This window comes from Vigna radiata, chromosome 5 (genome assembly GCF_000741045.1).
Source record: "Vigna radiata var. radiata cultivar VC1973A chromosome 5, Vradiata_ver6, whole genome shotgun sequence".
Classification (NCBI taxonomy): domain Eukaryota; kingdom Viridiplantae; phylum Streptophyta; class Magnoliopsida; order Fabales; family Fabaceae; genus Vigna; species Vigna radiata.
This window is the reverse complement of record NC_028355.1, coordinates 4,346,219-4,411,309: the sequence shown is the minus strand read 5'-3', so window position 1 is coordinate 4,411,309 and position 65,091 is coordinate 4,346,219. Positions and strand designations below refer to the sequence as shown.

Genomic DNA, 65,091 nt, shown 5'->3' with positions numbered 1-65,091 from the left:
AGAGAGAGAGTAAAATTACAAAAAATTATGTATATATAAATTATATTATTTCTAAAATTTAATTTGAAGTTTTGGACTAAGACTAAAATTTAATTAAAGTTTTGGAGTGGGGCTAAACCCACCTTAACCCTGACCCTAAACCACTTGAGAGGGGGTTTTGGGAGTTGGGACTTTTTTCTGACCCCTACTTAAGAGGCTTCTTAAAATAAAATTTTTTCAATAATGGATTGGGACTGACCTGAAACCATGAGTTAAATTGACACCTCTACCAAGAGAAGCACACACTCCAGCAAGAATGAGAAAGGTAAGCTTAAAGCAATTTGGACCGAGGCAGGAAACAAGAGAATCATGCTGCTTTGCTGCCTCACTATCGTATATCTTCCCTGCTAGCAGAACAGAAAAGAGCATTGCACCAATTGGACTCCCCAACCCCATGAGGCTGCCCAGTATACCGTAGTGCTTCAGACCAAAAACTTCAGAAACAGTGGGGATGATCACGCTGATATGTACGCCATAGCAGACACCTAGGAATGCAACTGCAGGATAAAGGGTTCCACTGATAGCATAGGCAAACAGAAGGTATACAATGAACATAATTATCTGCCTGCACCCCATCCACACAGTCCTTGGAAGTGATTTTGTCCTGAAAAACATCAAAAGGCATGGATTATAAAGAGGACAATTTTCCCTTTTGGTTTATCAAGATGCACTACTTCTTCTATGTTTTTATTATATACCTATATATCTCATGCTTACTTGTATTAGATTTTTGCTAAATAACGTAAGAATTATGTATAGAATTAATTTTAATTAGGTTCAATAAGATATTTTATTTATAATAGAAAAAATATAGATTAAGTCTAAAATAAAATAAAAAATAATAATAAATAAATTAAAAATAAAAGATAAATATTAAATAATAATAATATATTTAATATTTTTTTTTAAATTAATACATACAAATCGTATTTATAAGTTTGTTACTAATATAATTAATAAAAACTTAAAATGTTTGCTTCTGCATTTGAATGACACCAAATTATTAATTATTTGCGAAGACGACAATGGAGATGAATATCAATCCAGAAGACTTTCCTGAGCAACAAATCTAGGAAGTTGTTTCATATAAATACCTTTTTGCAAATCACCATTGAGAAATACATTGTTGACATCAAGTGCATAAAGAAGTCATTGTTAAAAAGCCACCATAATTGTAAATAAACTAATAAAAATCATCTTTGTCACTAGAGAAAAACATATATGGACGAGTCAAACACACTAGTGATAAAATAAAAGTCAAAAGAGATAGAAACCTCTAAAAATCATTGTTAAAAAGCCATGAACGAACTAGAGAGAGAAACCTCTAAAAATCCACACTCCTCATGTTTAGTTGAAGGTAGAACAACATGTTAAAGTTATTGATGACGAGGTCGAAAAAGGCCAGAAAGTTATTGAAAAAGAAGAAATTGTCAGTGGATGAGCAGACAAAGATGAGTAGGGCAACGGTAAATAGGCGTTTAATTTTTTTTAGTATACTTTGTGGCCATTGGTCAAACAATGTTTTGCTTTTTCCATCTCGTTTGGGTGATAACCTCCGCTTTTGTACACCCCATTACTATTAATGAAAGGTTTCTTCTTTTTCTTATGTTATGCTTGGCTTTAATTTTAATTTTTCCACTCGGTCATTAACACGTACCACATTAGGACATGTTGACCTTTAATGAAATTATGTGCAATACTTAGGACGTCGTATGACAATAACTTGACAAATTTAAAATTAGAATATGATTAAAATGAACTTGTCTTTCAATTTATAGTTTGTAGTTGTTAGGAGTTTTTGAGGTGCGTTCCTTAATAAATTTGTTTTATTCATTCGAAAAGAGTTCACGAAGAACATTCCTTGTCAATTGGTTGAGGATTGTTGGGAGTTCACAGAGAATGCTTCCTAAGAAACCTGTTTTGGATGCAACAAGAGTTCACTAAGAATGTTCTGTGCCGATCGGTTATGAGGACGTTCCCAAGCAACCAATTTTAGGATTCGACAAGAGTTCAAAAAGAACGTTCCTTTCCGATTGATTAAGGGTTGTTAGGAGTTTAGTGAGAACATTCCCCAAACAACCCGTTTTGGATGCGACAAGAGTTCATGAAGAATGTTCCTTGCCAATCGATTGAAAGTTATATTGGCAGTTCACTGAGAACGTTCTCCAAACAACCAGTTTTAGGATGCGACAAGAGTTCATGAAGAACGTTCTTTGTCGATCATTTGTGGGTTGTTGAGAGTTCACTGAGAACATTCTGTAAGCAACCCGACTTGCAGGTTGTTAGGAGTTAATTAAGAATGTTACCAAGCAGCTGCTTCACACAAACTTTGACTCGATCATTTTCACACAGGATGTAGATGAAACATTGGTTTTATTACTTCTTTTTGGAAAATAATTACAAGAGTTTCAACTAAAATAAAACTTCAAGTGTGAGGCGTTCCAAGTGTTGGGGACAGTTGAGCAAATCGTGTGTTGTAGTTAATAGGCTCCATTCTTAAGGTCTTTAATAATTATGAACAATCCTTCCTAGTTTGGTGCTAACTTGCAATTAGTAGCCTTCTTGCGAGCTTTGCATGTCTTCCTCCAAACTAAGTCGCCTTCGTTGAAGCGCCTCAACTCACTTTCATATTGTACCTCATGACGATCACCCACTTGTAAGCTTTAACTCACATGATTGCCATTTCTATTTTTTTTAAAGGTGTCCAACTCTTCTCTCAAGTGAGCTTCATTGAGGTTTGCATCTTCAAGCTGTCTTCTAAAAAAAAGGCTTGCTCACCTCCACAAGAAGCATGACATTAGTACCATACGTGAGGTTGAAGAGCGTCTCACCAATTGTGTCATGCGACGAACAATGATAACCCCAAAGGACCTATGGAAGTTCATCCAGCCACGCTCCTTTCATGTCCCCAAGCACTGCTTAAGCACTACCACTATAGTTTTGTTGACCACCTTTGCTTGATCGCTCGTTTGAGGGTGTTCAACAAAGTTGGTGATATGCTTAATGCCCAAATTCTTGTAGAACTCGACTAACTTTTTGTTGGTGAACTGTCGGCCATTATCAGTGATGATTGTGCAAGGGAAGCCGAAGCAGCAGATGAGTTTCCACATGAACTTCTGTATTTGTTACTTCGTGATGATTGTTAAGGGTTCTGTCTACACCACTTGGTGAAGTAATCGATAGCGACTAATAGGAACTTCTTTTATGATCGAACGACTAGGAAAGAACCCACAATGTCCATTCGTCATTGGGTGAACGACAATAGAGAGACGATGTTGTCTAGCTCGATTGACGACACCTTGACGTTGTTTCCATGCTCTTGACAACTTTTGCAGTTTTGGACGAAGTTTTTACAATCATCTTCCATTGTTGGCCAATAATATCTAGCTTGCAACACCTTGCTTTAAAAGTTTGTCGCTCGCTACAAAGGACGCGCACATTGTTGTGTTGTCTTTATGTCATCGTTTGTCTCAATTGTCCATTTGATCAAACTTAGAAGTTGTCTGTAAAAGGTACTAATGTCAAAATCAGAAAAGATTTGTCTACTCAATCAATTAATGTATATTAAATGTAATCACCTATCTCTTTACCTCTTGTATTTATAAGTTTTACGGTAAATTATAGATTAGAAACCACTTAATTACAACTCAATTATATTAACCATGCCTATCTTTAATTAATCAAAGTTATAATTAATTTTTCTGTAATCTCACCGTCGTTTGGCCCGTAGTTCATGGCCGGACACTCTTAAGAGTGATGTACGATCGTATCTGTGATGTGATTGACTAGATGGACTGTCCAATTTATACTTACTCGGACGGTGATACAAGAAGTATGAATGGTTACTAATCTATTGACGTTGTAACTTATGCAGCCCAAAATTATATCTACAATTTTGTCAGCAAAAGTAAGTATCACTCACCGGACAAAATGTTCTGATACAACTCCTCCACCAAGCCGCCCCAGAAAATTGCAAAAGCTGAAAATTGACAGCAAGGTGGTGGTGTCTTCCTCCCCTCGCGTTGTTATCTCAGAAAATTGCAACTAACGACATCAGACACAATCAATTTAGGATCACTCTAACTGGGTTAGTTATCTCAGTTATAGAAATTGAACCAGAATGAACAGTAAATATGCTGTCAGAGAAAGTGAGAGAGATATTACGGACCAGTAAGAAATGGAGTGATGGAAGGGTCTGGGAGATGGCGAGGAACATAATGCCGTAGCCGAGGAAGGCGGAGAGGGAACCGACGAGGAGGACGAGCCAAGGGGGGAACATGTCGCTGGCGATGCCGGCGGGGAGGCCGAAGTTTTCGCCGATGTCGACGGCCACACCGAGGAGCGTGACGTGACGCTGGTCGAAACCCAGCACTGATTTCAAGGAGTAGGAGTAAAGTGGGAAGCTGGCGGCGTTCCCCACCGTGATCTGAACCCAGATGGCGGCGGCCAGCCCCACCCACGGGGGCCGGCTCCCTCCCTTCTCCTTCAACATGGGGTAAGTAAAGCTATTGAAATCACGGTTTTAACACACCTTTTTTAGTTTTGGTGCATGATTCTGAAGGTGAGTGCAGCAGAGAAGAACACTTTGTGATAATTGTGTGACTGTGATGTCCTTCTTATGGATAGAGAGAGAAGCAAAGAAGAACACTGTCAGTGTTACTATCAAATATCAATACTGTCACCATCCAAAAAGGTAACCTTCTTTAATTGGAAACTTTTTCGTTACCATGACCACACAAATATAATCCGAATTTGGTAAATTTTTATTTTTTCTTGTGTGCTTGGGTAATGATATAAGAAAAATGCTTTTTTAAGTTTCACAACTTTTTTATAATTATTTTTGTGGTAATACGTTTATTGATTTGTTTTAAATATACAAACTATTTTATATAATTTATTAAAAAAATATTAAAAAATTATTAATATATAATAATTCATGTTGTAATATTTATGAATGTTCGAAAATGTGGATCAAAATAATTGTTGTTTTAGGTTGTTTTCACGTTATCAAAGACGGAAGATTCAAACATTCAAACCTTCAAACCAATGAGTTATAAGAAAATTGTTATGATATTAAAACAGTTATTATTATTTGATTCTGCACGTTAAATTAGTGGGGAAATGAGATTGACGTAGAATTTGAGAGTATGGATTTGGAATTATTGTTGTTGTTTGTTTCTGTATGTTCTGTATGAAGAAAGTTCGATGATATGTTGAAGTACCTTTTCATTTTGATGATATTAGCTAGCAACACGTACCTTTTTTTTTATATAATTGAATTAAAAGAATTATATTTTTTTTACATTGAAAATTTGGGATTAAATATATATTTAAATTTCAATTTTGTGTCATATTTTATTAAAAATATATTTAATATTTATAAAAATAAAATATATTTTTTTAAAATTTATTATAAATAGTTTTTATTTATTTTATACATAAATATTATACTTTAAATAATTATTTTAATTTAAGAAAGCCAGTAATCAAATAAAAAAATATATTAAAAATTAAGAAAAAAGTCACATTAAAGATAAAAATAATAAGATAATTATTTTAATTTAAAAAATTATTAGGGTAAAATGAAAAAGAAAATGTGAACAATCATTTATACAATGTATAGATGATAGAAAAATAGCAATCATAATAATAACGAAAGTTTTATTTCTTATAAACTTTAGCAAGTAAATCAAAATGTTAAAAAAAATGTTGTATTAACTTTTCTCATCTTAGATTTATTATATTTTAATAAAAATGATATATTCAATATAAAAAAATAATAATTGTAATTTAATTTCTTGATAGTAAAAAAAATTGAGATATTAGAAAGCATCGCTGAAGTTTTTTAAAGAAGAATTATAATGGAATTTACTTTTTAGTAAATAATTAATCCAATAAAATTTGCAAGAAATAACAATATTGTTAGAAAATTTATATTTGCATAACATCCCAAAATATAATAAAATATTATATAAAGAAATCATTATAAATATGATATAATAGAACCTAACATATCAAATATAACTATAAATACTGCTTAAAAAAAATACACTGCTCCATCAATGTATTTTTTATAAAGGTTTTTTTATCTTAATTACATGGTGGATTAAAAGTAACTTTGAAATATTAGTAATTATTATAATAAATTTATCATGCATAAAAATTTATAATTATATAATAATGTGAACAATATATATTGTCAATTACTCATTTATATTTCAGTTGTGAACTCTTATGTATATTAAGTATGGAGTTGCCGTATAATTTACAAATATTGCACGTTTGAACACATAATTTCAATAACACTACCTTTTTTTCATCATATCTATTATATGTGTAGAAAAAGTAAAATGAAAATAATATTAATATAGTTTATAACACAGAATTTTGAAATACAAAAATGTAAAAATAATTAGGTGCTTTTTTTTTATTATATTGTCTATAATAATTACATTAGTGCATAAAGGACTTTAAATGAATGTTATTTTGGATTTTTAACGTCACTTTCCAATCTGACGTCTTTATGGGTGACGTTAATAGACATCAAACTCTATAGGTCCAACGTCATTATAGACGTCGGTTAAATGTCATGTCCGACGTCTATAAAGACGTCGGACATGACACTAACCGACGTCTACGGGCACTATCAAGACGTCGGGCATGGCACGAACCGACGTCTAAGGACACTATAAATGTCAGACATGGCATTAACCGACGTCTACTAAGCTTTTGGTTGTGTTTTAATGTAGTTTTACTCGTGTCTTTGTGTAGCGTAGTAGCACCTCCCTCCTTTGCTAGTTTTTTCGTAAGAAAAAATTGCGTCTTTTGGATCTCTTATGATATTTTAATCCAAAACCGAACCTAGGTCGTTGTCTAATTTCATTCCAACCGCTAAAGAAAAAGAATACGGTGACATAAAAACTATGCAAAGACCCAGGTTCGGCTTTAGGTTGAAATGTAATAAGATATTCAAAAGACCCAAAGAAAACCTACACCAAAACACAACGAAAACTCATTTTAATCGGTTCAAACGAAAGATAATACAACAAAGACTACTTTAATCGGAGTAAAAGTAAGTTTAAATGGTTCAAAAGAGATAAAACTCACCTGGAAATGCAATGTCGCGGAGAGAAAAGGTGATGGAAGACGATGAAGTACGCATAACTGTTGGTTCACAATGTCTTATTTAACAGGAAATAAGACGTCGATTGCCTTAGAGACCGATGTTTATTTTCAAATATATGTCGAGGACCTCACTAATGTGACGTCCATTCGATTTAAAAATTAATATTCGTGGTATATATAAACGTCGGTTGTAAAGGGAACCGACAACTATAATCGCATATAGATGTCGAGGTGGCGGGATCAAACGTCTCTGTGACGGAAAAAAAATGACTTTTCACCTACCTATCAGACATATAATGTCAGTTGGAGGGGCCTTGACATTTATAATATTATAGACGTCGGTGCCCCTCCTAACAGACATCTATATGGCGGAAAGAAATGAATTTTCACCTACCTGTCAGACATATAGACGTCGGTCAAAGGGGCCCTGACATCCCCCTAATTGACGTCTAAGAGGTCACGTTAAAAGTCAATTTTGCACTAGTGTTATAGGTTTTGAAATTCTTTAAATTTATAATATTTCGAAACTGTACTCTTGTTAGTCTATACTTTGGTGCAATAATTTGCATATAAGCATAAGTTGATTAGCATATTTAGTATGTAAGCTTTTTAATAGCCACATTAATATGAGGCAAACTCTTAAGCAAGCTTTTTTTCTTTATCAGCCTTACAGAAGCTCCTGTATGAAGTTGTTGAAAGTGCAACATCTTCCTGCTGCACTTTACTTTATTGATGCACCTTAGTAAACTTAAAATTATAAATGTATCTCTTTTTCAATATAAAAATTGTATTTCATATAGAGAATTTTAAATTGGACACTATAAAATACAAAATAAACATTACATTATGAATTAATTATTTGTCAAAATAAAAGAATGTATTTCAAATAGTATAATTCAAAATGTATTTTTTATTTTGCATTTCGAAACGTGAAATTTGGGATGTTGTTTTAGAATTCTATGGTGGTGTAGAAAGAAATGTGTGGAGGTAAGTTAGCTGTTGAAAATTTTAGACTAAACCTAAGGATAAAGGCCCTATATAAAGTATAGATGAACTGGGTTTGGGCCTATATTAGGCTCGGTTAGTAAAGTTTAATCTATGACCCAATCTATTTCCATTTATTGCATCCTAATCTATATTCATTTTGGTAACTCAACTCTTTAAAAACAGCAAATGTAAGCATGAAAGGAGAACGTAGTAACTTTTTCATGGACATGATACATAATGTAATAAGATAATAGGATATAATTAGTTAAAAATAGAATAAATTATAATTATATGGAGCATTTACACATGATAACATATTATTTAATGAAAGGATATAGAATAAACTATATTTTAGTAATAATTTTTTAAGTCGTAACTACTATTTTTAAATATTATATAAGTATTATTTTATTTTAATATGCAATTAAAATTTATATATCACCGTAATTATATATATATATATATATATATATATATATATATATATATATATATATATATATATATATATATATATAGGTAATGCGTTAAATTAAAATTTATAACACATAATATTATATAAATTAGCATTAATTAATTATGTTTTATTTAAAGAGTTATTTTTTCTTAAAATTATAAATAAATTATATAAAACCTATAAAAATTAATATCTTGAGTTTTTTTTATTATAATTAGTTGACTAGTTATCTCTTCCTTAAATTAAGAGAAGAAAAAGTCAAATGACATAATAAAAAATGTAATAACATAACGTTATTATCATGACTTTGAAAATTAAACTTAGTAGACTTTAACTGGTAAAATTTAAATACATATTATTTTACATAATCAAGTAATGTAACAATGAATTTTTACTACTCATTAATAAGCACATTCTTTACAAGACTAATTTCCACACTTAGATGGCAAAAAAGAAATTTTTTCCATTTTATATTTTTTACTTTCCTTAAATCTTTTTTATAGTTTAGATAAAAGCACATCATAAATTTAAATATAGTTAATTTTTTCCTGACAAAAATAGCATACCTTCGCTTATAATTTTATTAGACAAAAATTATAAACCTTCAATACAATTATAGTAGATAAAATGACAAATATTGTATACGTATGTATAAATTAACATATAAATAATTCATTTTTATTTAATATATATCTTATATTTTTGTAAACTTAAAAAAAAATTGAGAATCCTAACATATTTTCTGAAGATTCCACATTCAAAATCCTATATATAAGCATTCTCAACAAATATTTTATCATACCTCTAAGACAATGTTCTTCATTTGTCGTGATTTGCATAGAGACATGTTTGATTGGTGGTTAGCATTCTAACTATAATTGATTTTCTTATCTCATCTCTTATTTAATGTAGAAAATATTGTTTATCAAATAAAAAAATTACATAAATAAATGGTGATAACATATGATATTTTATAATGATAACAACTTTTAAAATATTTTCCATCTATGCAAAAACACGAACACCTTTTTATTCAAGGATAATGATACTTTGACAACTCTTTTTTAACAACTTTTTGACAATAGGATATATGTCATCATTTTATTGGTATGTTTGAATTTATCTTTAAAAAAATATTTAAAACGGACCAATCATAGACTGCCACGTATGCGTTGTAAAAAAGTTGTCAAAAAAAAGTTGTTAAAAAGACTTTTTCCTTTGTTCAAATCAGAAACATCCCACAGAATTGACACATTGCAACACAAAACAACCTTTGAATTTGCAGAGAACGTGAAAGTGTCAACTCACCTATCCAACACTTCACACTTTTAGTAACATTGTTCAAGAACTTCACTATCGATATTGACACTTTTAGTAACATGTGATTCAGTTTATAGCTTCCTAATAAACTATAAATAAATAAATAAACAAATAAAATATATATATATATATATATATATATATATATATATATATATATATATATATATATATTATATCTCGAAGTTAGAGTGGATACAATGTTTGAACTTACCTTTAGATTCTTTAACCTGATTAAATAGTATTTTAGATGAAATTCTATCGTGTTTAAGGCTTAGTATATACATATGTATTTGTTTTAAGCACAAAATAAATATCTTAACTTACTTGAACTTAAAATAAATATCAACTTTTTTGTGTGATTATTTAGGCTAACAATCTCGTGATTTTTTTTTATTATTTAAATGGATGAAAGTGCAATACTAATGAAATAATCTTATACAAAAATAATAAATTTATGTTTGGTCATCAACTTAAAAAAGAGAGGTTCTTATGCTTACTTTCAAAAGATCTGGTTTTAAACGTTAAACATATAGAAGTGAAGCTAGATAATAATTAAATCATTAAGAAAATGAAGTAACGATTTAAAAAGTGTAAAATTATTTTTAACACATATTAAACTCCCAATTTGAAATTTTAAAATTAGAATTGAAAGGAGCAACATAAAAACAAAAACAAATATAAAAATTAATCTAAACATATAAAAATGTAATACTAGAGAGAGAGAAATTAAACTAAATTTCAAATCTGTCGTAAATTTGTATATTTTTAATTAAGTTTTTATTAAATTTTTATCTATTGAATTCAAAAGTTTCATATTTTTCAATCGTTGAGTTTCTATCCTTTAGTGTTTTCTCTAATTAAATGTCGTAAGTTTTATCTTATATTATCCCGTGTGTTAAGAAAGTTAAGGCTTTGTAATTTTATATAACACCGACATTTTTTTTTTCTACACATGAAGATAAGAGAATAGTTACATTATTTAATGATACTTAATTATACACTATAATTTTTTTGAATATCTAACAAATAACAAAAATTAATAAAAAATCAATTAAAAATATTAAAATTTATGAAGAACTCTAAATTTAATTTAAGACAAAAAAAACTTAAGAACTTGATATAATTTGGTGAACAGATCATCAAAATGAGTTTTTCATTAGAAATTTCAATGACGATACAAAATTATTAGTATTATATGAATATTTTTCCATCCTAAATTGTCATATTATATTTATTGATACGCTAAATTGTCAGTGTGATTGAAAAAATATTCTTTAATATACTTAGACTTTTTATACTCATTTAACATTATCTTTTTTCATTTTTTTTCTCTTCTTTTCTAAAATATATAAAAATTTGTATTTTTTTACTCTGTAAGAATCACTAGTGGTTTATGGGAAGACACTTGTCTTATAAGTACATTTTCAGTAACTTCCCACATTCTTTACAATAACTTGTACCTCAATTAACGCAACTTCCTCGTACATTTTCTTTAAATATGGTTTCTTCTTTGACTTTTATACCGTTAAGCTTAAAGCCCTTTTGTCCCTTTCTCAACTATAATACTTCTCAACTCATATTTGTGTTCTTTTAATTCAAAACTATGACTCCCACTTTGATCAAATAGATCTATGTGCCAAGAAATTCTTTTTATTCACATTTATCTAAATCATTTAAAAATATCTCAATTTTTTTTTTCATTATTTTATTAACTTTTACTTATGGTGTCAAAAGATGTTTCCAAAAGCTATGATGCATGAATATCATACGTATTGGATTTGATATGTATTTGTACATATTTGGTAAAAAAAATTCCGGTAAGAGTAGTATTCAATACATTATGTTTATTATGAAAATAATAAGATACGGAATATATGTAAATTAAAAATGTATAATAATTCTTACAAACATGATCCAAATTAAAATTAAATGTATTAAAGTTGTCAATATAAAAAAATTATAAATTATTGTCATCGTAAAAAATAATATCGTTTTATAGATTAAATAGTTGATAAATATCAATCAAGTATTTTAAAGTATAGGAGATGAATACATGATACAAATTGAAATATCAATACATGTACATCATGATTCTAAAGGAATGTCACTTTGAATATAAAGAAAAAGAATTAACATTATCTGATAGATTTTCTTTTTTAATCTTTTCTCATCCCTTGGTGATATCTACTTCCTTTTTTTCTTTCTAAGTTATCATTAAATTATTTTCATGATTATGCTCTTCGCAATATTTTTAAGAATTATATCATTAATATTAATGACTTGAATATATTTTATTTTTAGTTAAGATATACTCCTAATTATTATTTTTGTGACATTTACGATATAATCAAGTTAGAACTACATTTGACTCTTATTCTCTCTTGTACTCTTGTAATTTTTATTTCCATTGTGTTGTTTTCAATTTTTATCTTTGACACCTCCTCCTTTAATTATGGAGGTCGTTCTCCACCACCATTTGGTGAAACTGAATTGTTAGACTTCAACGGTAAGAAGTTTTCTCCAATCTTCTTCGCTTGGAATAAGAAACAAAAAAGCTATGAAAAATGCATATAATCATCCACGTTCTATGCTCTATTTTTGAAAAGCATCATATTTTTCTTGTCCATTGAAGACCAACCCTTCTTTAATATATGTTTGATACTTCTTGCCAACATTGTTTAATGTTGTAGTGTTAATTTACTTTGATATCTTGGACTCATCTAATATTTGCTTTTGTACTTTAATAGTGAGTCTAACACTTTCAAACTTAGCTTTTGTAATAACAAGCTGAATGGAATAGCAAAAGAGAAAGAGTAAAAAATCATTTATAATGGTCATCTATTCCTAGTCCTTGTTTGTGACGTCATTGTTGAATTTAGTGAAAACCACAACAACTTCCAATGTAGAGGTAGACTGAGGAGTAGTAGATATAATTCAGAAGTGTTTAACTACTGAGTAAAGATTATAAACAAAATTGTTTTGATGAAATTAGGATCAGAACTTGAAGCATAGCCATTAATGGCAACCACTGACTAATATTTCACTGGTGTTCTATTTTAAGGTTATTACTTTGGTATATTCTAATTCCAGATTATGTACACGCACAAAGAACGATCTCATGGGTATCGGATCTAGAAGTAACAAAAAGACTTAATCCGTTCCGAACCGTTTCACCAAGCCAGCAAATCTGAATCTGTTCTGGCGAATTGAAGAATTCGTTCACGAATGTTCTTCCGCTTTGGACATGAGAGACAGCCTGCTCGGTTGTCGCCGGAAGTCGCCGCGGCGGCGCTGCTGGTGCGACGATGGCCGGATCAGCGACGCCAAGGCTCTCTTCACGAGGTCGCCTTCCACACCGCGGTTTTTCACGAGCGAGTTCGTCATCGCCGACCGCCGCACGTTGAACCGATTCGGCGCATACTGTTGCGGCGCCGGGCGAGAGCCGAAGTTCTTGTGGAGGCTGCACCGGAACGAGCCAGGATGCGTCGATGGCGAGCACATGCAGGTCCGCTTCTGGTGGTGGCTCTGCCGTTTGGCCGCCTCGCCCGCGCTGGTTCCGGCGACCGAAATGGAACGGTTCGGGGAGTTTGAACTGAAACGGGAAGAAGCGGAAGAACCACAAAAATTGACACGTGTGGGAGACCTGGAGCGGTGGAAGAAGGTGGTGGAGCGTGTGGAGAGGGTTGAAGTTGAAGAGGCGAGGGCGGTGGAAGAATAAGACGCGGACGGTGGCCGGGAACTTCGAAATCTGCCGACTGGCGAGAGCGTTCGGAGGACAGGCCCGCTTGATTTTCTAGAAGCTGCCGCCATTTTAGGGTGAGAAAGTGAATGTGGAGAGAGAAGCAAAGTAATGGTTTGGTTTTGGGATTTCTGGAAAAGAGAAGGGATGGACCCTCTGGTTTTGCAAACCTTACTTTACTCAAACAATGTTTATATAGGAGTTTCATGGAAAGGGCAGAGTTGGAAGATGACGATGTTTGCATTTTTTCTGATTGGGGTTTTTCTTGTACGTAATTCGTTTCTGACCCCTGCTTATCCGTTATTACTGCAAATATTTGAGTTTTTTTCATCAGTAAAAGAAAAAACTGTTTTATATTTAAAATTTACTTAAGAAGTTTTTAAAGAAAAAATAGAAAAAAAGTTAACTTTAGTTCTTTTGTATTTTTTTTCTGATTTTTTTTATCTTTTAAATAAGTTAATTTAAATTTTTAGTAATTTTACTTTATGAAAAACCTATTTTATTTTATTTTATTTTTTTATTTTTAGAAGTTCTTATAAAAAAATTCCTCGAAACATGTCATTAGTTGATATTAAAGTACGGAATTCTATTCTTAAATATTATATTTTAATAATGTTAGAAATATTATTTTAGTTGATGTTTTAGTAATTTTAGGAACACGATTAAATTTTATTTGACTAAAAGAATTAAAATGTTAACAGAAATGTGAAATAATTATATGAAAATATGTATTATTGTAGAAATATTCTTTTAGAAGTGAAAGTATCCAAAAGAAAATGTAAGACCATTAGTAAGGTTGTACTTTTACGACTTTTCGCATAAAACATTTTAGGATAAAAAGAAATAAAATTAACTTAATAATTTTAACTTAATTATAAAGAAATAAGTCAAAAGAAAATTATATTTTTTCTTCTATAAATATTTGTGGAGAAACATATTTAAATATATACTTAATTATTGTCATATTTTCAGAACTAACCATTTTATATAAATTAATGTTCCTTTGTATCTAAAAAATCTTTTAAATATACAAATGTAATTTTTTTATTGATGAATAGCGTAAAAGAGGAAAAGTCCAAAGTGCAGGGACTTGAATGCAAAAGTTAAATTTGAAAGTGGCATTGGTGTGATTAGATAACGTGGGGCCAAGGTAAAACTGACACGAACTTTGGTTCTGACAGCCAACAGGTTTCTTCTGTGCATCAGTTGCAAAACTGTGGGCTCGCCCACGATAAAGTAAAACTTCACTTATTTTATTTCTTTTTTAATTAGAGACTGAATCAATAAGATTTAAAAAATAGTGCTAGAATTAATTTTAGGTCAATCTTTATAATAGTTAACAAAATTATTAATCAAGGATCATTTATGTTTTGATTATATTACAAAAATTGTTTATACTTGGAGTTTGGCTCACACAGAATAATATTCATTAATAGTTGTTAAAATTTTATGTTTAATTCATCAAGACTAATTGTATTTCTAAAAAATTAACCAGTTAAACAAATCATAGCACATTAAATGTGTTTAATCCTGTGATTAAATTGAGGAATGAGAAAGAGAAAGTGTAAAAAGAAAAGTTGAACTATTTATATTAAAAAAAGTGGACGATAAAGAAGAAAAGTGATTGAAGAGTACTTGACATATTTTTTTATTATTTATTCTTCAGTTTTTTTCTTTCTTAATTCAAAGAATTTAATTTTTTATTTTATTTTTTCCTATCAACTAATTGGATGACCTATTAGAAATAAATATTAGTATGACTTTTTATTAAATATGATGTAGTAGAAAATATGGTTTCAACCTAGAACTAAAATTTAATGTCTAATGTTTGTATTTAGAATAGAATATAATTCATTAATAATTTGAAGATTTTTAAATTTAATGTATGGTTGTTTGTTGAAAATTCAAGAAATTAAAATTTGATAAGTTGTCATAGTTTCAAAATCACTAGGGTTTTAGTATGTTTGTGAATTGATTTTGATATAAATATAAAATTGAGATGCATTTGTATGAATGAGAAAGAAACGACTAATCTTAGTCTTAACAAATTGTAAATACTCTTTAATTGTTTAATGAAATTGTAAATATTCTATCTTCAGCGTTTAATGTAGGATGAAGGATATAGCTAGATAATTGGTTAAACGTTGTAATGAGAATAGTAATTGGCCTATAAACTTCTTGGTTTTGTTATTGATTTATATACAACTATATTGATTTACTAAATGGTGAGTTGCTGAATGGGACCAGTAAAGAAAATGAGTCACATATATACAGCCAGGTTAGGCACCTGTTTTTCAGACACATATATAGGAACCACCTTTTTCATCCATCGAAAGATTCTGAATTGAAGAAAAATAACTAGAAAACAAGAACAGACACGTAGCTTCCATGCAACTCTGACTGTGTTCTCATTCTCAACCTTTATTACTATCCACACATTCTTTTTATTATCACAACATTTTATTACTTTCTATTATGGATAATGATATTTAGACAATATTTTTTTGACAATATTTAAATATTAATTACGTGTTAATATGTGATTGATCAAAAATTACTCCACAATAGTGTTTATGATTATTATTATTTATTGTGGATTAATTTTTGATCAATCACAGATCGACACATAATCAATGTTCAAATGTTGTCAAAAAAATGTTGTCAATATATAATTATCCTTCTATTATATACCCTGCATCTACACTCAAAAACTACTATTAGATATTTATTTCTATAAAATAAATAGAATTAATTAGTCACGGAGTTTCATTGATACGCATAATAACCACCTTCTACAATGTTTCAAAGGTTTTTCTCAAAAATAATTTATGTAAAAGAAAAACATAAAAAATAAATAAATAATTTCATGAGTTCAATTTAACTTATATATATTTAGATTAAAATTGAAAAAAGGAAAAATGAAAAAAATGTCAAATTTAGCATGTTGCTAAGTGAAATTGGTTCTTCATCTCCCACTTCACTCGTGCACTGAAAATTGATTTATCCTTTAGAATATAGTGGTGAAGTTTTTTCTCCTTTTTTCACAACCTGCCAAAGTTTCATCTGTGTGTGTATCAAATTTGTAACCTAATGTTCTCTGATCAGATTCTAATGTGAAGGAAATCAATGAACTTTTTTTATCTGAAAGTCTTTATTGTTTTTTGCAATCTTTACAGAACTCTATTGTTATTAAAAAATATATTTGAACAAGTATTAAGCTAAATTCCCAATAAACAAACGGGTAATAAATTATTATTTTTAATTTGTTTATAAAATTATATCATCAATGAAGTCTAATATTTTGAATATACCACACCGTAAATATAAGTTAAACTATGTAACATTTTATATATATATAACAAAAAGATCCAAAAAGCTTGTTGCGTAAGAGGGTGGTGATCACTAATGAATTATTATGATTAGGTTCTTTGCATCCACTTTCAATACCAAACTAGAATCACCAATTATTTATAGTGCCTTTCGACCAAATCCATCACCTTTTATATACCTTATAAACATGCACATCATTAATTCCTAAAACATTTGTTCTATGATGTTTGGCATATGCTTCCATTTTTACAAAGAACCTTGCTCCAAAGTTGTCGCACAATACCCTTTAAATTAAAGGTCCTTCACTTATTTTATACAACTCCCATATGCACCTGAATGAATGTCAGACAACACTAATGCACCACTAATAATACAAACTTTCATTATTAATTATTAAGCTATCTACATACAGAGTAACAGAATGTGCACTCACTTTAAATATTGCACAAATCAAACATGTAATATAAATGATTGTGATCTTAGATTCTCAAACAAAGTGATAGACAATAAAATATATTACAAGAACTTAAACTCAGTTTTTTTTTAAGCAACCTTAAAACTTTGGTTTTGAAGGCAGTTTAATAATGTTATTATACTACCAATTTCTTTATTACATTATTATGACTATCTATATTTAGAGGAAGGTTTTGTTTGCTCTATGCAACATCTTTTATAATGCAGATGTTTAAGAGTAGATTAAGAAATATCAAAATTATAAGGACACTAATCAATTCCTTACACTATAATTTAAAAAAAAAAAAAATTAATATTATATTTTAAAAAATCATGTTAAATATCATTATAAACTTTAACATCTTAGCTAAATTAACACTTTAAAACTCATCTATATACACTAAAAAAGATAAAAATGTAATCTGGCAACTTATTTTTTTTTATGTGAATTTAAGAAAAAACACAAGACAATTGTCTGAAATAAGTGTGATCTTTCTCCCTCAGAAGTTGAAGGTATCATAAAAATGAAACAAGTGTCGGTTTATGTTTGTTTGCCCACAACAATCCAATGTGCAAGTCATTGAATATTTCTGTGGGAAAACTTTATGAGAGATTCCTTCTAACTAATATTTAACTAAATCTCCAATTTAAAATAGCTGACCGGATCTCTTAATGATCTACTTTTCATTATTATGAAATAGAACATTATAGAGGATGCTAAAGACATTACTAGTATAATAATTTATTTTGCGATACCTTATGTTCTTGTTTAATATGTTTAATTTCCTTGAAAACTTTCTTTGCAAAAATAATAAATATTTCGTATAATGCATTATTTTTACTATATTAGCCTTAACTAATCGTTGGTATTATTCAAGCAGCTTTTAATTATTTGTCCTTATTAACTTCTTTCTCAAGGAATGGTAGACCATTATTAGGTTCAGGGGGCTGTTCTGGGAGCTCCCCGAAAGCTTTTTCATTTTATTTTTAACATATTTTAAAACTATACTTTTTATATTATTATCTTATCTATATTAAGTTAGTTAAAAGAAAGTCTTTTTAAAAGTTGAAAACTACGCCTTTTCTTCTGAATTTTTTTCTTTATATTTTAATTTTTAATACAAGTTCTCATCATTTTCAAAATCAAATAATACCACAAAATTAAAAAGTTAAAAAACATTTTGGACCAAACAATTTCTGAATTTAGTATTCCTGAATTTTTTATCCACCGCTTATTAGGTTGTAGATAGTAAATTACGATGGAGTTTATGGACTCTTGTTTTACACATTAATTTTCACATGTTTGAACACTCTTCTTGTTGCTTGCATTCTCACAAATATTAAATATCCTTCTTTTCTCTATTATCACTCTATTTTTAAGCTTTTCCTTTTGTTAACAGATGATACATCCTCTTATAGAAGACATTACTTTCTACCACTAGTTGGTGGTCAAAGTGTTTAACTTAATGACCAAGTTTTCCATGATTATCATATTGGAGGAAGGGACGAAAGAGCTATGAAAACTTAACTACCCATTTCCTATTATATTGCGAAAAAGAAACACTTCAATTATAATAAGTTATGTATCGTATGGACCGGGCGGCACGTTATGAGTCACTAAGGACGCCCGGTTGATACTACCAGCTTGTGCATAACATCCTCACGCAGGAGACATGTTAACCTTATATGTATCGTTCCTATATCTGAGGAGACGAGTCCGACTGTCTTACTGGGGACGTCCGACAACATTCCCAAATTAGGATAGGATCAAGGTATAAAACGTGATTAAGATTATTGGGCCAAGTATTGGGTTGTGATTAAGACTCTACTAGTCACAGGCCCATGGCAAAAACTATAAATAGAGGTCAAAGATATGAGGTAGGTGGTTCATATTTACTGCACATTTATTACAGTTCTCCGTTTATTGAGTGAACAGTGCACTGACTTGAACATCGGAGGACCTTTGACATGTATCCGACCGGACGGCATTAAGGAGAGAAGTCAAGAATCAGACCAAACGGTTACCTCTAAAGGAAGCCAGGAGGTAGAACCGGACGTCATAGAAGACAAATTGTGTTGGTCGGTGGTAGCTCAACTCCACAACTGAAACAAGTTGTAACATCATAATACCTTATATAAAAATTTTTTAACTCAATTGTGCATAATATATATATATATATATATATATATATATATATATATATATATATATATATATATATATATATATATTTATATATATATACACGTCCAAAAGAAATAAATAAGTAAATGGGAAATTAGCTTTTTGAAACTTTCATCTTGAAAACTTGAGTATAAAGTGTCACTAAATCTATTTTTTCGAAGTCATACAATAGTAAGCGAGATATACTCGATGAGTGATGAATGATAAGTAAAACAATTACAATGCAAAATTATTGTCTAAATTAGTGCCTAAATTAAAATTAGATATTACAAAAGGATGTACAATACATTTTTATTACAATTGTTTGTTTCACAAGGTAAAAGATATTACGAGTTTCCCACTCTCGCTCTTATGTATACTATAATATATGGTGGAAAAGTTTTCTTAGATAAGAGTAGTACTTGTAATTTATCTTTGCATAATGAATCTTAATCTTTTAGACACAAGTGTCCATATTTTGACGGTAGTAAATAAATCTGTTCGAGATATATCTTTATTGCAATTATGGTAATATTGTATTTCTTCAATCTCATGGTACAAAATTACTTGATTTAACTTGAGTCTATAATCTTATGTCCTATGAATGATCGAGTTTTCTTTTATTCTTGTCATGAATGTAAAATAAGAAACAAGGTACAATATAAAATGTCATAAATAATATGTATTTTCCTTTTTAATAGTGTGAGATAAATGCTCTCAATAATTGATATCAATTCTTTTCATAATGTATGAGAAAAGCCATTTACTTTACATATAATCATTCAAATATCATGATTTTATATATAGAAAGTTTCACATTAGACGTTGTTATTTTCTTCCACAATGAACAAAACCATTATATTAAATTTATGTGCAAGTTGGCATGTGAAGATAGTACAAAACAAATATTATAAGTGTAACAGTATCTTGGATCTTATCTAAATTTTGTATACATTATTGGCCTGCATCTAATTATCTTGCATGAATGTTATACATTTTCTATATATTCTATGTTCTTGAAAAGGAATAAACTACATTGATATTATATAGAGCTTGCGTCACTATATAAAATTGACCTCCACTTTGTTTTAAGGAAAATAAATTATTTTTTACTAATATTGTTAATTGACGTGTCCAATTAAATATTAATTAGTAGTTGAGATCCTAATATCCTTAACGACGTTACCAACATGAACCAATTTTAAATGCCATCTGTGATTGCTGTTGTGTCCCTTTGTTTTTACTCTTTTCTTCTATTAATAAAATATTCTTGTGTAGGCTAATTCAGCAGCTATCGTGTTAGGGTAAAAGTTTAATGTGAAACAGATTAAACCAGCGAAGCAAAAATACTAGAATAATTCAACAGAAAAATATTGGAAGAAAATGAAAGATTCTTCACACATGACTAGGTTTTAGGTTGTTTGAATATTTCAAGTTTAGGGTTTTAGATGATTTTGTTGTGTCAAGAAAAAGAGACAGGTGACGAAACAATCAAAGTGCTCATAGTTGCATTCTGATAAATGATTCCTTAGAAACTTTTTTTTTATCAAATATGCTCTTTCTTTCTAAATTACTTAATACTCCATCAACATCTTTCAAATAAATTTTGACATCTATGTAATTATGTTAACACTTATCAATCATCATGGATTGGATCTACTGGTAATAAAAGATTATATGATACTTAAATCAGTAAAAAAGTTTGTATATATTTATAAATATAATGAGCATAAATAATTATTAAGTAAGTATTTATTAAAAAATAATAAATTTTATTTATAAGATCAATTTGAACTGTGGACTTGTATTATTATTAAAATAATATTTAATTTAATTATATAATAACGTAATAATTAATAATAACAATGATATTTAATCATAAATAATAATTATAATATCAAATTATCTAAATTAATTATGATATGTATATATTATTTTAATAGATGTAGATTTGACTTTTTCGTAAAGAAGAAACTAATTAATAGATTTTATTGGATCATATTCTTTATATGTCTATCTAGATGAAAATAATATTATTTATTGAGGCTATAAAAGAAGAATAGTTTGCAATACTGACAATAATTAGTCATTAATATTATTAGATTTTAAAATTATGGATGTTAATTTATAATATTATATATTCATTATAAAATGTTTAAAGATTTGGATAAAAAAGAAACATCAATTATTTTAGGTAAAAATGATAGCGGTATAATCAAATTTATTTAATTTTAAAAATAAAGTGTCTTAATAACTCACGTCAATAATTAAAGGCATTGCGCAAGCGAAACCAACGTGTGGTAGAATAAGAAATAATTATTATTTAACAACTGGTACTTTTTTTTGTTTGAAAAACAGGTATGCATTAATTGCTCAGTACATGCGTATTCCCTTTCTATACTTTATTAATAAAATACAGTACATAGACTCCATTGCAATATATTCAAGTATACACTGTTACAAAGTCTGGTTAAGACTACGGAATAGGTAGTTTTACCATAACATGAAATTCTTTTAGATAGAAGCAATGGATAATATTTACTTTTAACAAAAATAATGCAAGAGAAAGCTGTGAAAAGGAAAGTCCAAAGGATTGCTTGCCAACATGCTCTTGGCACATTCTTCAACATTACTTGTTGGGACATCAGAATTAGTAAACAGAAATAAGGTTAGCATATACAATTCATCATTTCCACCATAAGAAAAGAGCCAAGGCCAATTTTGCCCATGACCTCTAGTAACATATTTACAAAGACAATATACCTTCAACCATTGCGAGTAACAATAGTTCAAAATTAAAGTCTCAATTCTTGGTGGTGCAGCGCGTCGAAAAAATTGAAGATCCCCACATTATGTTCTTGTTAACTGTCGTCCAGCACTAGCAACAACAATATTAGATGCCATGCAACAGCAACAACGAAAACAAGCTCAGTTAGTTCAGATGGTGCACCAATCAACAAACTTCCACATTATCATAATGGCGTGTATGTGCAAAATTCAATCATATTTGCACTCCATTTGACAGAACATTTCAATCAACCCATCGTGGCCTGACCTTTCGATAGCCAATCCTTTTCGAACCCCACTTGCCAGAATATTTAAATCAACCATTTTCATGATTACCATCATTGCTTGATCTTTCAACAGTCAGACCTATATTTAAATTTGCATTTGGTTTGCCAAAACGCTTCCTGGGTTTTCGTGGAGTGGTAGACACGTGGGGACCAACAGTTGGCTGTTGTACTGTGTCTATGGTATGTCTCTCCTCTGTGACAACTTTACCAATTGAGAAGTTTCTAGAAGCAGAAGCTTCTCCAATCACACTCGTACTGTGACCAAGTATGGACTTTGAAAGTACGGGATTACCTGCCGAGCACGAGTCCAAACTTAGCCATGAAGAACTACTTCGGTCATCTTGTTCCTCATTTGTCAAAGCTGTATTATTTGTAAGGAGGCCACCATCAACTTGAGCATCAGAATTGGCCCTTGGCTCACCTGATTTTTTCATGCAAGCCATATACTTTACAACATTTTCTTCAGAAGAAATTGAGACCTCCTAACGAAACAAAGTTAAAAGAGAGTTAGAAGGGAAGAAAAATAAACATAAGTGAGAATATGAATTAGCTTCAGAAGAATACTAGGATCTTGAATCTTTCGTAGCATGATAAAGGACTACTATGACCAACCACTAACTAACTGCCATGGAGGCTCTACTGTTCTAAAAATACTGGCTCACAATGCATCGGATACTCATAAAGCAAGAAGCAACAGAAAAAGAAAAGTGTAAAATTACGTGCAACCAATGAATCAGCTACCTATTTATTTAGAGCTTAGATATGGCTCAGCCAGCAGAGCTGACAGGCTGAAAAGGATAATGCGAATAGTACAAAATTAAAATAGAAGTAAACCCTCTCAATTTATGTATGACTCAAACAAAGTTAAGTACTTTACATGTTAAAGAGTCTAATTTAATACGAAAATAGTGAGTTTAGTAGTAAAGCTAAAGAACAAGGATAACATTGCTAGATCCACATATCTTACGAAACAAATATGTACCGCCAAATTCTTTGAAAAAATGTTTTCCATTGTTTTCACCTTTAATTACAATTATACTACCTTGTCTTCATCTAATTTCTATTTTCAAAAATTAGTACAAAAAATAAGAAATAGAATTTCTTGGTAATTAAATTTAAAAATCATTTTTTTTTACAATCAAAACAAATCTTTTAGTTTCTATTTTAATTTGGAAGACTGAAGTACAGGGGAAACTATACAAGAGAAGATATATGTTATTTCAAATCGTAATAATTTGTAAATTGTATTTCTCCTCCTTATTGATAAGATTTGTAATTTATAAATGCACACAGAGAGACAGGCCTGCACAAAACTAAAAGGAAAGTGAGAATTTAAACCAAATACCTTATTTTGAACGGCTTGTTCAGAGCCAGAACCATCCTCTCCTTCAGAATCAGTCATCTCCTCACACTCAAACTCTACATGTTCTTCAATATCTTCCTCAGAATCACTTAACTCTTCCTGCTCCATCACTATCTCAGGATGAGACTGATCACCAATATCATCTACATCATATCTGGCAATGTTATCATTAGGATCAACCAAAGGGTAACTTGAAGCCAGCCCGCGGCCGCTTGCTGAAACATTTTCCCCACCCTGCTGACAATGAAGACTGTCCTCTAGAGGTTCCCTCACTATTCCACTAATTGCTACAGTTTTTTTGGACCCTGCTGGATCATGTGCCTTTGCCTGTCTACTTTTCACAGATTTCTGCCTTCCAGATACAGAACTAAGGTGAATCTCCAAATCAAGTTCATTAGATTTGTCAGTAAGGCCAGAAGATCTATTCGTTATTGCCAACACACCACTAGTGCCCAGTGATTCAGGCTGATTGGAATCAAAATTAGGTGATTGTGCATCACCAGATTTCTGGAGAAGTGGATGAAAATCAATGCCTCCAGATCTTAGAATGGAACTTTTTGACGTTAAGGACTTGTTAGCACAATCAATGTGGCTTTGTTGCCGAGAGCTGTGGAAGAGACTGAGATTTAATTGCGGTTGGCTTCCTGAGAAGAAGCTGAAGGAACTAGAAGTGCCAGAACTAAATTTCAATGGACAATAAGGCACATTGCCATCTTCAGTGACCTGGAACAAGAGAGGATGCATCTCAAGATCGGTACAGGTACCTTTTTCTGCCTGAATAGATCTGCCTTGAACAGTTTCAAATCTTTCTGACTGAGAATCTGTGACAGTGTCTTTCCATGCAGGTTTTGCACCTATAACAGGATCAAATCTTTCTGACTGAGAATCTGTGACAGTGTCTTTCCATGCAGGTTTTACACCTCCTCCAGGAGGATAAACCTTAGACGTACCGCACTGGAACCCTTTAAAAGCAGTTTGAGAAACCACACGAACAGAAGGAGGAAGGTTTACAGGGGGCAACTCGGGAGCCAATTTCACCAAGTGGGCATTGTGTGCCCTCCGAGACCGATAGGGCCTACAATAGTACTTGGAGCTAGAAGTCACATTAAAAACTGGTTTCTTAGGATTAAGNGTGCTAGGAGCACCATTCATTCCATTTCTCAAATCAGATGTAGTGTGAAAAAATTGAGGTAGGTAAGATACAGTCGGAAATGCAGATTGACTACCATTCTGATATTGAACTTTTCCACTTAAACCATAATCTTGAGTACCCCTATAAAATCGAATATGCTGAGGAAATGCATTGTGAGCAACATTTCCTTCTNCAGATGTAGTTGGAATGCGTTCAGAATAAGCAAGCGCAGATGTGTCTGGCCTCCAATCTGCCAGAAATGCCTGGTGCACGTATGGTACATCTGAATAATCCATGGACTCTGAACCAGCAATTTCAGTATCACAATCCTGCAATAAATTCCAAAAAACCTGTGAATTCTACTCCTCTATAACCCATGGAAAAGCCAGATAGTGCAGTGTTATGATAGAAAAATCGGCAATGTACATGTGTAGAGGTGAGAAGTTTCCTACACAGCAAACATACATTTTAGAAATATATATATATATATATATATATATATATATATATATATATATATATATATATATATATATATAAGCATGCCCACAATTTACAATGATTTATAATTTCCTGTTAACATGTGAAACAAGATTACACAAGAGTAAATTGAAAACTGTACACTGTATTTATCTGTCACTCGTCCAAAGCCATTCAGGTAGTAAACAAAAGCGACATTTAAGAAGACTATGATGGCATCTCAAATACATGTAAGACCAGGGTGATAAAATTCAAAACAAACTTCTAAGCTCCACAGTAACAAACCTCTTTATCAGATATAGCTCGCCAACTTTCTAATGAGGCAGCCTTTAACTTTCTTCTTTGTGACTCGTACAATCTCCTCTTCTCCCTTTTTGATTCGTCTATCTTGTATGACTTTTGAGTGCCAAGAGCAATGCGCCACTGGCGTGGAAGCAANGATGGATCTCTATGTGGAACAATATACTGCCATACTGACATCCAATCAAATTTATAAATCTTGAGTCCCTGTCATACATCATCAAGTCAAAATCATGNNATCTAGCAGAAAANTTTCAAACGCAAAATGCACTTNAAGTGTTGAATATGTTACCTCTTGAATGCATGCTATCTCCTCTGCAGTCAATGGGGAGGTTTTCATTCTTCGAACAGCCTGTATAGAGAAATCATGCAACTAATATCAACCATTATTTTATTAATTAATGAATAATGGTTCCATATGTGCCACAAGCCTATAAATACAGAGCTATAAATAGGCATATGGGCTATAAAGTGAAAACAGCTACAAGGTGCTCAGAAAGCATGTTAACCCCTTGATAAGGATCAAAATCAAAATAATGAGTGATGTTGATGTGATTAAATATCCAAATTCTTACAAAGATGAAATAAAGCCTCGTGTTTTTATTGGTCCGCAATATATATGAGAAGAGAACAAATGACACACATAAAAGTTACATCAACTATGACACTCTGTTAGGCAATTAAAGGTTTACATGAGAAGGGGTAAAAAAGGGATGAAATAAGTAGCGGGAGAAGGTGGTTAAGTTGTTAGAAGAGAGAGAGGGAATATAAATAACAAACAAATTAGGGAGAGAGGGGATCAGATATTATTTTGGGTATTGAGACTGGACCTCTTGGCCAGTGGAGGAAGGGAGGCTTCCTTGAGAGAAAGATAGTGATACTTGTATTTCCTTTTCTATACATTACAGAGGAAATAGAATTACACATTCATACATATTCCTTTATCTTTGCTTACTGTTTGATTATTGTTGAGTGTGTGTGTGAGAACTGGAAGTTGCTGTTCGGTTCCTGGAACAAAGGAACCTAACACACTCTCAATAACTTTCTATATATAATGATCTAATGGTCAATATTTGTCACTCACTCAAAAACATTACTATTGTTTGATATGTCTCCAATATACATCTGGAAAAAGCATGGTGCCTTTTAATAACCATGGCTGTTTCTTGTCTAACGTTAACACCTGTTCTCTATCCTACCTTCCTTGTGAGTTATAGGCGTTCGTAGTGGGGTTGTGACTTCAACAAACTATGCAAACATACATGGGGTCATGGACATTCTTTTAAGACTCCCTCTCTCACTTTCATTTGTATATTTCATTTTCCTAACTTAATATTTGTTCACATTTGAAGAAGAACCCTCAGATGGGATGATCACATGACTTGAAACTACATAGACTTCTTTAGACTGATTTTGGGTATCTGGTAACTTATTTAGCATTAACTGTTGCTGTCTCACTTTGAATGATCAAATCATCCATAATAATAACTGTTAGTTACGATACACCTATGTTTCCAATAATGCACTATTATATGGAAACAAAACAGCAATTTGCAATGCACAATTAATTTCTAATTCATTATCTGGTAACCATGAACCAGATAACTAAGATTGCATGCATGATCATTGGATTTTAGTAAAATGGGGGTGTTAGGAAAAACCAGTTTAATCAATGCACACCATAAACCTAGCAAATTACATTTGCAAAGACAACATGACTAAAACCAGTTATTTAACACAACCGATTTTCCCCTTAGAATGCAATCTGGTTCCTAAATTTTAAATGCAGTTTATAAATTCAAAAAGCCTTTCAAATGTGAAAACTTCTGAACCACAAATTACATTTAAAAAGACCCAATGACTTAATTCAGCGACTAAACTGAAGTTACTGAACTGGTTTCCTCCAAGAATGCAACCAGGCTCTTAAAACTACAAAAACTGGTTTAGAAATTAAAAAACAATTTCTAAAAGTCAAATTTTGAACCATAAAAATCACATTCACAAATCTCATCCTAGTAGTTGCCTTTACCAACCTGTCTCATTAGGGGAAGAACCTTTTGGTAGAGCTTTTTGTAGAGTAAGTTCATGTGAATGAATTATTCAGAACATGACTTGTCTGAAGATTTAAAGTACACACATTGGAGTAGGGAGTGCACTGGAAGAGATGCATATAAACTGGATGTGAAACTAGTTCATTAGTACCAAACTAGTTTTGATTAAAAAACAGAATCGGTCATATTTTTAAAACTAAACTAATAATACAGTTTATAAATGGTTTTTTGGGTTTTATATAATAAATCCAAACCATGCAGACCCTTATCTAGTAAATGATATCATATGCTAAGACTGTGTTTGTCTTATCTGATGTTGTGTCTCAGATGCAAACCACATTGTATGTATTTATACTAATTTACATAATCAAATACATTAAATTTTCGCATGATAATCAGGGATCAATGATCCTAATTTCCTAGAATCTGTAATAGCTCATGATTAACAAATCAGTAATGGTTAATGACTAATTACAATCTAACACAATATATAAGATTATGTATATAATTTCACCTTTATTGGATTCTCTGATGCTTTTGAAGAGCAACGATTCTTCTGCCTCACAAAAATCTGTAACCAGAACATTCCATTTCATATTTAGACAGATACCAACGTTTATCACCATATTGGAATTGCTGACCTAAACTATTCAACAAAACATTTCAAATTAACTCAAAACCTAGTAAAAAGAAGGAATGCAAGTCATCATTATATAACAATTCAATACTGTGGAATAAGCACACGCCCAAATACAAATGATAAATGTAGGGTCTTCGACCTAATAGCACCATGTTAAAGGGATAAAAGAAAGTGTATCCAGGACTCTTCTCTGACAAATAAGAACATATTGCCCAACCAATAAGTAAAATAATATACTATGCCACCTATAACAATCATTAAAATTAAACCAACTTTCCATAGCTGTATCCAGGACTCTAATTTGACAACTAAGATTGTTTAGGTTTTACCTTTGAAACATGTTTGCTTGTTATAGTAAAACAAAACAGTTCCAAACAGACAGGAACAGACTTGTTTAATTGCTCTTTATTTCATTACTTTTTTCACTCCTTAACCTGTGTTTCAGAGAATCATACTGTTGAGTGTAGTGTTTTGCAGACACTTGGTTTTGGTATTTCTTCAGCCAAAAGAACATGAGGCATGGTGCCAAAAAATGGCAAGTAGTAACAACGTAAGCCTATAGTGCTTTTGGCTGGAGGATCTCCATCCAATTACTACTAAAGGGTCTCTTTATTAATCTAACCAATAAACCATATCCAAACCATTTAATAATACAGAATTGTATGATGACCAATAAAAAACAACCGATTCAAGTCTCAATATAAAACCATAAGAATTCTCCCATATGAGGGAAAATACCTATAGGACAGAAAGCATAGCAAAAAAAACTTAACATACATGTATCTGCCAAAAAAGACAGTCTATTCACTGTTAACAAGAAGAAGATAGCAACAAAAATAAAATGAAGATGATTCAACAATCAAACTTTTGCCTGCCCCCTCACCCCCAAAAATTCCTCAAAAGAAATCTGCAATAGTATATACCTGGTGCTTAGACTTGCAGGGAAGAAAACGTTGTTGAATTGCTTTCCAATCTGTATTGTATTCCATTATCCCTAAGGCTAGTAATCTGGAATAAAATTAAAACGAAGAGATGTTAACTCCATAAGCTTCTCATATGCAATTGAGATAATAAACGAGGTAATAAATATTTATAATAGCAGATAAATCAACTATGAAGGGAAAACAATTTGATAAGCAAACTACGGTTTAAATTAGTGACAAATAAAAAATGCTCTTAGCTCCAATAAATAAAACAAAGAAAAACAGACAAACAAGCAAACACCAACAGAACATAATGGTGTTATTTGTGTGCAACTTCTTAAACACTACTAGGAATGAGTTTTACTGCGTGATACATTAACATACAATTCCTAAGGTTATTCACTAATATTATTTCCAGCAAGCCACATCAATTAATTCAATCTGGATGTTATCATTCAGCATTAAAATTTAAACTCATAAAGAAATAAAACAATGTTTTATCTCCTAAACCCAAATTCGAAGATAGTATCAAAACCTATCATAGATTTATTGGAGATCCCGCATTGACTAAGTACTGTCAATTTATTGGATATTAGTGGGTGCATATCTAACCTTGTAAGTTTGTTTTGGTAGGTTGAGTAAGTTAAAAGTCCACTTCCACGATCTAGAATCTATCTTAGCAAATTTTGTTGGGTTTATTATATCACTCACTATTAGTTTACTATCAAATTACCCACAAATATCTAGCCCTATGTTCAAGATGTTCTATCCTCGACATGATAACATGTATTGGAGATCTAATATCAATTAAGGATATGGTCAAATTATAGTATATAATTAAGTGTAAACATCACCTTACTAGTTATTTTAGTGAAGTTTAGTTAGGCATAAAATTCACTTTCTAAGATGATCCATCAAAGATTATCATAACAAGATTTGTTGGGAATATCATGTCACCTACTATAAGACCACCCATAAATATCAATAATGCCCAAACTCGAGAGGTTTGATTCTCGACATGATGGGATGTATTAAAGATTTCACATTGGCTACAATGAACACATCGACATGATTATCGTACTATCCTTTGTCAAGCCAGTATTGGATCATGCTCAAATGTCTAGTTCTCAAAGTGAGAGTGTTGAAGATCTTACACTGACTAGAAAAGTGACCAAATTATAATATATTATTAGGTACAAATTTCACCACACAGCGAGTTTTGAGAAATTAAATTAGACTTAAAATCCGCTTTCTAGATAAATTTGGATTTGTTTATGCTTTGCATGAGGGAGAATTGTTGTTGGCCATCCACTTTAGTTCACATTGCAAATGTCCTGTTATTAGATATGAGGAGGAGTGTTGCAATATCTCATCAACTAACGATATAGTCAATGTAGTCCTTGTATGATTGAGCAGTTTTCTCCTCACAAGCCAATTTTGTAAGATAGTACACCCTAAGCCCGTATTATAAACTTTGACAAGCTAATTTCATGAGGTTAAGTTAGACTCAACTCAAATCATAAAATAGTGCCACAATATAGCCTAGATCGGGTAAGCTGCATTTGTTTACAGTCTACATCTCTATTCCTAGGCATGGGCGCATTGTTTACAGTCTACATCTTTATTCCTAGACATGGGCGACGAAGTTATCTTGCCACCTGAATCTGTCCACACTCCATAAGTCCAATCCTGGGCATGAAACCGAATTTGAAATATAGCCATTGTAGTCATTATAAGACTTGAATGATCTTCACATTACAAGGAATATTTGTGGGATTAATTCAGACCCAGAGCCAAAACTACAATATCTTCTAAGGACACATGCAGATTTAAGATCTTTGAACATACATAAAGTCGTACAAAAAAGTTAAAAGTTTACTTGCATACTTTAGACCTCCTACCTGTCTACATCACAGACATCATGGTAATGTTAAATAAAAATCAAGCATTTTCATAGTAAATCATTTAATATAGTTGGTTGGCATAATGAAGAGGCATGCAACTTACTCATCCTCAGAATCAGTGAAAAGTATCCTATTTACAACTGCTGCTGGGGGTGGATTATGTGGGAATAATGCTGGATTGAACAAGGCCAAAAATCTTTGAGCTAACTTTGCAACTTCCTTCGGCACCAAAGCAATTGACTGCTTTTTTGTACTTTCAACAAGCATAGCAGCCAATGTTTTCTTTGGTTGTTGTTGACCGGGTGAAGTTGAGACTGCGTTAACTGCTCTAGCGGTGGTTCCACTAGAAATTTCACTACTAGCTTCAGCAACTGATGAAGAAAAAGGAAAGAGAGGTTCCTTTTCAACAGGTGAATCGGAACGAGACTCAATGTATCTCTTTCGAAACTCTTGGGCAGCTGTAAAAGAAATTTTAAACCAATTCCTGAGTACGCAGAACTTATTTTTGTAAACCAGCACAAAATGAAATAACCAGAAGAAAACTTGAAGTCTTTAAAATGACCTACCAGAATTAATGTCATCANTGTAGCTTCTTACTAAATGAAGAGGAGAAACATCCAAAATAGATTTTACAGGGCCTCTTACAGATGGAATCCAGAAAGAACTCTCAGCAGGTTGGAAACAGCTTTGCAAGTTCAAACCTTCAGAGGATTTCTGAATTGATTGAGAACACAAGACATTATGTGCATCTTGAGGAGGACCATATTCTTCGCTATTGGACTGGACCTGGACAAACTTTGAGCCTCCTTCAGACACAGATGAGGAAGAAAAAGATGGAGAAAAGCAAACAGTGGGATATGGAACTCTTTTTGAAGCTAATAGTTCATCACGTTTGTGAAGCATCTCAAAAAGCAAACCTTGAACCTGAGAAGCAACCTGTTTTTGGGAAGGTTCAAGAACTGACAAAGAGAACACCTGAATAAGAAGTTGTATGTGCTCGTGTATCAAACAGTGCAACTGACCAATCTGCATGGGAGTGAACCCATTGACAAGACCATTTCCTGAAGCAGAAGACTGAAAGCTCAGAGAAGCCTCAGGAACCAAACCTTTTCCTGAAGCTAGAGTTCCATTCAGCCAATTAGGCAAAATGGGACGGAGTGGCCTCTTGACTTCTCCTAATGTTTTCTTCTCACATTGTGCAGACACCTTTTGTCGCTTATTTTGCCTAGTCTCGGGTCGTCGTCCAGCTCGATCGGACTCTTTTCGGGTTTTTACCATTGAGTTGTCTTCAGCATCACTTTCCAATAACTCCTCCAGTTCTATTTCGAAGTCTGCATCGTTATCCTCATCATCATCAAGATTTTCATTTTCATGAGTTGAAAAACCATCATCCCCACCCTGTAAAACAGCTGTTAAAAATTTTTTATACTCTTCTTCATCATCAGCATTTTGGAGATCATCATCATCATCAGTTTCTTGAAGAAAAGTCTCAAGCTCATCAAGTGTAAAACTTGCAAGTGAATAACGAGCTCTGGTGCGCATACAGATAGCATCCTCATTGTCTACATCTATTACAGGACTTCGAGAATTTGTTTTGTCACTTAGTTCTCCTGTTCTTGAACCATTGCCAATAGCCACACTGGTTAGGTCATTGTGCTTCACTTGATTAATCTCTGACAAAGATATCATACCAGAAGGTTGTAAAACAACTTCCTCCTCGCCATGTTCATTATCTATGGCAGTACAGGTTTGCTCTTTAGTTGTCACCTTTGATAACTCTGAACCTACAGATGGCTTACTAGTGATCACATTACCATCCAAACCATCAACTTCAGAGCTCAAACTTGAAGAAGCCTCTTGTGAAAGATTTTCCTTTAGAAAAGGGTTAAAATCTGCATCCTCATCTTCCTCCTCCTCCCCTTCTTCTTTATCCTCCTCGGATTTTAAGGCCCTTCCATGGTTGTCAGAGGAAGAAAGTGCATTCTGATTCATGGCAAGGCAAACTTCGGCTGATTGTGAATTTGAGCCTAAAGGCATTTTAAACAAATAATATGGCTACAGTTTACTCTTGGGCTGAGATCCTCAGAGACATCCAAAAGTATGTGTAAGAGGAAATAACCATAAGACGGATCATGGAATGATTTCAGACCCTGGAGAAAAGGAAAAACAGTAATGAACACAAATGAGGGCGTATAGGGTATATGCATACATCTTCCAACTCGAGTCACATCTAAAAGATGAATGCAGCAAAAATCTATTTCAAAGCAAAAGCTGAATTTATTGAAAACTAGAATGAAACCAAAACACAAACAAAAATTAACCAAAAGGTGAATTTTTACATTCCCAAAATTCTAAAGTTTCCACACAAAAAAAAAAAACAGTTAATCTCCAGTCATATTAACATTCATCAAGCATATAAAAAATTTAACTAAGGATAGAAAAAAGGAATAGAGGATACAATCGCAATAACTTACATGCCACACAAGATCTTTTATAATTTTATCATTGTCTGTGAGAAAATATGCGACTGCCAAAATAGACATTAGACCAAACCACTTATCCGAATATAGTCACTAATAAGATTACATTATTGTGTACTCAGTGGAAGCGCATTTTGTTGTTTTAATTAATAAAGTCAATGCACTGGTATTTTCCAGCTCCCTCTCCCCACCCCTTCACCGGAAAGCATACATGGTTATCCTTTCCCCAATAAACTCCGACAATTAAGGAAATAACCTTTGCCCTACCTCTAATCACAAACACTCCAAAGCATAACAATTCCCACAAACTAGAACTCTCAACATCCAACAGGACCACAAAACAGCCTGAACCCCAATTGCATTACTAAGGAAATTAGTTCAGAAAGCCAGGAACTATTATCAAATTCAGGCAACACCAGAATTGCGATTGATCGGTTATGATATCGGTGTGATGAATTATGATTAAGAATTGACAAGAGAAGGTGCATTGTGGAGAACCCTAACAACAAAGCAACTTGTACCAAACCAAAAACAAAAGGAAGAAGTAAAGAAATTAGAGGTGAGAAACGCACGTATGGAAGAGGAGAAATGTGTCGATGTTGCGATGGGCAAAGAATTTGTGGAGCGAAATAAGTGTGTCGCAGAGGAAGAGGAAAGAACAAAGCGAGCTCGTACGACACTGTTTTTTCGTCTTCTTTGTTTGGTTGGTTCTGTGTTTACGATTTCCTGGGTTTTACTCCTTCATGTTTCTCTTATTTTCTTCTTTTTTCCCCTTGTACGCTAATCTTTCTTCACGAATCAAAATGCACAACGCTGACAATATCCTTTCGTCCTCCTCCTGTTTTACTCCTTTTAAAATTTCCTTTTCAAGAGTAAGGTACTTTATTTTATTTTTATTTTTTTTACGGGGTGTAAGAATTATCTTTATTTTTACGTAGTTAAAAAACAATTTATTCTATCATTTTGGTAAATTAGGAACAAAATATAATCTTGATATTATGGATATTTAAATTTCCAATTCCATAATATATAGACTTATCAATCGGCTTATTATATAGGTTTAGATCACATGATTTCAAAGACTAAAAAAACTATATAAGAAAATGTTTAGAAAATCAAAATGTCAACAAAAGTATTCTGATTTAAATATCCATAATATCAAGATTATATTTTGTTCCTAATTTACCAAAATGATAGAATAAATTGTTTTTTAACTACGTAAAAATAAAGATAATTCTTACACCCCGTAAAAAAAATAAAAATAAAATAAAGTACCTTACTTTTGAAAAGGAAATTTATAAGGAGTAAAACAGGAGGAAGACGAAAGATATTGTCTATGCATTTTGATTCGTGAAGAAAGATCAGCTTACAAGGGAAGAAAATAAGAAGAACAAGAAGTAAAACCCAGGAAAATTTCCCGTGGAAGCAAACAAATTCGTAAACACAGAACCAACAAAACAAAGAAGACGAAAAAACAGTGTCGTACGAGCTCGCTCCGTGCTTTCCTCTTCCTCTACGGCACACTCATTTCGCTCCACAAATTCTTTGCCCATCGTAGCATCGACGCATTTCTCCTCTTCCATACGTGCATTTCTCACCTCTAATTTCTTTACTTCTTCTTTTTGTTTTTGGTTTGGTACAAGTTGCTTTAAGTTGTTAGGGTTCTCCACAATGCACCTTCTCTTGTCAATTCTTAATCATAATTCATCGCACTGAAACCATAACCAATCAATCGCAATTCTGGTGTTGCTTGAATTTGATAATAGCTCCTGGCTTTCTGAACTAATTTCCTTAGTAATGCAATTAGGGTTCAGGCTGCTTTGTGGTCGTGTTGGATGTTGAGAGTTCTAGCTTGTGAGAATTGTTATGCTTTGGAGTGTTTATGATTAAAGGAAGGGTGATCAAAGGTTATTTCCTTAATTGTCGGAGTTTATTGGGGAAAGGATAACCATGTATGCTTTCCGATGAAGGGGTGGGGAGAGGGAGTTGGAGAATACCAGTGCATTGACTTTACTAATTAAAACAACAAAATGCGCTTCCACTGTGTACACAATAATGTAATCTTATTAGTGGCTATACTCGGATAAGTCGTTTGGTCTAATGTCTATTTTGGCACTCACATATTTTCTCACAGACAATGATAAAATTATAAAAGATCTTGTGTGGCATGTAAGTTATTGCAATTGTATCCTCTATTCTTTTTTTTATCCTTAGTTTAGTTATTTTTTATATGCTTGATGAATGTTAATATGACTGGAGATTAACTGTTTTTTTTTTTTTTCTCAGAGCTTTGATAGTTTTGGGTTCCTCCTACCCTGGAACAACTTCCACTTTTTCTTTATCCATCTCCACCCCTTTTTCTGATATTAAGTGGCCTAAATACCTTATATGTTTTTTCCCAAACTCACATTTCTTACAATTCGCCACCCACTTATGTGGATTCAAATTTGGTGCCACCCACTTATGTGGATTCAAATTTGGTGATAACTGGCTTTAAGATCTATCTAAGAGAAATATTGCGGCCCACTGATGTTGCAGCAGTATATTCAACACACATCCCACACACGCTCCATGTGTTATTTCCAAGTCCTACTATAAATCAAAATGTCGTCAAAGAATACGAACACAAATCATCTTAAATGTTGTCTCAACAAGGAATTCATGGCACTCTGAAACGTGGTCAGGACATTGGTAAGCTCGAAGGGCATCACCAAGAATTCGTAGTGCCCTTGGTGTGTCCTAAAGGCAGTCTTGTGAATATCGTCCTTTCCCATCCAAATTTGGTGATAATCGTCTTTAAGATCTATCTTGGAGAAATATTGCGCCCCACTGCAATAGTACATTCAACACACATCCCACATGCTCCATATGTTCTTTCCAAGTCCTACTATAAATCAAAATGTCGTCAAAGAATACCAACACAAATCATCTTAAATGTTGTCTCAACAAGGAATTCATGGCACTCTGAAACGTGGTCGGGGCATTGGTAAGCCCGAAGGGCATCACCAAGAATTCGTAGTACTCTTGGTGTGTCCTAAAGGCAATCTTGTGAATATCCTCCTTTCCCATCCAAATTTGGTGATAACCGGCTTTAAGATCTATCTTGGAGAAATATTGTGCCCCATTGATGTTGCAGCAGTATGTTCAACACACATCCCACATGCTCCATATGTTCTTTCCAATTCCTACTATAAATCAAAATGTCGTCAAAGAATACCAACACAAATCGTCTTAAATGCTGTCTCAACAAGGAATTCATGGCACTCTGAAACGTGGTCAAGGCATGGCATCACCAAGAATTCGTAGTGCCCTTGGTGTGTCCTAAAGGCAGTCTTGTGGATATCCTCCTTGGAGGTAACCCTTGAGGCTCGTAAAACACCTACTAAAATTTTTTCAGCATTTGTTCCAGCTTACTTCTTTGTTCCTCCGTCAACTCTGGGTTCTGCCCTTCTCCTACAGGTACTTCCATTTGTCTTCACCCCATATTACTGCCACCGTCTCCACCTCCGTGATTTTGAGCAGTGCTTCTGCTGCTATTATCTCCCTAGCCAAAGTTGGATCCCTTCGGATCATCACTTGTTGTCCTCCTTGTTGGAACTTCATGGTTAAATTGCCTCAGTTATTCACTACTTCCCCCAACTTTGCCAACCATTCCACCCCAGGTTTACACCTCCTAAGTCAAACACATAATATTGCACTGTAACTTCGACATCCCCCATATGCATCACTACACCTCTACAACAGCCATGGGTTTGTTTCCTTTGTCTGTCCCCTAAACAGACCGAATGAGTCTGGCATTTGTCTACCTCCAGTTGAAGCTCCTCAACCAACGCTTGGGATATAAAATTGTGGCTAGCGCCACTGTTAACCATGATCAAAGCCACCCTATCCCCCAAAATTCCTTGAAGCTTCATGGTTCTCGATTGGGTCAATCCTCCTGCAAAGAAAAAAGATAATTTTGGCCTCTCGGGTTCCACTTTCACTTCGGCTTCCCCAGGTTCTTCCTCCTCATCCTCACCCAAAATCAACACCCTCAAACTGCATTTCGAACAATGGTGACCAGGGCCAAATTGCCCCCCACATCGAAAACAGCGTCCCTCTTCTCTTCTCTTGAGATATTCATGATAAGGGAGGTTTTGCACTCCTCTTCCCATGGTGTTATTCCCATCGCACCCGCACCCCTCCCCGTCGTTTGTCTCGAGTTTCCTTCTCTTCCCCCAGAGCCATGCTAGCTGTTTGTCCCTCCTGGTTGTGCATCGATTCCACTTCGATTATAGTCCCTGACGCTATTCCCCCTGGTACCGATGATCAAGTCGCGCCTCCTCCCAAAATCTTAGCTCCTCAGGTAGGACCTCCACATCTCTCGTGATTTGCATCGCCGTCATGAGCTCTTGTGGATCATGAGTCGCACTCGATTTCTCACATCCTCCTATAAACCCCCAAGAAAATAGCCCAGGAGTTGCTCGTTTGTCACCCCGCTCGTTTGTCCCGCCAGAATCTCGAAATCTCTGATGTACTCTTCGACCATCCCCATCTAACGGTTCATCATGATTCTTTCAAAAATCGAGCCCCGATTCCTTTTCCCAAATCTTCCGACCATCGCACATTTTAGCCCTTCTCATGTGTGGTTTGTCGCTTTTTCCCGCCAGAACCGATACCAATAGCCAACACTTCCTTCCATGCTAACATAAGTGATGATGACCTTCTCCTCCTCCGTCACTCTCTGTAACTCACCCTCTCACCTCGTCCTCGGCATTCCGTTCATCGATGCTTGACTCCCATCCGATCCACCCTCGTGTTCACGATTGCGATTTCCTAGTATTCGCATGATTTCCTGAAGATCCTGACGAATGGTCGCCGAGTCTTGTCTTATCGCTACTTTTTTTTGCTTTTAGTCGTCTATTGCAATCTCTATCGCCTCGAGCTGGTTCTCCACCATGTTTAAATGTCCTTTGTTTCTTCCCTCCATTCCTCCAATCTTTCTCCGCAAGGAATCCGGCAGGTTGGACCACTCTGTTAGGAACATGAGAGGAAGATCCTAACCATATATCTCACTCACTGATTCGCATTCTTACACAAAAGAGAGAATCAAATAATAGGTATATATTATTTACTGAAATGAAAGAAGGAACACGTGTAAACAAGGGCCTAACCCCTCTCTCCAGGTGTTAAAACCTGTCTATACAAAAGTATATGATTTCTCTGTCTAATCATAGTAAAACGTTTTATTCTTTATATACCCATACTACCCGTTGTTTTTCACCGCCTCACCGCTCAAACAGTTGAGCCTTGGGCCTTCTTTTTCTTCTTTCTTTCATAAACTATCCAACCCCTAACATAAGCTAATAAGCATATTATAGTGAGAGGAGTAGCATACTTTTCAAAGAAATGCAGTCAACTCTGCTACCACATGCTCCACAACACATGACAAATCCACCCGAAGTGGAGAAGCAGCAATAACAGCAAATGCCTGCATAAGAATGGTAACATTCAAGACAAAAGCATCTATCTACACAAATACTTCTATAGGAAACACAATTAAAATATTTCAATTTAAATAATTGCACATTCAATTCCTACTACTTTGGATTAGGGGAATTTCATCCTCGGATTAGCTAGGTTCGGTATGTAGAAAAATTTGCACCAAAGCTAATTTAATATCCCGATCCTTGAGGCATTGACAGAAAATAACTCTCTGACTGATCTCTACTGTTCCGCTTGGTCCCACAAAAAAAATATCTCACTAAGCTTCACTGGCGAGAAAAACCAGAAATTATTTAATTGCAATTTTTAAAGTTACATTTTCAGTACATTTTGTAGTTTTCCGTTCTGGTTTCTTCCAGCAGAGAAAATAGATTTGCTGACGCTGGAACAGAATGTTGCCAATATCATGATAAAATCCAACAGTGACATCCATTCACATCAGACAAGTTGCAATAAACAGTGGCAAAAAAATCCAACAGTTGCATCCAACATAAATTCCTTATTATTATACAATAAACAGTTTTTCAATATCACCAAGAGACAAGTTGCAAGCCAAGACAATCATCTTAATGCATAACATTCAACAGACCAACCTTAACAGCAGTAAGTCGAGTTATCTCATTTCCCATACGATAAACAAGCATAGGAAGACATGCAGGTAATTCTGCATTTAGATGGTCGCCAAATGTTGACACAATGAGTCCCATGCAGGAAATAGCACACTCCTTAACCTCCTGCACAGGAAAAAGGTTATATTGTATATGATAAAAAAATATATAAAGAATTTCGTTCTGATAACTGTAGAAATAATGTTTAGGTTTTAGAAACCAGACCCCTGCACAACAATTTCGTTCTGATAGTTACAAATAGGCCTAAACATTATTTCTAAAACCAAAAACATAGACATACCTCAATGTTTGGCCGCACAACCCAAACAAGTTCTCCACATACTCTCAAGGCTTCTGCAGTGACCTTGTAATAACGTTCACCAACAGCTGACAGATCAGGAGCAGAAAGAGCCTACGAGCAAAAACATAAATGTAATTGATCACAAAATGCAGCCATGTGTTTATCCATATACATGGCAATTAACATACCACATACATGTCACTGCCTTGCATCAAAGAGTTTGACAGGAAAAGTTTAAGTCAATATGTGTCAAGGAATTGCTTCAGGTAAAGGATTATGCAACCAAGGGAAGGATTTTATTTTGAAACATCCCGCATTATGAAGCCCCAATACTGGGTATAAAAGATGGTCTAGAAAAAGATTTTTGTAACTGTCTATTGTGTGTACTGGTCTGGTCTAGCACTAAACAAAACCCGTCATAAATACAGGAGTGGCAGATATTGAATTCTACATAACTCAGTTAACTAGGAATGACACTATGTCAAAGAAACCATGGAACAAAAACCTCATATAATACACTCCCTCTAGACTAAAATATAAGCAAAAAAGGGCTGTCAGGTGGACTTAAATATAAACATATTTCGATTCCATGTGAAACAAGAATATTAAACGAACTTAACCACTATTTTCTTAATCAATGTGAAAGTAGTTAATTTTGCTTAAAATTAAGTCCAAAGGTAGTATCTACTTTAAAAAGATCAACATACTCCATAATTGGAATACGAAGAAGAAAAGGAAGAGAAATAGTGTACTAAAAGAATAAGTTAATGACAAATGGAGATAAAATTAAAAATCCGGAAAAGATGAGGGAAACAATAGAGTGAGTAATAATAATTTCAAAGGAGCATATTTTGTGAGGTTTTCTCTGATAGAACACAATCATTAAGGCTATAGACATCACAGAGTGGAAAACCACAAAATAATCCACTTTTTTCAAGCATTAATTCTAGCGTTTTTCCAGTCTAAATTATGATAGGCAGTGTGACAAACTATTAGGTTCCTTTATCAAGAACCCACTTACACAAACAATTAGGCACACAAACACTAAGCCAGATGAAAGAGTGATCTATTCTTGTATTGATAGGAAAGAATACAAAGTATAGGAACCGTGAGAGCTTAACCTCCCCCTTAGGAATGAATCGATTCCTGTTCAACTCTTTACAAAACAACTAACTACCTTGCACAACTATTCAATTAGCTATTTATACAATGCCAATACCCTACTCCTCCTAACTGCCCAAACAGTTAGGCATCCCCTTTTTATTCTTTCTCCCCATAACCCTCCAACTCCTAACACACAGTCCAAGGAAACGCGACCTACTTTTCAAATTTTGGAGATAGGGGTTATTGGTATTCGGTCTAGCATGGAAGCTTACCCACTAGTGTTGCTAAAATTTTCTGTTTTTTGGATTCAAACTCTGCTCAAGGTGTTAAAAATGCCAATTTCACTACAATTATCATACCATACCTTTACTTTCCAGCTCAATTAAAGAATACCTTATTCTACTCACTTTTATCAAAACATAATTATCCCATTTAATGTCAGCAAACCCACACTCTCCAGACCAGAAATCCCAACCATTCTATATCAAATTATATACAACGAGAAAATCAAGGTTCATCAAATATTAAGCATACCCAGAATTCATTCACTGTTCTTAGATGTACAAAACAGAATTTAAACCATATTCCTATTTTCCTTTATCAGATTTTAACAAGTGTTAACAACGTACCCAAACTTATATTTGGTTTTTAGCTCCAAACACAAACCCCAAATATTCATAATGTCTCGGCCAAGAAAAAAAACATCATCAAACATCCAGATTTCTTTTAAACTCCTTTATACACCTAGTTCTATCACCAGTTCTCATTCCAAAACTAATTCACACGATAACATATTCAATAGGTTAGACTTCTCATCTAACAGTACACACACATTCATCCAAGCATTAATATAACTACATTTAAATTTCCAAAAATTAATATTAACCGCACGCATATCAAGTTTTATATCATTCGAGCTCAAATAATCATACCCTAATTTCCTAGCCCCAAACACACAATCTCATCACATACAAGCAACCAACAAAGCCCGAATAACTAATATGTATAGGACGCAAAAACAGCCTCTAACTCACCCCAACTGCTGGAACTTAATTTTCCCCAGCTTCCACCGCATCGTACTCACATCATTGCACCCATAATATTTACAGTCTCATCCAAATTTAATCATAAGTATTCATGAACATATCTTACAACAGAATAGTACAAAAACGAGAATCCAAAAGCCCCAACATAATCACAGAACAATACTATACAAAATCAAAATCAATTTAGCTCTCCGTACCTGGAAAATTAATCTTCCTCACTGCACAACTTCTTCTACCGAGCTTAAAACCCAGCAACCTCTTTCTCTCACTCAACTCGAACCCTAACACCCGCCTTAGATTCCCCTTTTTCCATTACTCACCTTGAAACCAAGCCTTAATCCCTAGTTATGTTTCTCTCCGGACGTTTAATGTCCTCTCTCTCACTTGCCGCTATTTCCCCTCTNGCCCTATGGTTTCGGATAAGAAAAATAAAAAGAAAACAAAAGAGGAAGAAGAGATGATGGAAGCCGCTCCGAGAAGAACACTAAGCGAAGCGATGTTAACTTCTTGAAGCTCCCTCCGGTGAATGAATCGTAGCGGAATGATGACGATAATTCGAAGGAGAGGATGAACTCACATAAACTCTAAAACCCTAGGTTAATCGGTTGAAAACCCTAGGTTGAGGAAGAACCCTGAACACGAAGGAACCCTAGAAAGATGAAGAAACTCAATGAACCGATTAATCGGTTCAAATGCAAGATTAAACGGTGGAAATGCTAGTTTGTTCGGTGGAAAGTAGTTTAATCGATGCAAAATGGAAATCAATCGATGGAAATGGAGAAAAACCTAAGGAATAGATGTTCTAGGAACTCGAAAAATGCAGAGGAGAACGAGATTTGGAGATGACGAGGGGTGAAAAATTAAGGAGTTCCAGATGAAGAGCTCTTCGAAGTTCCATTTTATTCTAAAATGTCAACTACCCCAATTATTCTATTAAAAAGTTTTAAATTGATTTTTAATTTCTAAGATCACTAATATATATATATATATATATATATATATATATATATATATATATATATCACTTCATAACCTCATATAGTTAAGGTATGTTTAATTTAAATAAAATAGTATATATTAACAAGTTTATAAGTTTAGATATATAATGTTCTAAATATATTTTAAATTATTTTATAATTCATTATATAAATAATATGATTATGATAGAAAAATAGTATGTTGCACCACAACATGTTGATCAATGGCTTACTATAGTAGAAATAGGTTGAAGTGAAAATTTTAAAAGTAACTCTTAGTGGGTGCGAGTTCTCCTTCTTTGTGAAAAGGAGTTTCTATATTGTGTAGAGAAAGAGTGGAGAGATAATTTAACATAAGGATATTTATATAGTAAAATGGTAGAGGTTAACAACAAATAATATTAATTAACTTACATAAAATATGAATATTAAAATTAAATAAATTTAATGATGCCATTAAAGTTGATAGGATAATTTGTATACTCTAGTTTCAATTTAGAAACGACTTAGTTTTAGTATAATCTATTTATTTGTGGCACTATACGTAATTTACCCTATTGTTTAGTAACTAATAATATCTTTGTAGTGCCATAATATAATATTTTACTTTAACATGTAAATAAAGTTTCATTAACAACAAACCTAAGAACGGATTAAGTGACTCTTTCATATTTTTTTTTTAAATAACGTAACTTTAGTTAATTATAATGTGTTGAATGATCAATTTTAATTTTCCAATAAAAACTAATAAAAAAATCAGTTAAAAGTTAAACAAAATTAACTAAAGTTAAGTGATTTTTATTGAAAAAAATAGCTGAACTAAATTGAATTGAAACTTATTTTAAATACTTGAATTGTATTTTTAAACTAAATAATTTTTTCGTTATAATTTGATTTTTACAAATTGAATTACTAATAAAGTCAACTTTTGAAACTGCACTAAACTATACTCAAGATTTTAAACAATTGTATAATGCACATAAATATTGTTTTAGCATATGTATGTTTTAGTAACCACACTTTGTCTATTCACTATTTATTAAATTTATCACATGGCGTTAACAAGTAGTCTTCTACATTTTTTTTTAAATAATATTGTTTTATTTGATCAATTTTAGTTAAACCTAATTAAAATTGAATCATTTCAAAATAAATGTGCTAAACACCTTTTTACTAAAGTTATTAGTTATGTAAAAAATTTAAAACTTTGCATTTTAAATAATCTACCAAGTATTATAATACTTAATTGCATAGGATATTTATGAAGCATGATACTTATTATGTATATAATAGTTTGATGTAATTAAAAAAAGAGTATAGCATATAGTTTTCAAAACAATTCAATTAAGAGAGTTCAAACTTGTTGTTTTCTACAGCACTTTTGTAGTTTTGTTGTTTCAACAAACTACATGAATAGTTTTTCCTAATGCGTGTTTGAATCTATATAGAACATTCTAAAGAATATTTTTTCGCAAAGTAGCAAGATAAGGAAGAAAAACGGGGTTATGTTTAATCTAAACATTTTCCCAAACACCACTTAGTTCAGTTTATGTAACCCTGAATATCTTAGGATGGCAAAACTTTTCTGGACTCTGAAATTTTATTCAGAAAAGAAGATATCCAATATCAACTAAAACCAAAATAAATATGGTGATGTATGTACAAATCATATTTTATTAAATTAATTTTATAAGATTGAAATGAACATAAATCTAATAATTAAAATGGTATTGAATGTAACTACAAATGTAATGGGAGAAAACACAGCATGTACCTAATTAATTATGAGTTTGTATTGAATGTTTTGTTGAATTTGGAAACCTGTTAATGCATGCATATCCATAATAGTGTTCTTAACCTCCGGAAAGGAAAGAAGAAGAGGTTAAGTTATTATATATAGAGGTAGAAACAGGAAAGAGCTGAATGGAGATCAAGAAAGTGGAACTGCATCATTGTTACCATTGATGAACGAAAAGCGAGTAGGCTTTGGATGGAAATTGTTCCTCCTGTGAAGAAGATGTTGGTTTGAGGGCTTAATAATAACTTGTTGGAGAAAGGGCTTCAAAGAATGAGGTTTTGAAGGCATAGATGATGAGTGGAAAAGATGAGAGTTTCTGGGCAGAGTTCTGTGGGGCTTTCTCTTGTGCAGGCTGCATCTGAAGGAGCCAGGGTGTGTGGTGGGAGAGCACAAGCATGCACGTTTGATGTGGGGTTGGGACTTTGGAATTGAAGGAGCAACTTTCGATGCCATAGAATAGTTCAAAGCCCAAGAGGGAATGGAATTCAAAGCTTATACTTCTCTTTTTGGAATGTTTTTTAGACTTCGCTAATGGGAGGTTCTCCTTCATCCTCAAGCTTTTCAAGGAGATTCAATACATTTAATACATTCATGCCCTTTGTTTTTTAGTAAGCTAAAGGGTTCTTTCAGTAATTTAGCGTTCAGGGCATTTACTAATTTGTCCTTTGGAGAACCCTTTCTTTATACTAAGACGTGGAAGTTAAGGTAGATAGATGGTCTCATCATAAAACAAGCTCCTCTCTTATACATGCTTCTATGTTCCAATAAACTACTCAGCTTTAAGTCAAAACATGTTGGGGGGTTCTCTCATAGGTAAAGTTCCCAACAAAATAACCACTTTTTCTTTATTTCTTCTGAGTCAGTCTTTTTTTTTTTTTTTTTCTGTGGGGCCATCTTTGCCCTTATATTTATAATTGCGGATAATTTTTTGCATATGTTTTTCTTCTTGAGCTCAAAATTTAAATAAATTGTATCTTCTAAATATGAGGAATAAAATATTTTCTTAAAAATTTGGAAATTAAGGTCGCATTCATTAAAAATATAATCAAATATAAAAAAAAAAAAAAAAACAGAGAAAATAATGTGAAAACTACTGACAGATAATGTAGTTGAGATAGAAATAAGAATGTTTAGAATGTTGTCTACTTGGGTTTCAAGATAAGATGGTGGAATGTATAAAGAACAAAGCTTTAAATCCTCTGGTATAGTACACCACAACAAAGTGACTTATGTCATATGAGAGATCCATCTGTTGACTGGATTTGAGAGTCAACAGCCGAAGAGGTGTTAATATGAAGTGATTGGTTCTTTCAGTCATAATGACATATATATTCCTGAACCTCCTTAAGGTACCTAAAAGTAATAACTAAAACTGTTAATTCTGGGTGCAGCAGGTCGAGGAGGAACTATCGAAGAAGCTACATCAGAATCGTCACTGCCACTGGAATTACCATAAATTGGAGTAATGTTGGTTTCAATGACCTCTCCATCACAAACAGGGCACAACCTTGCATTTACATAGGAACATAATGGCAAGTGATAAAAGCATGGCCAGCAAAACATGTGACCACAGCAAGTCAAGACAGGATCTTTTGCTGTGGAGAGGCATATGTTGCAATCAAAAAAACCTGCTCTGCCACTCGCTTTCTTACGGGCAGACCTTTCCACATCCTCCAATGCTTTAGCTATTAGTTTCACTCCTTTCATCATGCGCCTTTTCCCACCTTCATCTATTCTTTCCTCAACTCTCTGCTGCTGCATTCCTTCCACTTGTGGCTGACTCTGATGCTGCCCGGCTATCGAAGGTACTACTTCAACAATGCGCCTAATACGGTCCTGCACATGTTCATGGACAGATGTTAATTCTTCTAATCAAGCTCCTTTACACAAACACCTTGAGCTCTTTTTCAAGTTTTCCCCATCCATCTGCATAATATATGTATCCAGATTCTAACACAAATTTTGGAAGAATAAAATAATTAAAAAAATCAAAGTCAGATGCTCATATGCTCATGAATTCAAATAAATATATAAAGTTATCGTCAAACATCAAAGTCACTTCTTGCCTTTCTCATAAACTGGGAAAATATCTTGTTCTCGTATTATATAGAACGCACTTTGGCGATACAAAGGGTACACAGCCCAATAAAAACTAAAAACAACGCATGTCAAGCGACAGAATTGACATGAGAGGCAAGAAAATAAATGTGTCAGCAACATAAACCTCGTACAACTGTCCTCACACGATAGACCAAACTTGGCCAAGGCATCCCCTGCTTTATTGGCTCACAGAAAATATGAAGAAAACTTAGTGTTTCTATATTGTATCATGAAACAATGAATCTTATTGACTAAACCCTTTACCTATCATTTGGTTTCGCATATGGGAGTCTGATTCCATTGCAATCCTGGGAAATCCATACTTCCAAACTATTTTAAATTATCTATGAAAAAACTAATCAAATATAATAATTTGAAAATATATTATCATTTAATACAAAAAAAAAAAAAATATAACTAACTATCTATCTAAAATCAAAAAAATAAAAGTTTTAATAACTAGTTTTAATATGTATCTATCTATCCTTTTTCTATCATGGTCATTGAAAAAATGCTCTAACTAGTATTATTAATTGCAGCTTACTGAAAATAGCAGAAATCCAACAATCTGCTATATGATTTAGTCGAGACTGCAGCAGCCAAATAGCTGAAGACAGAGTTGCAATTGCGTATATACATAATGCAATAGCACTACATGAGTTATTCAACAGAATTTGGGCTAAATCATGTAGCAAGTATTCCAAAACACTTTTTTGTTCCACCTTCGAAGAAAAACTGGAAGAATAAAAAACCAATCATTTCAGTTTAAGGAAGTTCCCTTAAGACCATTCCAAACCTGAATGGCCGTATGAGTAGTCAATTAGGTCTTTCGACACACTCAAAATAGACCAAAAGAGCCCTAACGAAGAGGGAGGTGTCCCAAAACACAAGGAAGTCCCAAGGAATCAAATTCTCTAATGCATATTAACATCCACTATGTCTAACTGTTCCATTTGTCGTTAAATTTCAGTAACATTATGAATCGCGATTGCAACCTTTGTCTTTGACAAACGAAAGAACGGTTATAATGGTTTGCAACGAGCCAAAATCCTTCCAAGACAGCTTTGTCGTAGTTCTCCTCGAAGGAGAAGTGATCTCGGAAAGTGTCTATATTTCAAATGGAGCATGTTTTAGCCATTATCGATTGAGTTTAATCTACAGTACCTTATGGCTAACTTCTGACCCAAGAAACGGAACACTAACGATCTTCGTCTAGGCGAAACACAAAAGTTGGTGATCCAAAATAACAGTGACAATAATAGTAAAGCAACAAAATCAGAAAAGAAAACTGAAATTGAACAACATTTGTGATCGAAGAAAGAAAAATAGAATGAAATTGAATGGAACATTAGAGAGGACTAACCATTGATAAGATACGAGGATTTTGTCACGTTGAAGTTGGTGAATCGGTGAGAAAAGAGTTGGCTGAGATAACTTAACTTTATCATTTATAAGACCCATTTAGGGAAGACGTGCGTTACATTGCTTTCTGAGTTCACTGCCTTTTTTTTCTTCCTTAAAGTGTTGCTTTCTCTCGTGACTGATTTTTACAATTATTTTTCTTTTTTTGGAGGATTAAAAACTATAATAATTATAAAACTCACTCCTCAACATAAATTTATTACTTTTGAGGATTAAATTGGTTCGAGACAGACTGAATTAATGATAATTTATTGATTTTTAAGTTTAGAATAATTTTTTTTCCCTTTTTCTCCTTTTTAGATTAGATTTTGTAGAAGAGTTGTGCTTTATTTTATCTTGTTTCCTTTTTACTTGTTTAATTACTTTTGTTTTTTATTTTTTTTCTAATGAAATGTAAAAAATTAATATTTTAATGGAAATTAATTTAATGAAAATAATTTATTTTTCCCTTATCATAACTATTTAATCATTTTCTTATTTGTAATGTAATTGGTCTCGTTCCAAGAAAACACATTTTTAAAGTTGGTTAAAAACTATCATTAATAAATTATATTACTATCAAACAAATCTACAATAACTAAATAATCGCTAAAAATAAATTATTAATATTGATTAAGTCAACATTAATTTAAATAAATGTAATATTAAAATTAAATAAGAAGCTAACTTAAATAAATGTATTAACATTAGTCAAATAAATATTAACTTAAGTAAATATAAATATTAGAAATATATCATAACGGCTAAGCCCTTCTCTTGTAGATTATGTTTAAGCTCATAAATGCAATATACCTCTGTCAAGAGCTGAGTTATACAATTAATATGCTCACAAGGTGACACTCCTAATTTTATTGAAACTGAATAGTGACTTAAAACTGAAGAATTCAAGTTCTCATTTTTGCACGTATTAACTTCCACCAATTCCTTTTAATAATTTGTCCCTTTTGTTTATTATGTTTTAGATTTAAACCTTTTAGTTATCTCTATTTATATAGAGTTTTTCCATTTTGATTTTTTTTTTATTAGAATCTCCAATTGAGTTCTTATAAGTATTAATCTAAATCAAGGTTTAATACTTATTTTAGTCCCTCTTTTCGGAGGGTTTGTTCAAAGTGATCCTCCCTTTTTTAAAAAGTTCACTAAAGTCCTACTTTTTGCAAAAACTGTGCAAGTTGGTCCTTTTTGCTAACGGCGTTAATTCTACTAACGGCAAAACTGTTAGCTGGCAAATATTTGATGACTTGTACAAATAAAATTCGTTGTAATCCTTATATTGGTTTAAAAGTGTTTATTGTGGTCCTCGTGTTGGTTTAAAAATGTTTATTGTGGTCCCTCTTTAAAAATGTTTATTGGTGTTTTAACAGCATGCAACCATGCTGGAATGCTCGATCAAGCGCTCAACTACTTAGAGACAGGAAGCGGCTTCACAAATTTGTCAATGGAAAATGCTCTTGTAGAAATTTTTGTGGTTTTCTCTGAAAGCAGCAGCTAAATTTCATGTGTTGCAATCCAAAACTGATGAGTTCTTTTTTCACATCCACACTTACTAATATAACACGTGAAACTACACTGATAAACTTCAAATTATTGTGATTGTAGTTTCCCAAAAGGTTAGCACATGGATTACTAGATCACACGTGAAATCTTTAACATGTATTAAACAATGTACAAATGGCTTACCCTTCTAAGATGGCATGACGATCTTGGCTCCGTAGAACATGTGAGACATCATATTTCTTTAGTTTACTGACACATTTTTTTTTAGTAAAAGGGGACCACAATAAACATTTTTAAACCAACATGAGGACCACAATAAACATTTTTAAACCAATATGAGGACTACAACGAATTTTATTTATACAAGTCATCAAATATTTGTCAGTTGGCAGTTTTGCCATTAGCAGAATTAACGTTGTTAGCAAAAAGGACTAACTTGCACAATTTTTGCAAAAAGTAGGACTTTAGTGAACTTTTTAAAAAAGAAGGATCACTGTGAACGAACCCCCCGAAAAGAGGGACCAAAATAGGTATTAAACCTTAAATCAATTGAGTTCTTATCGTTAAATCTAGTTAACTAGGTTAAATTTGTATTGAAATTGACTATTAACGTGGCCAGTTTTTGAAACGTGGCATCCTCACATGAAATTTGATAAAAAAAAAACATTTTAAAAATATAAATCATGTGCCACGTTACGGTTCAGAAGAAAACGTGTATGTGTTCCTCTACTAATCATCCCAGTTCGTTGCGGTGCAGCCTTCATAAGAACAGTCAGCACCACGCACCGGCCCGTTCGTTCCCCTCAAACTAGCTCAACATGCGCCGGTCCGCGATGAAAAACTCGCTTGTGAGAATCGGAGGCGTCAAAGGCGAGTGGGTGAAATTCGCTCTCACTGTGTTGATTCGTCCTTCTTCGCATCAACAGAGGAGAAGATCATCCTTTGAACTGAGACCGAGTCGTCTCTCGATCATGTCCAAATCCGACGAAGATATGTAAATTTTTTATCTCTCTCATTACAGGTTTTGAATCGCCCCTGGGAGGATTCTCCAGTTGCGTTGCTAGAAGATTTTTGCGTAGATCTAAGAAGTTGGCCTCATGACCATGCCACCGTCTTTGTTGCCAAATTCTTTGCTCGCGCTGACCTTATGTCCTTCATTTTCAACGTTCCAGAAAATCAAAGACCTGTTAGATTGTTTTATTTTTTTACTTTCTCTACAGTATTCCTAGCCCTAACTTATACCCCTATGTGTCTTGCCTATGCAGCTTTGTTTCAGTCCTTGCTGTTTGAAGCATGCGGGAGAACAGTCAACCTTGTCAAAGGTGCGGTGGGTATTCTCTGGACCAAAAATTGGCACGTCTGCTAGGCGACCGTCGAGACCGTGCTTCGCGGGGGTACGCTCAGGCCCATGTCGAAGCTCATGAGACTCGCTTCTCCCGTTGTCGTCGCCAACGAGACATCGGAAGTTGCATGCTCCGACATTTGGAGAATTCGAGATCCAAACCCAACTTATGGATTTACGAACACCAGATCCCATACCAGAGTCTCCTCCGCCAACAAACGCAAGCGGTTGGAGGAGCTGGCGAAGCTTCAGGCGGCGCCAAATCTCGATCTCCGACTGACGCTGATTTTCCTACAGAAGAAGGTTGAAAACCGGCGGTCGGTGTCGCCGTCGATGACTCCGAAGAGTCAGGCATATTTTGTGGTTTACTAGAAAGAGAAACAATTGAAAAAGCTTGGAAACAAGGTCCTTGGACCTGTGAAAGAGAAGGTTGAAGCAAAACTAGGGGAGCTTAAAGACGCAATTTTGGGGGTTCAACACAAGCTATTAAGGATGCCATGACTGCCCTCAATCAAGAAGTTATGTAGCTTTGTGTCGCCCTCCATTGAAAAGCCTTACCGTGTTCCTCTGAAGCTGCCACTGTTGGCAGTAATGTGCTTCTTACCTTTGGATTTCTGATTTTTAATCTGCAAGCGCAATACCAATGTATCTTATGAAATGCCATGTATAAATATATGAGAATGCTACATTTAAAGAAATGTATCCTTCCACCTCAGTAAAATTTTAACCCTGTTAACTAAATTTAACGGCAATGACTCAATTGATTCAAATTAACACTTATAAAGATTCAATTAGAAATTTTAATAAGAAGAGAATCAAAATGGGAAAACTTTACATAAATAGAGACATGTAAAGAATTTAAACCTATGTTTTACTAACATGTTGTATGTGTTTATGAGAATTTGTACTATAGTCAAACATATCTTTCAAGGATTTTGAGTCTTTGAAGGATTTTGAGTGTTGTATTTTCGTTAATTGAAGATAAGTATCATTCTTACAAATTACAATAGAGTTTTGACCTGAAAAAAAGTAACACGTATTAAGAAAAAATGATTGGGCAACCCTCTAGATATTGAGAAAATCTCACAGTATGAATGGTGACACTCATTAATATATGTATTAGTATTGCTTTTTTCATTAATAAAAACTGGAAACTAAGATTGTATTGCTCTTTTTTATAAACACTTTTTTGTTTCTTAATTTATTTTCATTTGGGGTGTATTGCATTTATCGATCACGCAATGTTTCTTCACAATTTTTTGACTTCGGTGTTATTTCCTTTTTCGCACTCCATTTTTAGGATTGTTTTGTGCAATGAAAGATAAACTCAAAGTTTGATTATTTTATTCGAAGTACTCGTAATTAATTTTGAAGAATTGGATATGACCTTTTTATTGATCCTGGAGAATGTTACTGTGTTACTTTTCTATTGGCTATACATTTTAAATGTATACGAGGAAAACAGATTTTAAATGTTGTTCACCATGAGACGTGCTATGTCAAGGTTGTTTGTATATTTATTTGTTCACAAACTCAATGATTTTATTACACAACTAACGCTCAATTACACTCAATTATATATATATATATATATATATATATATATATATATATATATATATATATAAACTTATATTATAATAAAAAAACTACTAATAATGCTTAACATAAATTTATGAAATAATAATAATAATAATAATAAAATACTAATATAAATATATTTACATGATAATAATTAAACTTAACAATATTAATAGTAAAAATTAGTAATATTATTAATATAATTTAATAATAATAATAATAATAATAATAATAATATAAATATATCTATATTAATAATACATAAATTAATTAATAATGTTAACAATAATAGTAATAATTATATTTTCTACTCCAAGAATAATTTGGTCTTCTTACAATTTTATCTATTATTAACATAATTTTTCATCATCCTCAAAGTCAAAGAAAACATTAATAATAATGAATTAAATATCAATGATATATACATAATTATAAATAATAATAATAATAATAACTATTTAATTTAATTATCTATTTCCATGCCAAGTATATTATTGATCATACACTAATTTCATTATTATTATATATATATATATATATATATATATATATATCTTACTATTCACAAATAAAATTATATATTTAAAAATATTAAATGTTAAATAAAAAAATAATGTCCTACATACGTCTTATTAGATATTAAAATAAATTGTAAGCTGTCAGCTACTATGATTATATATAATCGGTCTTCTCCAATACAATATTCACAACTACAAATTTATCAAATAATACATTAATTTCTAAAATATATATTTTGTAAATATAATATAATGTAATTGAAAAAATTGTAGCATCTTAATATCAACAAGTTTAAATTCATGCATTTACATACTAAATTTAAACTTCAGATTTATTATAACAATTACATTTTTCATTATAATAATTATACTGGTTATTATACTCAACATATTAACTATTACATTTCAAAAGCATTTAATTTTTAATCACAATAAATATTGATTTCAATTATTCATTTTTAAACATTACCTAAAATAATTTTATAAACCCATAATCATGCACGGGAATGGATTTCCAAAAAAAGTTAAATAACTTTACTCAAATTTTAACGGATTTTCTTTATATTTTTTTTTTCTAAAAAATCAAAGTTATCATTCAAAACATGAGAATTAAAAAAAGTTTTGATTTTTTCTGAAAAAAAAAAAACTTAATCTGCTTCCAATCATGTACACTATTATTGAACATTTTAATATCCAAAAATCTCCATCTAAAATATTTTAATATATTATAATAATAATAATATAATTATTTAATTCTTTCATTAAAATATTAAATTTTTATTTTACTATTACATCTATTCAGTATATAAAACTATAATAATTAAATATATATCTAAAATTTATTTATAGTAAAATATAAAAAAGAAAAGGAGGTCTGTAGATTTGATTCAATCAAGGGTATCATCCTGTTATATAGGAGAAAACTGAAGCATTTACTGAATGTACATTTGATTCAATCAACACTGAAACAGCTATATAGAGATGTTTTACAACCAAAAGAAAAACTTACTAAATCCCTAATTGATTGGAATTGCCCCTATAAAGTAGTTAGCCACTATTAGCAGAAAATTGAAATAACACAAAATAAAACAGAACAATAATAAAATCTGATAGTCCCAGCTTCTAAATTGGTCGTGGTTGGCAAAACTGGAATTAGGCAATGCTGACTGAAAAATAGATAACAGGCCATAATTTACATTGATGACACACGTAAAAACCTCTAGAGCTTGTTCTTGGAGGACAATAGATTTATTAGAAAGCATTCAACCCTCCTCTGACTCTGCACATCAGAATAGATATCAGGCAAGGATTTGTTAGAAGAATATACATGCATACTTAACAAGGGGCAACAAGTTGGGTACTATGGAATTTCAAGGCAGTAACTATATACCAGAAAAAAAAAAGGGTTTAACACTTTACCACCAGTTTTTATACAATATGGAAAACAAAAGATACATGAAAATGATACAGGAAAACAGTTTCAACTTTCAATTCAACCATTTGTCTTACCATGTATGGCTTCCATATTATTTTCCTTGAAAACACCTAGAGGTGATTGATGAACAGAGAAAAGCATCTCGCCAGGTTTGGGCACTCTAACTGTTTTGGGTGTCATCCCAATAGAAAACCTCTGACTAGTCACCTGCAAAATGCTTACAGAGCCAAATTAAATTCAGAACTAATTTGGTGCAGTTGGCTTTTCTAAACATCACAAAATTACTATAACAGTTGGATGAAAATCAGACAATACAGACATCAAATAAATGTTCTAATTATTCCAATCTTCATCCAACACTTAAGAGTTGTTGACCGTGTCAATGTATAGAAAAACTAACTGAAACTAATCTAGATCCAGTTCATTCAGCTGTTAAAACTTAGGAGAACATGCATATGCTTATTTCTTAGCCAAACAAACCAGAGGTTATAATAAAACAAACAAATAAATACATAATAAAGTAGCAAGAAAGATGATACGAACCCCGGGAGTCTGAAGACCTTCCTGTACTGCTAGAGTGTGAGTGTCAGATGACTCCTCCAAAGCCTGTATAAATAATAGAAATTTAGATCTAAACAGGACCAAAAAATATCCATTTAAATTGAAGAATTCTTCGAATCACTTTATACATAAGATGGATGAACACGAGTAACGCTATTGCACCCATTTTGGAGTTCAATCCTCTTTATTCACACATACTCTACTACAAATGAAGAGTAATAAGGCCAATGCTAACAAGGAAAACATTGAGGAGATGTTCCTTTTATGTCAGGATTTATGTTTTTGAATTAATAACACAACATTCATCTTCTATGTAATATTTTCAGAATCGCACTGCACTCAGAGCACCCTACAAAAGGTGTATGACAATAGCTAATAAATAAAGTGAAAAGAGAACAAACATACATTGTCCTTGAATTGAAGGTTATCAGCACCAATAAAGCTCATTCTCCCTGCCACCACCAAATAAGTAACTATTGTCAATTGTCAATTATAAAAATATGTCAGGTTTTGCAACTATGTATAGGATGAAACACATTTTTATTCCAAAGAGCATGAAACGTTGTGTTTGAATAAGTTTCTTCATTAGTACTTGTAACAGTAAAGATTGAGAAAAAAAAATTAAATGAATTTCTTCATAATCTAAAATTAGTCTATGTATAAATTAATTTTAGTGATAGCAATGAAACAAAAAATGAAGAAGACTCGTAGAAAAGAAGAAGAATACGATTTCTGATATTAACAGCATAGAATCTCAACAATGCACAACAAAGATATAAATGACAATAGCATTGAAACTCAACAATCCTTAAATAATATATATAAAAGCCCTCTCATAGCTTCTGCATATTAGTGAGCCTAAGATGATTTAAGCTTATGAAAATTTTATTTCATTTTTCTCTTCTACAAATATCTACGGATAAATTTGTTGAAACAAACCCATAGTCCACTAAATTAAGGAAGCGAGAACAAGACTCTAATTTTCAAATTTTCTCAATTTCAGAACTAATGCGAAAGTTTTAAACATTTTCGGAATTCGAAAGTACCTGCACTGGCAGAATAGTCAAAGCCTGGAAAGCGAGAGATGGATGCGATGAACCCTTGGAACAAAGAAGCGCGGACATCCATTCCATCGTTACAACCCTCGTTCTCTCTCCATTTAACTTCTATATTCTTGTTGTGTTCGTCGATCACGAGAGAGAGATTAGGCATGGTTTCTTCAAAAACCTGCAACACAGGTTTCCGAAGCTCCTCGCTGCTGAAACGAGAGCGCAACAGTCGCAGTTCCGTTAGCCAGTGCTTGATATCCGCATCGCGACGCGCCCTAATCGTTCTAATTTCTCTCTCCATCTCTGCACAGAAGTTCAATTAAACTCAAAACACATCCAAAAATGAGAACTAAAATTGAAATGTGAATGTGAACCTTGGATTTCGAGGTCCATGAATTGAGGTGGTTGCTTCCGAATTTGAGAGCCTGGTATTGATTCGCGTGCTTTCGCAGATTTCTTCGTTCTACGCTTCGGCATTTTCTGGTTCGAACAGTAAGAAAATGTGAAAGAATAAGAATGGACTGAAACTTGTAAATTTGTTCGTTGGGAAAGAAGACGCGGATAGTAAACTAAAGTTTGAAATTTGAACATGTTAGGCTTTTAGTTATTGGGCCAACTATTCAGAAACGAGAGCCCATGATTCGACCATCGGTTCTTGTATTTTCTTGCTATTGGCACCCCCACATGCTATATCCTTTGCTATTAGCAGCCCCATATATTTGTAAGTTTAAACCGCTAATGTTGTTTAGTTTAATTAGAAAAATACTCATATGATATGTGATGTACTTGTGTTAAATAAAATTTATTTAATCATTTTAACTTTATTGTATTTTCTTTTTCTACCTATCTATTGCTTTCTACCAAAGAAAGTTGAGTTTGAATAGAATTGTGATTGGAACTCTCGACCAACCATACTCCTTCATCATTTTCATTGCACCAAAACCCATAATGTACATGGATGAGAAGGAAGCCAGATACATATATAAAGCAAGCTAAACATAAACAAATGTTAATGCTACACAACCAATCATCAAATCTTCTACAACCTATTAGACCATACTTTTTATTTAATTCTTTCTAATTATTATAATTTTTATTTTAGTATTAAAATTTCAAAAGATCCTCATTTTTATTAATATTTTATTTTATTATCGATAAATATATATATAATATTTAATTTTTATTATTCATAATTTTTGTTAGTCATGTCAATATAACTTAATAGAAAGATAGAATAAAAATCATATCTTAATTTTATGAGTCAATTTATCTTAATAATATCAAATGAGATTGCTTACACATAAAAGTGTAATCAATGAATTAACTTATTACTTAGATTTATTAATTATTTTTAAAATTTATGAAATTTATATTAAAATAATAAATTTATTCGTTAATAAATTTCACAAGCAATTTCTAGAGATAAAACGATGTTCCCAGAGTCAATTTCAACAGGTATAATAGTCTTCATTCATGAAAAATTTAGTGACTTGTTGCAGTTTATTATAATTATAGCATATTATCAAAGTACAGTTCACTGATAAGGATTTCGTGAAATCGTAAACAGTGTTTACACATATATTTCTATCAACTTGTCTTCAAAGTGACAACAAGAAGAAAAAAGTTAATTATTTTATCCTAAAAAATTTAATTTAATTTATAAGACTTCAAATTTATGAATAACTTAGTTAAACTTACTTTAAATATAGCTTTTTAATTAAAATGAGATAAATTTAGTTTATAAAGTAAAATAGAAACAATATATATATATATATATATATATATATATTATAAGAAAAATAAAATCTTAAATAATTATTTAGTGAAAATTCTAAATCTAAACGTGTTAGAAAATTTTAAAAATGGATTGACAAGTTAACTTGTACTAACATGTTGATGGTTTACTCGATTGATATGTTAATTAAGGTGGATACGTATAAGTTAATGTTGTACTACCTAATCTAATATGTTATTCCAAAATGTCTATAAATAAAATGAACTAATTTTCAATGATTTAATAAAGTATTAATTTTATTCTTGATATATTCCAAATATTTATAAAGTTTGTATTTCCAATATGTTAAATAGTGAATTATTTTTTTTTATCAATAAGTAATATATTTAAATTGTTATTTATAAATATGAACAACTTTAAACTAAAACCAATTTAGGATTAAAAATTAATGATTTGTCAATTTCTACAATGATTTTATTTTAAAATTTATGACAACAATCATTTTAGTCAATTATTTGATTGATTTTAAAGTGTATGATTCATGGTTCATAATATATAAAATTTAGATTCTAAATATAATTGAAATGTGTGAAAATTAATCTTTTTATTTAAAAATAAGAGAATTTTCTTTTTGCATTTCTAAAATAATAGACTAATTATTTTCTTCATTATGTTTATTGTGTTTGAAAAAAAAAATACTTTGTACACTAACATTCCAAAAATAAAGAAAAAATTTATCTCCTACAATCATACGTATTGGAACAAACCTTGTCATATGAGTACAAAAGAGATACATAAAATAATTAACAATAGTTTACATCCAAAACATAAAAAATAAAAAATAAAAATCATTACATAATTTAGTACTTTATAGATGGACAAAACTACACAATAGAAAATGTTAGATTTAATTGTTTATTTTGTCCATAGTTTCATTGCAGTGTTCAAGTTGGTCATTCCTTTCAAAAAAAGTTTTAATTTCGTCCATATCTGGTATAATTTGCATTGTGAGGACCTTAAAAAAAAGAATATAAGACTGTGCCCATAACCAAGGACAACATGGCCTTAAGGGGGGATTTCTCATAAATCGGATTCATTTTTACTAAAAATCTCTCTCTCTAGAAACCCACCTTCTTAAAGTTGCTCTGTCTTCTCTCTACATTTTCAGATCACTGAACCGTAGGATTCTGAGTTAGGTGCTACCCAAGCGTCCGCGGCGTAGAGAACTCCATTTCTAACGATCGTCTTCTTCGTTTTCTCCCGATAAGTTATTTTCTGTTATCTCCGCTATTTTCGAGACCTAGGGTTTGGGGTTTTACGGATTTCAGGTAGTTAAAACCTTCTTTTCTGATTTATATTATATTCTAGCTCTAAGAGCTGTGTTCTATCACCATTTTCGTGATCTGTAGGATTCTTTCGAGTCGCTGCCGTGAGGTACTGTTTGGGGGTTTTCTTGTGAGTTGTCCCACGTCACCAAGAGGTAAGGGGAGCTAATTATTTTCTGGGTTGAATCTGTTTTAGTGTTTTATGCATGTTGAATTAAAAATGTGATGCATTGTTGAGACTGTAATGTTACTGTTTTAAGTAATTGGTTTTGGCGTGTACTGTACTGCTTAAATGATTTATCTGTGATTGATTTTATGTGTCCTATTTTGATGATTATGAACTGTTTCTGAATGAGTTATTGACTGAGATTGGTGATGTTCTGGAAAAGGTCTTGAGTGGGATTTAATTAGCATTGTTTGGTAGTAATTGGATACACAAGTATTGTTTGAGGTTGTTGTGAGAGGAAGTGAAAATATTAAAATTTAGCATTTCAGGTTTAAAGCATAAGAGAACAAGATAGATAACTTAGATAAATCAAATGGGATTGTTGAGAGCCTTTGTTGGTAGAATAGGGGGGACTTAAAAACCTGAGTTGGCATATCCCTGATCATAGAGCAACCCTGGTCTGGTTCAGTACGTTGTGACTAGTCATATGTGTTGGCGTCGAAGGTGAGTCCGATGCGTCAGACATTTGAACCCTCTCCGGTGACCAATTGGGTAGGGAGGGAGTGTTGGAAGGGAAAGTATCTCATGATGATGATAATTAGACAAGTAGTTTACCAAATAGAAACCATTTTGGGATGTAAGGAGGATCGGAGAAAGGTAAAATCTCCAATGTAATAACACTTAGTGTAGTATAAAATATTAAATATGTAGTAAAATAAATAAATAAATGAATATATATATATATATAATATTTTTATCAACCTATCAAAAACATAAGGTGCAGGCGCAACGTCTTTCTTTTTTTTTTTTTATGTCATTCATTATATTAAATTGTGGTGATAAATTTGTTTTAGCTTTCAATGATTATGTTATTATTATTTTCACATATAATCCATGATTTTATCAATTATTGTTTGGTATATATTACTGTTTGGTGATAACATTATAATATTGTCTATTTGAGATGATTGGAAGTGGTTGTGGAGCATGTTCTAATGAGTTGATCTTTAAGGCTTAAACATGTAGTTTGATTATAATTCAAAGGTGTGTAATTGGGAAAGACTAAAACATGATTTCATGGTTGCTTATGGTAGTTTCAAATGTAGAATCTCTTGGTAAGATTCTTAGTGTTTTAGAATGAAAGTAGGAGCTCATTCTTAGGGGTCTTCCTGACGCTCCAATGGCCTTTCTTCTCATGTAGAGAGGATTGGACCATGTGGTGAGGAGTAGCAGGAGGTCTTAGTCTCGAAGGCTTCCATCATGCTCCAGGGCGCGGAACAGACTAACCTCGTGAGTGTGGCAGGACGAGGGAGCCTAGGGCGGGGGAGCCCAAGTATCACAAGTCACCACGAGTGCATGGCCCGCCATAACTCGACTATCATTTTAAAGTCCGGACGAGTCAAGTCTAGTATTCAACATGTTAAGATTCTGTTTTGATTAAAAATTAACTCTTGTATATTATATGTTTGATATGATGCATGTTTTTTTTTATATATATAATTAGCTCACCCTTGCTTGGTTGTATTGCTTGTGTATGTTTCCTTTTGCGATGATCATCCACTTAAATGTGAGCAGATGTTGAGGAGGTTCCACTGGAGCAAGAGCTTGAGGATACGAATGCTGCAGCCTAGTCTTCCTAGGAGTTTTCTTGCCATTTTATGTTCTTTTGAAATACTTCATATGTTAAGTTTTAAACTTAGACCTCTTTTGTTAAAGTTTGAATTTTGAGGTCTTATTGGATGATTGTAATCCATACTTTATCTGCAATTCTACTTCGACTGTTTTATTATATTAAGATGATGATGTCTTTACTATATCGTGCATGCTATATAATCAGGATGTCACATGCATCAAATCTATTATGTTAATGTTGCACAAAGGGAGTTTACTCTTTCGTGATGTGATAAAATAGTATGCTAACATGACAAAAACATTTTAAGATTTACAGATGTTTAAATGTACTATGGTGACAAAGGGATAGCTTAAATGTTGATGCCTTAATTATAATTATAAATAGATTATGGTTGAGATTTTCCTTTTAATTAAAATTAGAAATAAATTAAGAGTTAGGATTTCTTTTGTTAATTATTTCTAAAATTCAATTTTTGATTAATTCTAAATCCCCTATCATTACAATTGAATATGACAAACCCTAATTTGATCCTTAAACATTAATTTTCTTTCTCTTAACCAAAAACATAAATTGAGGGAAAAGGGTTTCTGTGTTTGTGGCTTGGTGGTGGCGAGGCTCTGGATTTGGAATTCATGGCATGGAGAACTCATGATTCCCAGTTGCGCGAAGAAGATGACAGTGTTGTGGTGTCACGATTCGTGTGGGGTTCTTTGTCGTGCATGAATGGTGGCTATGAGGCTTTCATTTCCCCCTTTCGCTTTAGTTGTTTACGCAAGGAGGGGAGGAGCGCTCAAGCAGCACAGGTGTGACCTCTTCACAACATAGTGGTCACGGTAGAGGCATCTCCGCGACATAAGGGTCTTTCTATCCGACAACTTCAGAGTAAGAGTTTCAATTGGGATTTTGGAGGCTTGTTGTTCTCACGTTTTTTATCTCAAATTTGGGGTTTTTGTGACATTTGTTCTTGGTAGTGTTGTCAAAATGGGTTAGAACCCGCGGGCCAACCCGACCCACCATGAGTTCGAATCGAGTTGGGTTTGAAAAAAATGAAATTTTTTTATACAGTTCAATTTTCAACACGACTCACTTAGAACCCGATTCACCAACTACAAGAAAAATCATTGTTACATATGACAAAAGTTTGTATGTAAGCTCAAAAATTCATATGTAATGATAAGTTACATACGGAAAAAAATCCATATGTAATGTGATCGTAGATAAAGTTACATACGGATAAATCCGTACTGTGTTGGCAGATTTAAATGTATAACCTGGTGCAAAGATCTCACATACCATAAAATCAGTTCAATCATACAAATGCAAACACTTTAAAGACGCACAATACTTTCATACATTCATATATTGATGGAACAATAATAGTCTTCATACATAATAATTTGTTGGATCCATACATAATAGTCTTCATTCATATAAGATATATAACAAGTTACTATTATCAAATGTCTGAAAATTCCTAATACTAATAATCCATATAAGGATTTTCTGAATCTTGAAGTTGATCTTCTTACTGGTCTTCATTGTGCTGGGGATGATTTTGTTGGTCTGCCGTTGGGAAGATACTTTGTGCAGTCGTGGCTGCTAATGGTGGAAGATATTACATTGCTGCACCAATAAAAGTTTGGAATTGTGAAGCGATATGTCTTATTTTCCTCACTACTACTTAGTCGCGACTCACTATTTGTTAGTCGTGACTCACTCTGTGCTAGTCTGGTTTGTAGTTCATTAAACTCCTCGACATTAACTTGTTGACTAGAAGATGATTGTGTCTGCTTCAAGTAGTCATCGACACATTCATCCTGAGAATCCACATGTCCAATCCCATAAACTCGTCCCTTGTACCTTCCACCAATTGCCTGTAACCAACATCTATTCCTTAGTTTTTCCTAGTCAATAGGATCTAAGGGACTGGTTTCTGACACACCAATGGATGCAGTCACATTAAACATGGCTCACGCGGGTTGACCCGTAATGGGTCGGGTTGGCCCACCGACCCACCCACCTAATTTTATTTTATTAAAATTTAATTTTAATTTTATAAAAAATATTTATTATTATTTTTTGCTTGAAAAAATTATTCAAGTTCCCTATTTTCAAAATTAATTAAACACCCATGAAAAGTTTGTAATTTTTTTATTTTAAAAAAAAAAATTGAATTAAATGAACCAGTGGACCAACCTGTTTACTAACCAACCCGTGGTGGGTCGGATCGAGTTGGATTGGCTCACTAAGTGTCCAACTCGTGGTGGGCCGGAACGGGTCGGACCGAATGACCTGTTTTGACAACTCTACCAGAAAGAACAATCCTCTCTATACACCCTTAGAAATACCCCTTTCTAAGTCACTAGAACTACTCTAAACTCTCTTCCTAGCCACAACAACAAGGAACTACAGTCACTTTGATTGCAAAATAAAAATTGATCTGATATAGTACACCTTAAATGTGCAAAAAGTGATCCACCAATGTAAACTCTTCAATGTAAGTGCAGAAAGTGGTACAATACACCTTGAATGTACATATTTTTTTATAATTCGGTCTAAAATGCAATTTTGTCCATAATATATCAAATATCTTTTATTATTAACCTTCAGATAATTTCTAATTGGCAATATTTTGTGGTGAAAGTTCACGTGCGTTATATTCTTGGTAGCCAGAAGGCACCATATTTTTTCAAAGCTGGTAAGTGCAAAATAAGAAATAAATGTTAAAGTTAGTTAAACTTTCACTTTCTTAAAGACATGTGTTCATATTGAAAAGGAGGGATTCCTAAAAATTTAGAGCTGGATCTGCCTATGATCACCAAACTTTTGATGAAAATGAAAGGAAAATTTTAATTATTGAAAAATACGTGTATAGAATAATTGTTAACTCGATATAAATCATACATATTTATAAGTTTTTTAACCTATTAAATAAAGAGTTAAATAATATATATATATATATATATATATATATATATGTATGTATGTATGTGTAGATAAGTTGTTTTAAATATAAATATTTTATGTATATATTATATTTTTGAATATCTCGAAATAGAGTGACACAATCTGAAGAAGAATAAACCATTCTAACTTGTAAAATATTTTATTGGTTTTGAAGAAAAATAAACCATTCTATTTTTAATTTTTATAAAAAAATCATAAAAATTTGACTAAATACAATACAAATGATGCGGTGTGTTCTATGTCAAATTTAGTATTTGGATTTTTCTTCAAATTTTTACTTATCAATTGAATATGTATACCTAACTTTGACGTAGCAATGTGAATGATGTGGAGTTTATTCTTTTTTTCTTTGTCAAATACTGTATTTTAGGATTTGTGTCCATTTTTTTAATTTATCCCTTTAAAAACATCTACTTGCTAAATTAATATCAACTTTTTATATATATATATATATATATATATATATATATATATATAT

General features: G+C 32.3%; 6 protein-coding genes and 1 long non-coding RNA gene across 9 annotated transcripts in view; 1 reads left to right on the top strand and 6 right to left on the bottom strand.

The window, feature by feature from the left end:
• The window catches only part of LOC106761681, a 6,009-nt gene extending 1,318 nt beyond the window's left edge, over positions 1 to 4,691 (bottom strand). For both annotated transcript variants that reach the window (XM_022780204.1, XM_014645251.2), the window contains exons 1-3: positions 4,208 to 4,691; positions 3,962 to 4,083; positions 239 to 643 (exon numbers count right to left, since the gene is read on the bottom strand). In XM_022780204.1, coding sequence (XP_022635925.1) covers positions 239 to 643; positions 3,962 to 4,083; positions 4,208 to 4,531 — 851 coding nt within the window. In that variant the 5' untranslated portion in view covers positions 4,532 to 4,691. The remainder of the gene's footprint in view (positions 1 to 238; positions 644 to 3,961; positions 4,084 to 4,207) is intronic.
• Positions 4,692 to 12,852: 8,161 nt separating this feature from the next.
• Positions 12,853 to 13,852, bottom strand: LOC106761592. Its single transcript, XM_014645156.2, has one exon. The coding sequence runs from the start codon at positions 13,739 to 13,741 to the stop codon at positions 13,151 to 13,153; it is 591 nt and encodes a 196-aa protein (XP_014500642.1). The 5' UTR covers positions 13,742 to 13,852; the 3' UTR covers positions 12,853 to 13,150.
• Positions 13,853 to 22,187: 8,335 nt separating this feature from the next.
• On the bottom strand, positions 22,188 to 40,155 carry LOC106761860. Of its 2 annotated transcripts, none has more exons than XM_022780496.1 (9): positions 40,042 to 40,155; positions 32,051 to 33,634; positions 31,588 to 31,942; positions 29,581 to 29,665; positions 28,532 to 28,588; positions 26,259 to 26,318; positions 25,952 to 26,173; positions 24,037 to 25,515; positions 22,188 to 23,173 (listed from the first exon to the last, which is right to left on the bottom strand). In XM_022780496.1, exons 2-9 carry the CDS (start codon positions 33,519 to 33,521, stop codon positions 22,721 to 22,723), a joined length of 4,182 nt encoding a protein of 1,393 aa, XP_022636217.1. In that variant the 5' UTR covers positions 33,522 to 33,634; positions 40,042 to 40,155; the 3' UTR covers positions 22,188 to 22,720. The 2 variants fall into 2 exon arrangements, with proteins under 2 accessions (XP_022636217.1, XP_022636216.1); XM_022780495.1 differs by lacking the exon at positions 40,042 to 40,155 and adding an exon at positions 39,342 to 39,434.
• Position 40,156: 1 nt separating this feature from the next.
• LOC111241650 lies at positions 40,157 to 43,415 on the bottom strand. The gene is made up of 3 exons (XR_002667718.1): positions 42,705 to 43,415; positions 40,358 to 40,468; positions 40,157 to 40,182 (listed from the first exon to the last, which is right to left on the bottom strand). It is a non-coding gene; the product is annotated as an uncharacterized LOC111241650 (long non-coding RNA).
• A 2,850-nt stretch (positions 43,416 to 46,265) lies between these two features.
• Positions 46,266 to 48,783, bottom strand: LOC106760098 (E3 ubiquitin-protein ligase RMA3-like). Its single transcript, XM_022780203.1, has 2 exons — positions 48,746 to 48,783; positions 46,266 to 47,118 (listed from the first exon to the last, which is right to left on the bottom strand). The coding sequence occupies exons 1-2, from the start codon at positions 48,746 to 48,748 to the stop codon at positions 46,636 to 46,638; spliced, it is 486 nt and encodes a 161-aa protein (XP_022635924.1). The 5' UTR covers positions 48,749 to 48,783; the 3' UTR covers positions 46,266 to 46,635.
• A 2,116-nt stretch (positions 48,784 to 50,899) lies between these two features.
• On the top strand, positions 50,900 to 52,341 carry LOC106761174. Its single transcript, XM_014644692.2, has one exon. The coding sequence runs from the start codon at positions 51,710 to 51,712 to the stop codon at positions 52,013 to 52,015; it is 306 nt and encodes a 101-aa protein (XP_014500178.1). The 5' UTR covers positions 50,900 to 51,709; the 3' UTR covers positions 52,016 to 52,341.
• A 2,282-nt stretch (positions 52,342 to 54,623) lies between these two features.
• Positions 54,624 to 57,325, bottom strand: LOC106761566. The gene is made up of 6 exons (XM_014645125.2): positions 57,162 to 57,325; positions 56,785 to 57,090; positions 56,144 to 56,190; positions 55,721 to 55,783; positions 55,252 to 55,384; positions 54,624 to 55,021 (listed from the first exon to the last, which is right to left on the bottom strand). Exons 1-6 carry the CDS (start codon positions 57,262 to 57,264, stop codon positions 55,005 to 55,007), a joined length of 669 nt encoding a protein of 222 aa, XP_014500611.1. The 5' UTR covers positions 57,265 to 57,325; the 3' UTR covers positions 54,624 to 55,004.
• Between the last annotated feature and the right edge of the window lie 7,766 nt (positions 57,326 to 65,091).

Excerpts from the sequence above, each read along its gene's own strand:
- LOC106761592 (XM_014645156.2), bottom strand. The coding sequence starts at position 13,741 with ATGGCGGCAGCTTCTAGAAAATCAAGCGGGCCTGTCCTCCGAACGCTC.
- LOC106761566 (XM_014645125.2), bottom strand. The coding sequence starts at position 57,264 with ATGCCGAAGCGTAGAACGAAGAAATCTGCGAAAGCACGCGAATCAATA. Across the intron at positions 56,191-56,784 it reads TGACTATTCTGCCAGTGCAG|GGAGAATGAGCTTTATTGGT; the intron begins GTACTTTCGAAT and ends TGGTGGTGGCAG. Across the intron at positions 55,784-56,143 it reads ACCTTCAATTCAAGGACAAT|GCTTTGGAGGAGTCATCTGA; the intron begins GTATGTTTGTTC and ends TTATTTATACAG.
- LOC106761174 (XM_014644692.2), top strand. The coding sequence starts at position 51,710 with ATGTCGAAGCTCATGAGACTCGCTTCTCCCGTTGTCGTCGCCAACGAG.